Source organism: Lolium rigidum, chromosome 6 (genome assembly GCF_022539505.1).
Source record: "Lolium rigidum isolate FL_2022 chromosome 6, APGP_CSIRO_Lrig_0.1, whole genome shotgun sequence".
Classification (NCBI taxonomy): domain Eukaryota; kingdom Viridiplantae; phylum Streptophyta; class Magnoliopsida; order Poales; family Poaceae; genus Lolium; species Lolium rigidum.
This window is the reverse complement of record NC_061513.1, coordinates 164452261-164524349: the sequence shown is the minus strand read 5'-3', so window position 1 is coordinate 164524349 and position 72089 is coordinate 164452261. Positions and strand designations below refer to the sequence as shown.

The window sequence follows — 72089 nt, the reverse complement described above, 5'->3', positions numbered from 1 at the left end:
GTGACAGAAAGTTCTAAGGTTGTGGATGTGCTTGTTGCCACTAGGGATAAAACATTGATGCTATGTCCGAGGATGTAGTTATTGATTACATTACGCACCATACTTAATGCAATTGTCTCGTTGTTTGCAACTTAATACCGGAAGGGGTTCGGATGATAACCTGAAGGTGGACTTTTTAGGCATAGATGCATGCTGGATAGCGGTCTATGTACTTTGTCGTAATGCCCAATTAAATCCCACAATACTCATCATATCATGTATGTGCATTGTCATGCTCTCTTTATTTGTCAATTGCCCGACTGTAATTTGTTCACCCAACATGCTATTTATCTTATGGGAGAGACACCTCTAGTGAACTGTGGACCCCGGTCCATTCTTTTACATCGAATACAATCTACTCGCAATACTTTCTTTATCGTTTTCTCGCAAACAATCATCATCCACACTATACATCTAATCCTTTGTTACAGCAAGCCGGTGAGATTGACAACCTCACTGTTTCGTTGGGGCAAAGTACTTTGGTTGTGTTGTGCAGAGTTCCACGTTGGCGCCGGAATCTCCGGTGTTGCGCCACACTACATCCCGCCGCCATCAACCTTCAACGTGCTTCTTGGCTCCTCCTGGTTCGATAAACCTTGGTTTCTTTCTCGAGGGAAAACTTGCCGCTATACGCATCACACCTTCCTCTTGGGGTTCCCAACGGACGCGTGCTGTACGCGTATCACTGCCTCAAAGTCTACCACAAGTGAGTGAGCTATTCCTTCGTGGGATAGGCTCCGGAGAATAGGGTGAGCCTTCGTGGCGTGGGGAATCCTTCGTGGGACCTCCACCCCTCCAAACGTGACGTACCTTGTTGCAAAGCAAGGGAACACGGGAATACATCCTCGTCTCCGCGTGCTATCGGTTATCTCTAACCGAACTCCTTACTTGTGATTTAAGCTGCCTGTGAGAGCCTTCGTGCTCGAGTTAGTTGTATCCTCATATAGGTTGCTTCACCTAGTTTGCATTAGGCTCACCTTTATATTCCGCAAAGCCTAATATTGCAAAGAAAGAATTAGAACTTGTAGAAACCTATTCACCCCCCCCCCTCTAGGTTTACCATCTCTATACTTTCACCTGTGATATGCTCGCCCTGTTCAACTTGGAAACACTGCCCGTTAAATTCTACCCCAGTATGTCGGGGTCTATGATGTAAGATAATACTTAATCTCTATTTTGGTTGTGGTACAACTGTTTATGCCGGTACGCTATACCGGTAGTTAATTAACTTATGTTTGCCTTAGCATATTTGCTTGTTGATTTGCTTTTTCTTGCACTGCAATGATTCTGAAATTGTTTCCGCATCCAATTCTATGCATACTTGGCTCTTTTGCTTTGGCTCTGCCTACCTTCTCTGGGCGTTTTTGGCGTATGAGCGCAAAGTTCTTTTACCAAGCAAGCACTTTCTTGAACTTAGAAATAACTCGAATTTTTTGCAAAAAACCGGTATAACCGGGGTTAGTAAAAAATTTCCGGATTGTTCTTTCCCGCTCTCCCTCTTCGCAGTTCATGTGCTTATCCCCTACCGGTTTATCTTGCTTGCCATGAAGCCGGGTTGCGGACAGCAGCAGAGTCGAAGACTCCGGTAGGGTTTAGCACACTACTAAACCGGAAAGAAAAAACGTTCAATAAGCAACCGGTAAACTGGAAAAAAAAACATGTTACATGCAACTTTAGTAAGGGTAGTCCCCGAGACTCATTCGAGGTTCCGACATCTTTAATTCATAGCAAATAAGGTACAAAAAGGAACTTCTTACACCACAACTTCAAGAGTAGAAAGGACGCAACAGAGCTACATTCCACGGACGCTTGGTCTCCTCTCCGGACCTGTCCGCCTTTCCTTTCTTCCATTCCTGTGCATCAATCAGGTAATATGCATCATTGTGGAGAGCCTTGCTCACAATGAAAGGTCTTTCCCATGGGGGGGAAAGCTTGTGTCGGCCTTCAGTGCGATGTACTAGGCGTAGCACGAGGTCTCCTTCCCGGAACACCCTCGGGTTAACCTTCCGGCTATGATAGCGTCTGAGGTTTTGCTGGTAAATGGCTGTTCTTGCCAAAGCTAATTCTCTTGCTTCTTCTAGCAAGTCCACATCGTTTTCTCGGGCCTCTTTTACCTCTTCTTCGGTATAGAGTTGCACCCTTGGTGAATCATGGAGAATGTCGGTTAGTATGACCGCTTCTGCTCCATAAACCATAAAAAATGGAGTGTATCCGGTAGACCGGTTTGGAGTTGTTCTTATACTCCACAGCACTGATGGTAGCTCATCGAGCCAACACCCCGGCGATTTTTCCACCGCATCAATGAGTCTTGGTTTGATACCGGAAAGTACCAAAGCGTTTGTTCTTTCAACTTGGCCATTGCCTTGTGGGTGTGCCACTGAGCACAAATCCAATCGGATGTTGTTGTCCTCACAAAATCTTTTGAACTCACCTTGAGCAAAATTTGTGCCATTGTCAGTGATAATGCTATGTGGGTAGCCATACCGCAAAATAACATCTTTTAAGAATTTCACCGCTGTGCGCCCATCACACTTTGCAATGGGTTTCACCTCTAGCCACTTGGTGAATTTATCCACCATAACTAAGATGTGGGTCATATTTCCCCTTGCGGTTTTGAATGGGCCAACCATGTCTAGGCACCAAACGGCAAACGGCCAAGTTAGCGGTATTGTCTTTAAACCGGATGCTGGGGTATGATTTTGCTTGGCGTACCTCTGGCACCCATTGCATTTTCTTACCAGATCCTCCGCGTTTTCCAAAGCCGTTGGCCAATAGAACCCATGCCGGAATACTTTTGCCACCAGCGCCCTTGACGAAGCGTGATGCCCACATTCCCCTCGATGGATCTCCTCGAGCATTTCTTTTCCCTCTTCCGGTTCCACACACCTTTGGAGGACACCGGTAACACTTCTCTTGTACACCTCGCCATTGATGATGGTATACGCTTTGGACCTCCTCTGGATCCTTCTGGACTCATTTTCGTCAACCGGTAGAGTGCCGTTGATCAGGAATTCCTTAATAGGTTTAACCCATGATGGTGCCTCCCGAACCAGGAACACCGGTACGTCTATGTCCATGCTGTCCACCAGCATTGTTTCTTCCAGTACAGGCGCATCAGTCCCCGAGCTTACCGAAACAGTCCCCGGGTTTCCTTCGTCGATATCCATTGGTACAACATGTGATTCCGGTACAAAAATTGACTTTGACTTCGGACTCGGCTTGATTGATGGTACTCTTAAGTGTGCCAAGGCTATTCCGGGAGGAATTTCTTGCCTGGATGAGCCCAGCTTGGACAAAGCATCCGCGGCTTCATTTTCTGCACGCGGCACATGGTGAAACTCACACCCTTCGAAGAATCCGGCAATCTTTTGCACGTGAAACCGGTATGAAGCCATGTTGGCATCTTTTGCGTCCCAATCTCCGGAACATTGTTGTACCACAAGATCTGAATCTCCATAGCAAATGATCCGGTGTGCACCGATTTCCTTTGTGACCTTAAGCCCATGGATCAAAGCCTCGTATTCAGCGACATTGTTTGATGCCCTGAAATGTACTTGTAAAACTGTTGCGGTCAGAAACCCACCGGCGGGCAGCGACGGGCAACACCATAGAGCCGGGAATCTCCCAGGACTGCGGCTGGCCCTGGTCCCTCCGAGCGACGGCCCGCAAAGCCTTCTGCACACACGTCCGATGCCGATGCAAGGGCGTGCCACCTGACCTATACCTGGTCAGGAAGGTGTTGGATGATGCCTCGCTTAGTTTCCTGCATGGCATACACGTAAACGTTAAATACGAGCCTCGATCGGCTCTCAGGTTGTCCTGTGAATCGGCTCAAAGAGCCGATCCACCCATGATACGTACGAGGTGTACGATCAGATGGTGGTCCTGCTTGATCAAGAGAAAGCTAAAGCAATCTACTACGATTTGCGGTTTTCACCGCATAATCGGAACGTCCTACTCGTGATTGGGCCTCGCGGCCGCGTACGGTGATCGTAAGCCGATCCTAGACAGGGCCTAAAAACCAACACGAGGTTGATCCTCGGAACGTCCTGTCTAGGGCTAGCAAACTACACCCTACACGCCGCTGGATCCTCCAACCCTTTGTAAGGCCTAACAATGCAGATATTAAACTAATCCTTGAAGAACAAGGAGCAATCATAACGGATCGGATCTACTAAACAATGATCAAGTGGGGTGCCGCCCTTACACCCGTGATAGGCGTAAGGGCGGCTAGATGCCTAAGGGTTGCACGACGATAGCATATGATACGAAGAACAATGCTAACCCTAAAACATCTATGATAACTACGTTGCTTGCCATCAAAAAGGCTTCGATACGAGCAACGCATGGACGACGAATAAACGTGTGCTGCCTAGATCGCAAGATGCGATCTAGGCAGCATGGTGCTTACCCGGAAGAAACCCTCGAGACGGGGAGTTGGCGATGCGCCGAGATTGGTTTGTGGTGAACGTTGGTTGTTGTTTATTTCATAAACCCTAGATACATATTTATAGTCCGGGGACTTTCTAATTCAGGCGTGCACCTAACCGTGCACGGGTTAAACTCTAACTTCTAACCGACACGTATCCTACTATGGTACAGATACACGGGCAATTAGCCCAAACTTGGTACACAAGGCCGATTCATGTATTTCTTCTATATATATTCTTCAAGCCTATCTCCAATCACGGCCCACCTCTGATCCGGTCAAATTCTGGTGATAACACATGCCCCCTGGTTTTGGAAATGACATTTCCAAAATCATTACGCTTTTCTTTCATCGGGTCATGTCGTGGCAGAGCAGAACTGCCGCAGTATCCTTCATTACGATGCCTTGCCTCTTTCACTTCTCCGCGTGGCCTGCGAAATTTTTCTGTTGGGCACCACTTCCTCGGAAACTGCTGTGGCATTGAATCTCCCTCATACTGGTTCTGCCGATCATCACTTAGCTAATGCTCAATGAGCCGATGCTAACGCATCAGTCCTTCATTTCTCCAACTGATGCCCTTGAGTTCTGGTGGACAATGTGGAAGACCCTTGCCTTCACGAGGGTCCTTAACTTCCTCTCACCAGCTCCGGTGATCCTCCTCAGGTCAGCTGCCCCCCGAGTCTCAGTCAAGGCGAAACAGAGACGAGGATACGCAATTTAGCCAAATGGACCTGGGCTCGATCATGTCTGAGGGAACTATCATGCAGGGCCAGCCGATTTGAACAAAATCGGCTCTCCAGAGGAGAGAACCTTCAGGGTGAGCTGAACCTTCAGGGTGAGCTGCCCCCCGAGCTTCTTCAGTCCAATTCTTGCGTCTTGCTGATCGGATCGGCTCATCATCTTCGGCAAGCTCGATGTAACTTCCGGTGAGGATGTTTTGAATTTCGGTGGTCTCCAAACTCTGGACGTAACAACCTCTGAACGTGACATCAACCAAGTCGCCACCTTGGTCGCCCTTGAGCCTCTGTTTATAACAGCTGTCCTTAAGTCGATGTCCGTGCATCGGCTGCATATCATGCGACAATTTTTTTTTACGGGCCGATTTTTCTATCGGCCCCCAATATTTCACTGCACATGTCCATCTGATTAGGTGCCCCCCGAGCCGATTCTGCCAGGTGACTGCTGATATCGGCTCTGCGGTTAGCCAAGGCACTACGATGTGAACGTCGGCTCTGTTAGGAACAATGTAGATTTCTTCCAGCCGCATCGGCCGACGCAAACCCATTGCCCATTGGATCAACGTTGCACCCGAGCGGAATGAATGGTGAGGATAATTTTGGCCGATTGCTGGAATCGGCCTCCACGTTGCTTGCTCGATGAAGGTTTTTGCAATGTTCCTCCATAAATCCTTGGGGCCGATCACCTGGATCGGCATCGCCACGTTTGTCCATCGATGTTGCTTGTGTCACACGGTCAGGCCGGTGGATAAAACCAGCCTAACCCCGCCCTTTGTCACGTCGATGCGCTCGCAGTCGTCCAAATTGATGCCTGAGAGTGGCTCTTGGCCTGATGTCTCCCAAACGTTCATGCCAGCCGTTGAAATCTCGGCTGAATCATCTGCGTGGACAACTTCTACTTCATCTCCATCCCACCGTATTAGGCATTGGTGCATCGTGGATGGGATGCAACAGTTGGCGTGGATCCAATCTCTCCCTAGTAAGACAAGCATAGGAGCTCTTGCTCGTCGACAATAAAGAACGTCGTAGGGACAGCTTTTCCTTCCTACGATCGGATCCACGTTCAAAACACCTTGTGCGTCGATGCTTGGCCGTTGAAATCGCTCGGTGTCACATTGGTCTTGATCGGATCCGAGCCGGAGCGTCCCAACCGACGTAGCATGAAGTATGGCATAATGTTAATCGCCGCTCCGGTGTCCACCAACATCTTGTTGACAGGCTGCCCATTGATGTATCCTCGCAAGTACAGGGCCTTCAGATGCCTGTAGCTTCTCTCTCGTGGCTTCTCAAAGATGACCGGCCGTGGGCCGCAGTCAAGTTGTGCCACAGGTGCTTCGTCTGATCCTGGAGCACTAAACTCCGTCGGAAGGATGAACACCATGTTTGTGCCAGCAGATGTCACATCATCGGCTTTCTTTTGTCTGGGGCGCCACTCTTTCCTTTGTGGCCGACCTTCTTCGTCCAGGGTTCGCTGAATTTTAGCGGCCAGATCAGGCCGCGCCTTCCTCAACGTGTGCAGGTATAACCTTTCGGCCTTCCTCCAACCCACGTAGACGCTGAACCCTTCGCTTTTGGGAACGGCCGAGCCCATCAGTGGAACCACCTTGGCCGATGATACTTGTCTTCTTCTTCATCATCGTCCTCTAGTTCCTCGAGATCTTCCACCCGAGCGGACTCAGCATGCTTGTTCCGAGGCGGGAGAGGCCCTAGACGTTTGAACACGGACACGTTAGTCTGCATCCTTCTTATTTTGTTTACATTCTCAGGCGCTTGCCGATTGTAGGCAATCGGCTCATTCCTCGAATCCCAGCGAGTGTCCGAAGAAGGGGCAGTCTCGGTGCCTATCCACGTCGTCTTGCTCCCTCGACTTTTCCTTGGCGTGGCGCTCGTATCCCTCCTCGTCGCGATCGTGCCGACGACGTCTCCTGTCGTCCTTAGCCGGACGATCTTTTTCATCATCGTCGTTGTATCGCCAGCGTTGGTCGTATTGACCCACATACTTGTTGAGGAGGTGATCGGAGAGAGGTCGCCGATATCTTACGTTCCTCACTTCTCCTCTCGTGATGTAGCGCTTGCCATCGTGGCGGAGCCGATCGCGTGGAGCGGCTTCCCCTGTGTCCTTGCTATGAGAGCAGCTGCCCTCATCTCCGTCCTTACCAGAGTGGTGCCCAGGTCCTACCATGTTGATATTGCACGAGAACTCTGGCTGGCACCCTTCGTGGTAAGCATACTCCACCATGTTAACGGCGGGGAAGGGGTGTGTGTCGACCTTCATGGCGTACTGGCTGAAAATTAGCCGTCCTTGTTCTATCGCCATTTGGACCTGTTGACGCTACACCCTGCAGTCGTTGGTGGCGTGGGTGAACGTGTTATGCCATTTGCAGTATGGCTTTCCGTTCAGCCTCTTGCACCGTGGGGATCTTGTGGCCTTCGGGTAACTTTAGTCGCTTCTCCTTGAGTAAGAGGTCGAAAATCTGCTCAGCTTTGGTCACGTCGAAGTCAAACCCTTTTGGAGGACCTTGTGGCTTAACCCATTTACAGGACACGGGGCTTGCCCCCCGAGTCCATTCAGCCACTGCTACCTCTTGATCTCCCGCAACACCTTCATCTTCATCCGCCTCAACCAGGACCACCGCACGCTTGAATTTATCCTGGTAAACATCTGGGTGGCGCTGTTCATATGCTGACAGCCTTCGCACCATGTGCGCCGGTGAAGGGTAGTCTCGCTTGGGAGGCCACGTCCTTGATCGATGATGAGAGACCCACCACCGCCAACTCGATCGCTTCTTTTCGCTTACATGAACCGAATAGCATCGGTTCCTAACGGCCCCGAAGCGCCGGACGTATTATGCCACCGTTTCCCCGCGCTTCGTCGTACTTGTGCTAGATCGGCAATGCCAGCCTCGGAAGCCTTCGAGTGATACCGCACGTGGAACTGTTCTTCCAACCGCTTCCAAGTCCGGATTGAGTTTGGTGGCAGCGATGTGTACCACCCGAAAGCCGATCCCGTGAGGGACCGTGCGAATAACCTCACACGCAGCTCGTCCGATGCTCGAGATCGTGCCCAGCTGTGCCAAATATCGGCTCACATGCTCGATGGAGCCGGAACCATCCGATCCACTAAACTTTGTGAAGTCGTGGAGCCGATATTTGGGTGGTAGCGGGATCAATTCGTACTCGTTGGGGTACGGCTTGGTATAGCCGATTGTCCTCCTTTTCGGCATCATGCCGAACCGGTCTTTCGAATTGTACAAATCTGATCCGCGGTGATGGTCGAAGGCGTCGAACCCCGAAGATTCGCCGGGGTGGCATACTTAGCCAGCCATGCTTGCTTTTCCAGCTCCGAGCCAACCGCAGGAGCTGAGCTCCGGAGGTTTGTCGGAGTGGCGTACTTAGCTAGCCACGTCCGCTTCTCAAGATCCGTTGCCGACGTTCCTCCCGCTGTTCCGTGAGTCCCTCGCCGTTGCAGCCTGGTTCGAGAGTGCCCAGTTACTACAGTCTGGCACGTATGCGCACGTGTATCCGTGGGGAATCTCCTTGGGCGCCTCATGCAAGAATTGGTAGTCACTAGGGTCACCACCGATCTTGTAGACGACGTATGCCGATGAATTCGGCACTTCGGGTGTTGCCAACGCGAACGGCAGCGGCGGACGGGACTGGAGTGGCATCTCTCCTTGGTAAGTCCCCAGAGCTGGTCCTGACGGAGAATACCGATGGCTCATGATTTCTCGGATCACGCGCGAGCGACACGCTCCAAAGTGTTCACCGAGCTCTCGCAGTGGCGGTGCAGCGAATGAGCCACCATGAAGTTGATCTCCCGACGCAGCCGACCCGGTGCGTTCTTCTCGACGGGGAGGACAGGTCCACTCCATCGAGCGCGCCTTCAAGTGAGAACCCCTTCCACCCGATGCCATGGGAGCGGGTTCCGTGGAAAGAGCCGATGAGGTCGGCTTCGAGGACCGCTTTGATCTCGTCATGCTTCTTCTTGAGCTCCTCGCCGGATCCTCGTACTTGACCGGAGTGCCTTCCGCCATCTCGGATGTAGATGGCGATGCGGTGGATGTCGAAGATTGTCCCACCGGGCGTGCCGCAATGTGTTGCGGTCGAAACCCACCGGCGGGCAGCGACGGGCAACACCGTAGAGCCGGGAATCTCCCGAGACCGCGGCCGGCCCCCGGTCCCTCCGAGCGACGGCCCGCAAAGCCTTCCGCACACACGTCCGATGCCGATGCAAGGGCGTGCCACCTGACCTATACCCGGTCGGGAAGGTGTTGGATGATGCCTCGCTTAGTTTCCTCGCATGGCATACACGTAAACATTAAATACGAGCCTCGATCGGCTCTCAGGTTGTCCTGTGAATCGGCTCAAAGAGCCGATCCACGCATGATACGTACGAGGTGTACGATCAGATGGTGGTCCTGCTTGATCAAGAGAAAGCTAAAGCAATCTACTACGATTTGGGGTTTTCACCGCATAATCGGAACGTCCTACCCGTGATTGGGCCTCGCGGCCGCGTACGGTGATCGTAAGCCGATCCTAGACAGGGCCTAAAAACCAACACGAGGTTGATCCTCGGAACGTCCTGTCTAGGGCTAGCAAACTACACCCTACACGCCGCTGGATCCTCCAACTCTTTGTAAGGCCTAACAATGCAGATATTAAACTAATCCTTGAAGAACAAGGAGCAATCATAACGGATCGGATCTACTAAACAATGATCAAGTGGGGTGCCGCCCTTACACCCGTGGTAGGCGTAAGGGCGGCTAGATGCCTAAGGGTTGCACGACGATAGCATATGATACGAAGAACAATGCTAACCCTAAAACATCTATGATAACTACGTTGCTCGCCATCAAAAAGGCTTCGATACGAGCAACGCATGGACGACGAATAAACGTGTCTGCCTAGATCGCAAGATGCGATCTAGGCAGCATGGTGCTTACCCGGAAGAAACCCTCGAGACGGGGAGTTGGCGATGCGCCGAGATTCGTTTGTGGTGAACGTTGGTTGTTGTTTATTTCATAAACCCTAGATACATATTTATAGTCCGGGGACTTTCTAATTCAGGCGTGCACCTAACCGTGCACGGGTTAAACTCTAACTTCTAACCGACACGTATCCTACTATGGTACAGATACACGGGCAATTAGCCCAAACTTGGTACACAAGGCCGATTCATGTATTTCTTCTATATATATTCTTCAAGCCTATCTCCAATCACGGCCCACCTCTGATCCGGTCAAATTCTGGTGATAACAAAAACATACCGGAGATGATCTCCCTTTGGTGAGGTGAGCACCACACCGGCACCTAGACCCTCTTTGAGTTTGGATCCGTCAAAGTGCATTTTCCAGTACTCTATTCTCTGGTCTGGGGGCTTGTACTGCATTTCTGCCCAATCAACTAAGAAATCAGACAAAGCTTGTGATTTTATGGCATCTCTTCTTTCATACACCGGTACGTATGGTGATATCTGAATTGCCCATTTTGCAATCCTGCCGCTAGCATCTTTGTTGCACATGATATCGGAGATGGGTGCCTCACTCACCACCTTCATGGGGTGTTCCTCAAAGTAGTGCTTGAGCTTCGTGGCGGCCATGAACACGCCATAAGTCATTTTCTGGAAGTGTGGGTAGTTTTTCTTTGAGAGAGAGAGCACCTCGCTCAGGTAGTATACCGGCCTCTGGACGGTTTTTCCTTCCTCTTCTCTTTCTACTACCACAACAACACTCACAACCCGGTTAGTTGCTGCTATGTATAACAACATGGGCTCTCTTTCCAACGGCGAAGCCAGTATTGGCGCAGTGGCTAGCATAGTTTTCAGCTCTTTAAACGCTGCGTCTGCCTGAGGGGTCCAGACGAACGTATCGGATTTTTTCATCAGAGCGTAGAGTGGCAAGGCCTTCTCTCCCAACCTGCTTATGAACCGGCTCAGCGATGCTAAGCTTCCGGTAAACTTTTGTACATCCTTAAGATCACGCGGTATCGTCATTCTCTCGATTGCCCGGATCTTTACCGGATTGACCTCAATGCCCCGGCTTGATACAAGAAAGCCAAGCAGTTTGCCGGCAGGGACACCGAAGGTGCATTTTGCCGGATTAAGTTTCATCCGGAACCTTCTTAAGTTATCGAATGTTTGCCGGAGATCGTCGATTAAGGTTTCTTTTGCCTTAGTTTTTACCACGACATCGTCCACATAAACTTGCACATTTTTTCCGATTTGATCAAACAAACATTTTTGCATACAGCGCACGGTACGTTGCACCAGCGTTGCGCAAACCAAAAGGCATAGAGACATAGCAATAAGCCCCGTGCGGGTAATGAACGCAGTTTTTATTTGATCTTCCTTTTTCAAGGGGATTTGGTGGAAACCGGAATAAGCATCCAGGAAAGACAACAACTCACACCCAGCGAGTGGAATCAATCACTTGATCGATCCGCGGTAAAGGAAAAGGGTCTTTTGGGCAAGCCTTGTTCAGATTGGTGTAGTCGATGCACATGCGCCACACCTTTGGAGCTTTTGCTTCGAGGTTCTCATCTTTTTTCTTCTCGACTAGCACCGGATTGGCTAGCCACTCAGTGTGCAGCACTTCCACGGTAAAACGGGCAACCAACAACTTTGTTACTTCCTCTCCAATGATTTTCCTCCTATCCTCAGCAAACCGGCGTAAGAGTTGTCGCACCGGCTTCGCATCCTTTCGGACGTTCAAAGAGTGCTCAGCCAGCTCCCTCGGAACACCTACCAAGTCCTCTGTTGACTAGGCAAAGATATTCCAATTCTCACGGAGGAAGCTGACGAGCGTGCTTTCCTATGCCTCACTGAGGCCGACACCGATACGAACGGTACGCTCAGGAAAAGCCGGATCCAGCACGATGTCCTTTGTTTCCTTTGTCGGCTTGAACGCTGGAGCGCTCAAGCTGGCACTCATTGCCGCTAAGCTCAACTGTGAAGACTGAGCCAGCGCAACCGCAGTTTGCATCCTCTTCTTCTCCTCTGCGATCACCAGCGATTCTGCCAGGTTTGATCCGGCGGAAGCAGTTTCCAGCGAGATCCTGTAATTTCCCACCACAGTTAAGGGTCCACGAGGTGCCGGCATCTTCATCTTGAGATACGCCGTGTGGGTTGAGGCCATGAAGGCTTCCAATGCCGGTCTCCCCAATAGTGCATGGTACGGACTATCTAGGTCCACCACCTCGAACTCAATGTTTTCAATCCGGCAATTGTCACGTCCTCCAAACGACACATCCACCCGGACTTTTCCTACCGGTGCGCAAGACAACCCCGGTACGATCCCGTGGAACGTTGTACGAGTTGGCTGAAGCATGTTTTCTGTTATGCCCAACGTATCCATGGTGTGTCGGTACATTATGTTTATGCTGCTCCCATTGTCTATCAGCACTTTGCTGAACTTGACGCGAGTCGTTGGCCCTTTCATGATTGGGTCCACCACGAGAGCGTAACCACCTGGGTTAGGCATAACCTTGGGGTGATCCTTGAGCGACCACGAGATTTCCTGATCTGACCACTGCATGTATGTTGGTACTGCCGGCATCACCGCGTTCACTTCCATGGAACGGCGATGTAGGCTCTGCCTGTCTGTCGGCTCAGTGACGAACACGACACAGCACACGTCTGGATCCTCATAAACATTCCGGCCCAAAGGTGCCGGTGGAGGTGGTTGGCCGTGGCCCTCTCCCACCTGATTGACTTGCTGATACTGTCGCTCTGTTTGGCTGAGGCTGTACCGGTAAAGCATTTGCCCCGGTAAGTGGTGGTGGTGGTGGTAGTTGTTGCTGGCGCAGCATATCTTGTGGTGGTGGCAACATTGTGGTGCACCCTTGTGCTTGCGCATCTTTTACTGCTCCCTTTTGCATCAAGTACTTAGTCCAGGAACAATCCTTTGTCAGGTGGTTTGACGGATGAGCCGGATTAGGCGTGTGCCACCGGCAAGGTTGATCCATGGCGACTTCCATGGTGTATTTCACGGGTTCTTGCCAATTCTTTTTCTGGCCCCAGGGTTTCTTTTCGACCCATTGTTTCTTAGGACCCGCCCATGGCTGCGATCCGGTTCTCTGCCTTTGGCTGCCGCTGGCATCAGAGTTTTCTTGCACAACAGCAACTTGCTGCGGACCGTACCTTCGATCCGGGAAATCTTCCCTCCTTTTGTTGTTCCGGTTGTCCCGGTATTGTTCCTGGCGCTGCTGAGGTGGGTTTGATTGTTCCGGCTCAGCTTGCACCGCCGGTTGCATTGGGTCTCCCAACGCATAGTTATCCGCCACACATATCATCTCCGCCAAAGTCGTTGGCATGTTTCGCTGCAGCTTTTGCCACAAAGGCGAACCTCGCCGGCATCCCTGGCTAAACCAAGCAATGGCTTGTGCTTCTATCACTCCTTCACAAGAGTTTCTAGTGGAGTTCCACCGGGTTAGGTAATCCCGGTCTCGTTTCCTGCAGTGCGCCGCACGCACAAGGCGAGCTGCCGAGGCCTCGTTTGGCCTTCGGTAGGTGCTACTGAAGTTGCTCACAAAAGCTTCCTCAAAGTCCAACCAACCGTTTATGCTTCCTGCCGGCAAGTTGTTCAGCCAGATTCTTGCTGGTCCCACCAGAAACGTTGGCACGATTCTCACGGCCCAACGCCGATTCCCTCCTCCGGCTACACATCCTCCGCCGCCAGCGACGTATACCGCGGTCACATAATCCGCGAGCCAGTCTTCCGGCTTAGTGGTGCCATCATATGTTTTGGTGTCACGGGGCAACTAGCAGTTGCGTACCGGTGGCTGCTCTTTCATGATCCTTGGGCCAAAGCACTTGGGACCCGGAGGACCCTCTGCCTCTATCATTTCAGACAGGTACACTCTATCCAGACGGTGCCTCGCATCCCGTTCTGGTAGGTGTCTTTCTCCCACACGCTCTCCCAAAGGGTTCCGGTAAGCGGTGAGTCTTGTCAAGTCAGCTTCATCGTAACGTTCTGGTACCGCGGCCCTTGCCTGCCGGTACCTTGGTGGAGGCATCTCCTCCTCATCATACGCTGCCCTTGCAGCTTGATAATTTTGCCCGGTTTCATATCTACCGACATGATTGTTTCCGGCATAGCCTCCTTTGGCGTAGCCTCGATCTGCCCCTTGGCTTTTTCTACCGGCATCATGTTGTCCGGCTTGTTGTTTTCCGGCAAGAATCGGATCGTACACAGTCATCTGTTGTGCGTTCATCTCTTTTTCTCTCCTTCTGTCCGGATGGGGGGACGAGGCCTGCCCATGGGACTTGCTTCCTGCATTCTTTGTTGAACGCGCGGATTTTGAGGCCGCAACCTTGTTCAGCTTATCCAGCTGCTCAGCATTCTGCTGCTCGATAGTCTCTAGCAGCTCTCTAACACGCTCTTGCTGTTTTGCCAAAGCATCTCCTGAAAGCGAGTCACACAGCGCTACCGCAGCCTTCGCAGCTTTTATAGTTTTATCCGGGCTACTGTACTTAGGTTTCTCTACGATGCTCACAGATGCAGAGGTACTTTTGCCGGCGAGAACTTCCTTACGCAAATCCTGATCTAGATTGCAAGCTTTAAGCCGGTTCTCCGGTATCCTAGCAGCATGATCGCTAACAGAAGCAAAGCCATGGGCAGCGTTGTACTCACGTAGGGTTAGGTTCAGCTCGCGCTGCGCCCGGACGATGTCGGCGCCGTTCGCGAGCAGCTTCTGGCGTTGTGCCTCCAGCTCCGCCTGAGCCGCTGCCGGGTCGATGTTCTGCGCGATGGGCGTTGCCAGCACGTTCATCGCCGCTTGGAGTGGCGTTTCCGGTGGTGCTGAAGATGCTCCCGCCAGCGTCGCGCTCCAGCGATGGCTTGGTCGCACGGGTCGAAGCCGCACGACCAGCACCTTCATCCACAGCTTCCTTGCCTGCGCCGACCACGCCGGTCATCATCACCTCGACGCTGCCGGCGGTGCGGCCAGCACAGAGCCACCTTGGCGGGTCCGGTGCCACCAGCACCGGCGAGAGGCGCTGGCGCACGAGGACGGTGCCGAAGTAGACGCGGTGGCTGCCGAACTCGATGATGCGGCCGTTCTTGGGGAAGATGCCGCCGTTGGCGAAGCAACCCGCGTTGTCGTTGATGAAGTCCATGGAGTAGAGGCGCTGGACGAGCGCCGACACTGTCCGCTCGCCGGCGACCTCGAGGATGCCCGCCCGAATATGAACTCCAGCAAGCGCCACTTCATGCCCCACGGTGGGCGCCAACTGTCGTCGTGGGGAACAGACAGATGCCATAGGATGGCTTAAGTTGGGGCCGAATGGACGCTAGAGGATTCGGGGGAGGGTTTGTGATTAGATGGGATGAACTTCCGGATGGTTTCCTCAAGAACTTAGCCAAGGCTAGAGGTTGAAGAAGAAAGACATAAGGAAGAACTCGCTCTAGATCATCTTCTTTATTGATCTCCACAGGTTACAAGTTTGTGCTTACAGGATCTCTCCCTCTCTGCTCATCGCTCCCGAGTACGGGTGTGCCCCCTCTCCTTATATAGGGGAGAGGGTGGCTTACTGAGGGAAGAAACCCTAATGGCATCTTTGACTAGACAAACTACTTTACAAAGTTACTTTAATCATAGATGACACCGGGGTCTTCTTTAATCAGTGGAGGCCGACGTCCTCCGGCTTCTTTCATCGTCACCTCTTCTTTATCGTCAGGCCTTCGTTTAAAGCTACTTTGCTTAGCTCATCTTTGTCCTCTAGCTCTGGAGAGAATCTTTGACCAGTCATGCCGACGTGCTACAGCGTACTTCTTACCGGTAGTCCGGTGTCTTTTCTATCCGGTTCCGGTATACCCCTTCTGGGGATACCGGCTTAGCTTTACTTAGCCAAATCCTTAATTTCGTGCTCCGGCATAAACATTAAACCGGTATCTTGATGGCTCAAACCATCCGGTTTGGCATGCCTTTGGCATACCGGGGGTCATCCCCCCAACATGCACTTAATAGTATAAAGTATCATATAATATATACTTGATCTTCCTTTCTTCGGAATTGTGTGCCTCCATTCTTTTTTTTTAGTGTACATTAATACATCAAGTCATGAATATATACATCCATATCAAAGATAAATTGGTGATATTAATTTGTGATCCCGTTTTGCCATACTTCTTGATTTCTCATGAGTGTTCATAATTTTCTTTGTGAATTTCTTAGTTTTATCATTACACGATTTATCCCTCTTATTTTGAAGAATGTCCCCAACTTTTGGTACATTTTATATAAAGTTTTTGTTCTTATTTTTTCTGATGTTTTCAGTTATTTATTTTAATGGTACTTATGTGATTTTTTGCCTCTTTTGTTTCTAAATTTTACTACGGAGTAATGATTTTTCTTTTAGATATTTCATTTTCTGGCACTATTAGCTAGACACACGCATACATGTGTGCCGGGCCTGCCGGCCGGTGAGTACGCATCATTCTTGTACTCTTCAGGATCCGTCGAGCGGTTTACGCGCGCCGGCAGGGCGGGCCGGCGCCGATCTCTCTCTACAGAAACGGCTGCTGGCGGGTTGACGCAAAGAAGAAACCTTGGCCGTTGGCCCCTGCGGGCTGCGGCCTGCTCTGCTGACTGCTGGTTCGTGAACTGGGAACAGTCCTCTCCCTCCCTAGCTAGAGCTACACCCTCCGTCAGTCCGTCGTCTTCTCCCTGATAATACTACTGTGCTAGTACACTCCTGGGCTTTTACACTCACATGCAATGCAACGTACAAGTTGGGGAATCTGTCGAGAATCACGTACTACCGTCCATTGATCCAAATTATAGGCATGGGAGGGCGGAGAATCAGGGATTTTCCTGGGTACAATTTGTATGCAGGGAGGACCGGAGAATCGAGATCTTCTCCCAGCTGAATTCGCATGCCCCGAGCCCCCGACACGGCGTGTGTGCGTGTGAGTGACATTAGCGGACGAGATTCCGCTAGCTTCGAATCTATATATGTAGGGTGTCCTTCGTAGGTGAACCCCCCTCCCCCAGGTGACCAGGCCGTCCCTCCCCTACCCATCCACAACCCCGCCTCCTGTTCCTTCCCCGCCGCCAGGAAAAGACCGGGCGGTGCCTGATCTCCCCTTCTCCGGGCGCTAAGAGCAGATCCTGTCCTAGATGTGGTGAACCGCATTGGTGCCGTCTTCGGTCGCTGCACCTCGGGCCACGGCTGGCCATGCGGTGGTGACGTCTCGCGCCTACTCTGGCCATTGTTGGCTGCGAGCATAGCCATTAGCGTTTCAGCCGGATCTAGGCTTGTGGGCCCAGATCTAGGCCTGGCAGGGCCTAGCCAGTAGTCCCTCCTACCGTGGCGAGCGGTGAGGCCACGGACGTGGTGGTGGCTTTCTGGACGCCGGTAGTGGTGGCTCGCGGATCCAAGGGTGGTTTTTTTGGACCCCCTAGACCAGCGTGACTCCATTGAGACATGCGTTCGTGCTCGATCTGTCCTTTACGGATATGGCGCCCTCTATGCCCGTTTGTGTCGGTGGCCTTCTGGAATTTTCTTGGAGCTCGTGACACTGAGACGTTGTAGTGAGCAACGTCCTCGCCGTCTTTTTTGGGATAGGGTTCTTGGTCCGGCGCGTGCTCGTCGGGTAGGCATCATGATATGTGGTCTAGTTGCTCTCGTGGCTATGTTTTTTTTCCTCCAACCTCCAGGAGTCGCGCTAGTGAAGGTGTGGGCATGATGGGGATGGTGTGGCCGTCATGGTGCCGCCGAGCTAGCATCGCTGGTGGCGCATGGCTCTAGGTCTACCTGGGATTGGCCAACCAGCTCTTGCGGTCATCTTGTTGGCGATTCTAGTTGGGACTAGGTCATAGCGTGGCTTGGGTTGGAGGCTCGGCAATGATTTCTGCTCTGTCCGCTCTGCTTTCTCGTGACGGTGACTAGATATTTGTCCTGGTTGGATCTCGGCGAAAGATATGCATGGCTTGGGCCAATGTTGGTGATAGCGTCACCTTCGGGTGTTGTTCCCTTGTTGAAAGCGTCCCGATGATGTTCCTCCGGTTCGATGTGATGGATGTCGTCACTCCGCCTCAAACTTCTCCTCTTGGAGTCCTTGCTTCGAGCAAGCTTCACTTCTAGTGTCTTGTGGTTCACCCTCAGTTCTCCCGTTGTTGTCACATCCCTCTCGCATTCTCGGCCTGGCGCTTATAGACGGCCTTGCTTTGGTGGCTGGCGGGCGTCCTAGCGCCTTTGGAGGCTTTGCTAGGTCGACGCTAGGCCATAGTTACTGCCGGTATGCCTATTCCCAATGCCACTTGATGTTGTGTTTTTGTTCTGGTCCTAGGTCGAGCTCGTGGGGTGGTGGTTCGGGATCTGGGTGAAAGCTTTGCAGAACCTCGGTATCTGTCGATGATGATGACGCATTCTCGCCATACACCTTCTTGCAGGCTTCACCGCAAGACACCCTCCTCCTTTGGATCCTCAAGTTCTGCGAGGTTGTTGGCCCGTAGTCGAGTTTCCCATTGGGCTATCGTTTTGGTGCGAAGGAGGTGTGTTGGTGTGGTCATGGCCATGGTCACTAGCTTCGGTGCAACAGAAGATAAGTCCCCCTCAACCTGGACCAGGCTTCGGCTTGGCGATTTTGTACGGTTCGATGTGCGTTTTCCGCGTGTGGTGTAAGTTATGGTGTAACTTCTCGCTGATTGATGGTTTTGTTAATTTAAAACCAGGTTTATTTCGAGCCTTCCCTTCGGTTTAAGACTGACCATAATGGGAGTAACTTAGCTAGTAACATCACACACTCCAAGGTATTTTGGTGACATGGCATAACAATAAATGAAGGAAGAGAGGAAGGTGGTACTAACTAGCTATGTTACCATAACGTCACACACCCAAAGACAAAATGAGTCTACAAATTAATAAATGATACTTTGTATGATACCAACTCTAAGTTACTTTCCACTATGAAGGTAGTAAGAGCAACTCCAATAGTATTTCTGGTTGTTGGCTATAAGCAAGATGCAATGTCATCTATAGCTAACATGTAGTCAATAAGTACAATAATTGGCTATAAGAATGTACTACTTTCTCAATGGATGACCCACATTTTATTCACATAACTTGTCTAGGAGCACGTGCTAGAGCTAGCTCTTGCATAAGAGCTCACTTATATTCTCTCTTCTCTTCTCTCTACTCCAACTAGGCATAAATATATTATTTTAATACTTGTAGCCAGCTGATTAGAACTTATTGTACTTGCTCTAACATGGATTAGTAACTTTTGCATGACACCACCTTATGTTACTCCCCACTATAAGAGCAAGAACAATAGTGTAGCCGGCAACCGGCTATAACAATTTTCCACATCATCTATAGTCAACTTATAGCTAGCATGTACAATAGTAGTAAGCTATAAAAGTGTACTCCCTCCGATTCATATTAATTGACTCTAATATAGATGTATCTAGACATATTTTAGTTCTAGATACATCCATGTTGAAATTAATTAATATGAATCGGAGGGAGTAGTACTTTTATAATACATGGCACACCTTTTAGTCTCACATAGTATCTAGGAGCACGTGTTAGGGCATGTACAATCCTAGACGCTTACATAGACTCTTAAGTTATATAAAGAATTATTAAAAAATCGAATTACCACGTCAGCGTTATAGCTTCCAACGCTGGGCGCTTATTAGGAACGCTAAAACCCTTTTGCTGATGGCTTTCCATGTCCTCCGCTGTGAAGCAAAATGGCCAAGCGCCCGACGCGTATGTTTGGTCGACGTCGGACTAGACGCCAGGATTAAATATCACAACTGCTGGATCACAGGGAAATTAATCCTTGCATCGGTGGCTAAGCGCTCGCGTTATACTTGCCCTTAGAGCTGGCTATTAAATAAGAGGTCATTTCTCTTCTCTCATAATCTTCTTCAACTAAATAAATTTATAATATTTTATTTTTTATAGTCAGCTGACTGTACATTATTCTACTTGCTCTAAGTAGCTTAAAGAATCTAGGTAGGGTGTGTCTTAATCATGCCGTATCTCTAGCTAGTTAGGCCGTGGGTGCGTGCTGTCAACTGTACGCAGTAGCTGTTGGATTATTAGGCAATTTCCGTGTGAGTTTAATTACCGAAAGCAAGATTATAGATGCACAAGCATACTTAACCACACATATCAGACTAAGCACATGCATTAGATCTGAACATGGAACAAGTAGCAGTGCAAGCTAGGAGAGGAAAAGCACGTACATCACGACCAGGAAGGTCGCACCAGCAGCAGCACCACCACCACCATGGGAGTTGTTGATGTCGCCCATGGTGAAGTCGGTTCTGTTGACGAAGCAGCCGAACCGTTGATGAAGAAGACGAACAGCAGCGAGCAGTCGCGCCGAGACGCTCCCCAAAAACCTTATCGCCCGTCTCCCGGTGCAGGATCTCAACGGACGTGGTTTCGGAGGCCTGCTCTCCCGGACGGTTGTGCACGCAGTCGCCGGGATGGGGAAGACTAGAGAGTAGCGCAGCAAAAGGAACTTCGTGAGAGAGATCTAAGAGCACTGTTCTCCAGATCTGATCGGTCTCCTTGCATAGCCTGGGAGGAGAGCCGCCACGCGTAGGAAGCCAGAGACACGCGGCGAGCATGCACATGCAGGTCGACACGTACCCAATACAGTTGGTGCACCAAGCAAAAATTTAGGCTCCCTTGAGTGTGTCTCGAACTCGAGTCACGCGACGGGCGTGGCGTGGCGTGGCGTGGCGTGCCGTGCCGTGCCGAGGAGGAGTGCGCGAGGGCTCCTTCTATTTTCTCACTCACTTCGAAGGAGTAGAACAGCAGCCCTTATATACCACTCCAAATCACTCCCAACTAGCAATGTGGGACTAAACTTTGTCCTCCCAAGACTATCCCAAGCTTCCAACGTAATGGGCCTTGAGATTTCAGAAATTGTAGACTATATGGGCTGCCTTATTGGGCTGCAGCCCATCTACATTCAATAGTACCGCCAATGCCGTGTGTGGTTTCTAGCGAGGAAAGGCGATCGATACCCAAGCTCGCGCTAGCTACCGGACGACGACGATCAGCACGCACGTCGGTGTTACCACGGTGTCACCGTCGTCGCTGTCGCCGATGCGAAAGGGAACCTGCATGCTGCTGTGTGTCTGTCTACCGATGCGGCGATGCGCTACGTCCTCCACCAGCCGTTCCTCCAGTTCCTGGCTACGTAAGGGCATCTCCAGCGGCGCGACGCATTTCGGACACCCAAAATGTCCGCGGGCGTCCGTTTGCGTCGCGAGGCGGACGCGGAAATGGTCGTGTGTCCGTTTGCGTCTGGGGCTGGCTCCAGCGGGGTGACGCATTTTGGGCGCAGGCCAGAATTCAAAAAATAGAAGCACGCATAAACTTTTGCACCAAATTTACAGCCGCATTTTGAGGGCTGAAACAAGTTCACCCCACTTTGCATATCGGACTGCGCAAAGTGGAGACCAAAAGGGGCACAACAAGGCCTGTGCAAGCAATAAAAATGTCCAAAAGGAGGCCAAGGTGCTGGGCGCATGGCGCCGGCGATCAGGCGTCTCGCGCGCGGATTTCGACGCGCCTCTTCATGAACCAGGCCCTGGTGTCGTCGTCGACGCTGCTCAAGTCGGCTAGCATGATCCTAGTGTCCTCCGCATGGATCTTGGCCTTGGCGTCCATCCTCCTAGCCTCGGCGTCAAGCAATTTGGCCTCGGCGTCGCCTTTTGGACCTCAATTACCTCTTTGGCGAGGTTGTGGTAGATGGCAGCTGCGGCCTCTTTTCCAGGACGCCTCTTCTCGTCCCTAGCAGCCAAGGCGGCACGATTGTCGGCCATCATCTTCTCCATGCTCATGGTGAACGCAAGGGCCTGCGCCTCCCGTCGTAGATCGGCCTTGGTAGCCTTGTGGCCTCGTGGACGAGGTGGAAGGGCTGGACGGCCTTGATCGTCGTCCTCGCCGTCGAGGTTGATCGCTGTCCCATTCCTCACGGCTTCGTTGTAGGCCGCATAGCTTGTCATCCACTTGTTGGCGTTCTTGAGCACGTCCCAGGCAATGGACCATATGGAAGCCCTTCTTATGTGTCGCCCGAACTTCTCCAAGGCGCGGGATACCTGCATTCATAGCCGCCAATGATGTACATAGAATGATGCACATAGTGTTCAATGATGATGGTTCTATCGTGTTTACCACTCGTCATGACGCCGGCGCCGCTTACGGGGTTGTTAACAGCATGTTCGACCGCCGAGCAAAACTTGGCTGTCTCTTGCTTGATGTAGTTCCATCTTTTTCGGAGGGACTCTAACGTCCGAGGGCTTGTGATATTGTAGGGCGGGTGCCGCCTCGGTCTCGTTGTACTCTGCGAGACCTTGGCCCAATTGACCTTGCCCTTTTGCTGCGCGCCATTAATGCAATCATTGCTCGATGCAAGCCATGCTTTGCACAAGCACTTGTCCTCCTCCTCGACGAAGCCTTGTGTCCTGTGGCTCTCCCCCTTCTTCTTCCCAGGCTTTGTTGGCGCGTCGTCGAAGTCGTCCACCGACACGGATGTTGGCTGCGTCTCGCTGGGTGGCGAACGAGCGTGCGGTTTCGATGTCCTCCGCGCGTTCATCCGCCGTTGGCTCCCGGTCATCCGGCGGGGACCCGGCCGGATCACCGCGAACGAAGCCGCCGCCGAAGATAATTTCCTGGATGTCAGCCTCACGGCGGTCCTTCCAATAGTCCTACGAATCACCGGACGTCAGACGCATGAAACACGGCGAACGCACACATTGAGAGAGCTCACGTACCGGGTCGTCCATCGTCGGGGCAGCCGCCGCCATTTCGTCGAACAGGATGCGGGGCTGCGGCATGCTCTCCTCCGGCACTGGAGCGTCTTCCGTGCCGCGCCGGAGCCGGCGTCACCGCTTCTAGGAGTCCGGTTGAGGTCGGGAACAGCCGCCCCGTTGAATCGCTCCGCCGCCCCGGTCAACTCCACCGGCGGCAGGCCGGACGCGAACCGCGACGCCGGGTGGCCCCGCAAGGGAGCGGGAGTTCCGAGACGCAGCTGGGAACTTACCGAGCCGACCGACGAGGACGGAGGAGCGACGCCGGCGATCCACTCTCTCTTGACGAGCATGTAGCCCTCCGCCAAGGTCGGATGGAGGGCTACTTGCGCGACGCCGGCTTTGATCCGCATCCGCCACGCTCGCTGGTTGGCGGCCGCGGAAATCTTCATCTTCGGTTCCTCGCGCCGGCAGCGACGTTTCGCGGCCTCGATCACTTTCTCCTCCGGGAGAGCACCTTCTTGCGGCCTTCGCCTTTGCCTCCCGGCCGCCGCCGGTGCCGGCCCGCTTTTCTTCCGGCGGACCCTCCATTGTGGCTACGGTCGTGGCTACGGGGGAGTGTGGGCGGCGGCGGGTGCGGCGGCGAGGGTTTGATCCGCATCCATGGCGGTGGCTGCGGCGGCGAGGACGTCCATCGCTTCAGGAATGTTTCGCGCCGGTCTAGTTTCCTTTTTCGCGCGGGGAATGGCCAGTGGCGGGAATTATATCGGGCTCGCTGCCACTGACGCGCGGGTCCTACATCTTTTTCGGCGGTCACTCGGCGCGACCGCCGAGCGTCCGCGGAGACGCAAACCTGGCGCATATTTGGACCAGGTTTGCGTCTCCGCGGACGGGCCGGTCACTTTGCGTCGCCCCGCTGGAGCAGGGCCCAGACGCATTTCCGGTCACGGCGGACGAAAACGGTCGCTCAGCGACCATTTGCGTCGCGCCGCTGGAGATGCCCTAACGTAGCAGTAGTGCAGTACGCGACTGACTGGAGTTGTTGGTCGTCGATCGACGCAATCACGGGACGTCTGTCGTCGCGCCGTCGACGGGGTCAATTTGTCTGCCTGGCGGCTCGCGTCGCCTCATGGAACGACCCGCTGTTCCTGCCGGGAAAACCTGCCCGTACCTTCTGCGTTACTGCGTACGTGTCGCTGTCTTGATCCTCCCTCCCTGAAACGCGCACCGTACGCCATCGCCATAGACGGGTCATGGTGATGAACGGGCGATGTAGAGCGTATTCGGTGCACGACAAACTTGGCCAGGCTTTTCAGGCAGGTAAATCGATCACCGTTGCAATGCCACCCTTCCTATAATTTTGAGTGCTCGCCGTAACCAGCGCAAAAACCAACACTCGTGAGTCGTGACCACTTGACACGTAGCACCACTGCTCCGTGTCCTTGCTCCTTTATTTCCTCAACACAAGTGCGGTTGAGTGTGACGTAGCTAAGACATATGAAATGACATACGCCCCCTTGCATCAACCCCACTACAAGGACGCCAGGGCCTGGTAGTATGATGTACGTACAGAGTGGATAGAGCCTGGCGATGCAATTGGCCCCTGCTGCCCTGTTCGTCCGGCCTCATTCAGAGAGGCACATGGATCTACGCCGATACAACCTCCCTGGCGCGTACGAGATGGATCTATGCTCGGTTGCAGCCTTCAACGACGCCGCAACAGTACTCGCATGTGGAAAAGATAGCCATCAATACGATCTAAGCCTTGTGTAAGCATAGCCGCTTGGACTCAAGCAATGCATGCATGCACAAGATACCACGACATGGCTGCACCAGACAGCATGCATTTGCACAATGACGACATCTATTGCTACTGCCCATATCAGAATTTGATTGACGAGTACAACGTTCAACCAAACGTGTAGAGTGTGACAGTGTGTGATCCGGTAATCTCTTGCAGCTATATATATCACAGGTCAGGTAAACTCACGACAGAAACAGCGTTAACCGCCCGCCGTGTTTCGAGCAAAGGATGGGGGGACTGTCGCGGCCTAATTTTCCAGGACAAAGCTCAGTCCGACCACCTTCTTCTTCTTCTTCTTTCCACCTTTCTTTTCTTCTCCCTGCTTCGACGACTTCCCTTCTTCCTGCTTCGACCACACCTTGGCAATGGCCTCCCCAGGGGGTGGGTGGTCAAATTTGCATAGCGCGCCAAACTTGCATGTGCCCGTCTTCATGTAAAAGGCACAAATGTCGGCGTCCTGCATTCATTATCAGTCAGTTTGCATCAACGTTAGAGTGGGTATACACACAAACAGGAACAAACAGACAGAACAACTAAAAAATCAGTACACACCATAAAAGCTCATACTGATTTAGATAACAATGTTCTGGTAAAAGGACTACTGCCTTCACCAACAGCTTAGTAAATATCCCGACTTGTTGACAGGCTGGTGGGACTGTTTTTGGATGTTACCTCTCTCCTTGGTAAGCCAGCAAGGGTAAGCGTCACAGGTTGCTGAGAAGGCTCGCAGTTTGCAGCGGGATCAGCTGCAGAGCGATCAACTGGATGGTGGAACTTGCATCTTTCAAGATACTTACAATATCCTCTCTTCATGTAGAACTGCATTGAACAAGCAAAATGAGTAGAAGCAGTGCAACTCGTAGAGGACATATAGCAAAGCAATTGGTACAGAGATAGTTACATACGTCACAGACAGTTTCTCCAGGCCTCTGAGGGTAGGCAATTGGCTCAGGTTCAATCTGTATTTTACAGGAGAACATATCAGTTTGTGCATCAGGGAACACCAATTTCTAATTCCCTTGTTTAAGCTTACCTGCGCATGTGTCGCATGAAAATCGAAGTTTGGCAGGAAATTGGCAGCTGGATTTAGCATCTCGGGAGGAACGGCAGAGGCTGGAGTAGGAAGAAGAGATTGACCCAGTGGAGTAGGAAGAAGAGATTGACCCAGTGGAGGAGTACCAATAAGAGAATGACCCAGTGGAGGAGTAGGAAGAAGAGATTGACCCGGTGGAGTAGGAAGAAGACCCAGTGGAGCCGCTAGTGGAAAATCCAGAACTGTGTGAGCACAGAAAAGCACCATTAAAAAGACATGCACAGTAATACGGCGTAATATAACAAAATTCATGTTTAAGAAACATGCTCAAAATGGGTGTACTTGTCTAATCGTAAGTGAAATCACAGACATAGGCCAGAATGTTGCTGTTAAATTGAAGGCTTTGACTTTGAGGCAAGATCGGCTTGCATCAAAGATTCTTCGGCCAATGTAGCTACTTGTTGTTTGGCTTTTTTTTGGCAAAACATGTTCTATTATGACATTGCAAAGCAGGTGTAACAGAAGGGCCAATGTCATTGCCTGGAAAAGCATATTTTCTTTGTTAAAATGAAAACAAGATTTAAGCTTAAGAAGTTTTTACACCCGACATTGGTAGTTTTATTTGTCCCAGTTTTACAACAGTACGAGTTTGATTTATTTATTTGTTGCGAGAAAGATCCGGATCTATTTCATGAGTTCACAAGTACAAAGCACCCCAAATACAATAAACATTACATCGAGGTCCTTGGGCCACCAAACGACCACTACTGCCGCCAGAGTAGGGATGGCAATGGGTACCCATGACTCGCGTACCCGCCGGGTAAAAACCCAGTAGAAGTACGGGTATGGGACAAAATATTACCCGTGGCTTTGTAAATGGGAAATATCACCCATCGGGTAGAGTGGCCCATACCCGCGTACCCATGTACCCATTTAAATTTAACAAGTGGGCCATCGTAATATTGTAAACTACTCAATTTTTCCCCCTAATAATGCCTTCAAGTTGCTAGGCTGAACCTCACAATCGCTGGTAGGTTAGTGAGGATTATACCCCTATTTACGAGCGCTTCACCTCTTGTCATATTTTTTAGATCAATTTGATGTGTTGTAAGCGCGGGTATTTTTACCCGCGGGTACCCATTTACCCTGCCGGTTGACGGGTATGGGAAAAACTTGTACCCGTTGAAGAGTATGGGTGTGGGTGGCGGGTAAGAATGAAAGTGACGTGTACGGGTATGGGAATATGGGATGGCTCTACCCGTACCCTGTGGGTGCCATCCCTACGCTAGAGTGAGCTGCCGACGCGCCGCTGTCGCCGCTCCCTTACCGGAGTCCGGAGCCGGCCTGACATTGTTGATGACAGCCGGGAAGTCTTCGTGCACATGTCCCTAAGGACCAGCACCCCAGAGCTGAAGTCGTCGCAATTCTACCCTTCAATTGATTCGAAGTTTGTAACACCAAACCTATCACACACATAGACTGGACAAGATCCACCACTCCATGGAAGCGGCGACCAGACGAATCCCCGCCCTCCTCAACGCCACCGGCGAGATCGCCGTCGACGAGGTGGAAGAAGAGGCGAGTATACCTTATTCTTGTCCCGCAAAAAGTCACCATACCCACCATAACGACAATGCCGGTTCACCAAACTCTAACTTTAGGGGCCTTTCCACAGAGCCGAGTGCAGGTCCGAGGTCCACACCTCCTCCAGCCACCGCAGTGGCAAGCAGAGGAGGCGGGGACCCATCGATTCCTGGTCGTAGACGGTGAGGACGAGGCAGATGGAGGCGGCTTCTAGGGTTTGTACCCTAGCCGCTGCCTCTGTTTCTTTCGTGGGAGGTACGACCGAGTCTTTTGACGGGACCAGTACGAGTTTGACCCCTAGGTTATGGATTAAGCTTTTACTTTCGGCATGCGTTGTACGAACAAGTGTTCAGTTCAACCAAGGCAAAAACAAACGAACCTTGTAATTGTCGACCATGTTGTTCAGGATGGTTGAACCGACATAATGAACCATACATGCAGCTGTAGATGAACAAAGGAAATGTGAGATCAAGACGCCCCAAGCGAATATGCAAAGTCACACACGTGAATCAACTGAAAATAGCAGGTGTTTTTCTTGAGAATATGGTACCTGCCCGTCTTAATATAAAATGAGCAATCAACTTCACCCTGTAATACATGAACAAAAAAGGTATTCACCAAACAAGAAAGATGCTATTTTACTTGGATCCAGATAGCAAGGTATGAAATTCCAATATATAATTTTATATGCCATCAAGATATACCAGTAGTTTGCAAGTCCCAGAATACTATAGTCTACCATAAAAGAACTTGTAGAGAGAGCAATATTATATAAATAATATTTATGTTCAATACTTTTTTGCAGGTAAAGTTTTAGTTGAAAACTGATACGTCAGTATCTCCCTAACACAGTGAGTGATTAAAATCATTAACTTGAATTACAGTCATGGGCATATTGACACCATTAATAAATGAAAGACAGGTATTGGTTGTAGAGTTAAAATTTAGTGCTCTAGACAGAAAAAAGTAACACTTGAAACACATACTGGTCTGATAGGCAGGCCCTTTGAGTTATGCTCCTTAGCAACTGTTGTTATCTTCTTTGCTGAAACTGAATCATCAGCTGCACCGTTGTGCCCTTCTGCTTCAACAGTTGCTTTATTTTCAGATTCATTTCCACTGGAAGGAACCTTCGTATCATTGCCATGACTGAACTTACAATTTGCTTTAAATTTGCATTTGCCTTTTGGATAGTACTGAAATACGAAAATACAATTCAAAACAGCTTTTTACCCATATACAGAGAGAGAGAGAGAGAGAGAGAGAGAGAGAGAGAGAGAGAGAGAGAGAGAGAGAGAGAGAGAGAGAGAGAGAGTATAGCCTTTTACCGGACAAGGCTCATTAGGCTTCAGTGGCAAGGTAGAATTATCAAATGCTATAGACTCCTGCGGTCAAAACACAACACACACACATTGAGATTCAGGATTATTAAGGCTCCAGTTAACAAATAAAAATAACTTACTTCATCGCCTGTTCCAGCAACTGTTGCATTATCCGTTTCCTTTGGATGGTTGAACTTGCATTTCGATCCAAACTTACACTCGCTATTCTTTATAAAAAACTGCACCATCAATAACAGTTTTATGAACATACTGGTTGACCAGCTAGATTCTGACATACGACTATGAAGTGCTTACTGGACAATCTGGTTCCCCTGGTCGTTCCGGATAGGATTCCTCAACATTCTGAGCCTGTAAAAATGAGTTTTAAACAAGCAAGAGGGTAAAAAAAAACTTTTAGAGGAATACAAGACACAAGGTTCAACTGCCAGGTACTCAAGACTAAAAAACAACAAAATTGATAAGCAAATCCAAATCAGAGGCAGAACAGTTTCAAGCAAGGTGGTTCCAAAAATATATATAACCAGTGAAAGATCTGAAGCTAGATGAGTTCTGTCTCTTGTGCAGACATCGCATAGAACAGCAACCTCAAGAGATTTCTAAGTAATCTGCAAACTATACTTATATCATCGATGATACCTATCTTAAAATGATCTGAAGCTAGATGAGTTCTCTGACGTCATACACATGGAATAGTATTTTTTTCTGTTTAAACAAGAGCAGAGAATGGAATAGTATTTTTTTCTGTTTGAACAAGAGCAGAGGGGGTGAATGCAATCATATCATTTCGGGTAAGAAAATTTTGAACCCAACAGTGGAATAATTACATCACTGGAAAAAACCATATAAGATCTAACAGGGGTCTTTTTCTAAGGAAAATATGTTTTACTATTAGGTAGATCCAAACTGCAAATGTATTTAGTAAGGGATCAAGCATAGCTGACTAGTTCTGACTTCTGAGTCTGTTTGCCATCGCTGTGTAGCGCAACGGAATCAGGTCAGTTACATACAATCGACACAGCAAGAAGTTAAGGAGAATATCTACTGCTTCCAGTAAAATATTACTACTACCCCAGGAAAAAGAGGTTGCGAGTTAATTAAATAATTTGATATGTCTATAAGTGGCAAATGAAGTTCTTTGTCAAATGCACCCCAAATTTACTAACCACAAGCAGACAAGCATACTTGGACCATATATTGTCATGTATCATTAGTGATTCATCTATAACAGTATAAACATAATAAATGTGTTACGTGAAGACCAGTAATGGCACATGCTTAACATTGCTGTATACAAGAACAAGAGAAACCATAAGATCACGGATTTACTAAGAATGGTGATAGTCAATTCTTTATTATGAGGTTCGCGCCTGGAATATCCCTATACCTGAAACTTGACTCAAGTCACTCAACTATTAACGACTTAATATTCTAGTGGAATTATAGCCATGGCACAAAACAGAAGGCCCAGACATGTGCATATGCTTCAAACAGCATATACTATATGCTTCAAATAGCTGAATAGGAGATATAGTCACACATTTCGTTCACACTTATTTTGTCAAAAAGATCTTTGTTTAAATCTACGTACTTAAGACGGGCTTACACTCGAAACTATCTTTGCTGCAGCTGCTAAGCATTGTTAATTGTAGCAGCAAGGTGGATGTAACTGATATTATTTATCGTTAAACATAACTGGATCAATTTGCATGGGTTAATAGTAAATCTTTCATGCATACTGAAGTAGGATGGTTTTTGCTTTATTTGAGGCTCAAATATATGTAATCACGACCAAAACAACAGCCTAATAGCGCCTGATGGGAGAGAGAAAGAACCCTAGCATAATATTAGAATGAATCCAGTGACTACCGTTCTTCCCGTTGATGCTGTCAATCCCATTACTAGAAACTTGACTTTCTTGATTCTTGCCGCAAAGTTATTTCACGGAAAACAAGCATGACCGAAACTACCGATTATTGTCACTGCAAACAGCAAGGATTAACAGTCCATCGACAAGTGAAGACTAGTCGTGAGACTAGTCTATGAGTTAGTACTGGCGTTCCAACTGAAACCTTGACTAGTCGTTGCTGGTCGTGACTACTCGCGACTACTAGTCCATGAGTCGTTACCTGAGACTTTGCTCAACTCGTAATCCTTGGCCAGCAGTATTAATGGCAATACAGTTATCATTTTCAGAAATATAAATTTTTAAAAATACTATAAACGGACATAGAATATTTAGACCTGTAGAACATTATAAGGGAAAATAATCACCTCTTTCCAATATGGAATCCCACCCTCTGGAACCCATTGTGGATGGTGAAATTTGCAGGCTTCTCCATACATACATGTTCTGCTTCTCATATAGAAGGCACAACTCTTTTCCCCAGGTCGCTCTGGATAGATAGGAAGGCTGCTTTCAAGCCTAGGGCGTTTGACCATAGTGTTTGGAGAATATAAAGCCTCCTCTGCCCAATAGTACTATGACTTCCCATAATAGATTGATGATAGAGAACTATAGTAGATATACAAAAAGAACTTTATAAGCTAGCGGTATTAGACAACCCTATACTAGGAATAAATAGTAGTAATAATAAATACTGAAATGAATGGTAGTAAAATTATTATCAAATAAAAAATAATAGTACTGATAGAGAAGTTATGAGGAAACAAATATATTAAGCAGCCTCATACTTGAAAATTTAGCACTAACATAAGTTGCGTGTTTCAATACAGAAGCACAGACAAGACGTAAGATCATTTGCAGGCCATCAAGGGAGATATCTCTAACACCTCAAAAATAGTCTTGCATAAGCACATAAAGATAACAGCAGGGAGCAGTCTCTAGAAATTTAAAAATTAGACTTGCGTTTTGTTTTCTGAAGAATTATACACAAATATGCTCCAAATTCTACGCAAAACAAAGAGAAGCAATAATAAATTCACTTATGTGGTAAAAAGTAACACCGTCCAGCATGAGAATTAGATAGTTTATTCATCCTCGTCTCAATCTGGAAACTGTGTAAGATCCAAACTTCCCTTTCAAAATTCAATGATGCTACTTTAAGCTTATTCTGCACGCAAGATTATGAGATATATATCTGGAAAAGAAAAGACAAACCTCCACATACCGAATGAAATTCTTAGCACTACAAAACCCATCAAAACCTACCACATAGTTTCCTCCAACTTGGGCAAGCCCCCAAAGCGAATTGATGCGGAGTACAAGATACCCAATGAAGAACTATTGGAAGCTTCTCCGACTAAATTAAAGGCCAGGGGGGGATAGGTGGCTGATCTCGTATTGCTACGGTCATACAGCAACTAGCCCTTGAAAAAAAATTAACTGAACCAACATCTCACTTGTGCGAACGCTTAGAAAGCGGTGAACAACAGACTACAAGACAGACATAACCACATAGAGGCTAGCGGCACTAACACGATTTCTCCTTATCCAATCTCTACTGCGTTTCAAACGAAAACGTCTAGATTCAGGTAGCTGCATGGTTCGCCTAATGTACTATGAAATCAGCAATGTGTCCATGAATCCTACTAGTATACATTAGAGAAACAGTACCAATACGCAGACACACAATTTATGCCAACTGCTAGCACATGTTGATACCACCAAATTCCACAACGGGTTGCCACTCTGTGAACCGTGTATCCGATGAAACTCAGTAGCATTATCCAATAAACGCGGTAGAACGCCGCCACTGAACAGAAGAGGAGATGGGCAAGGGCTGCACTCACCATCCGCTGGTCGCCTCGCGCCGACATGCAGGTCGAATGCCCCGGAGGCGGAGGGGTGGGGGAAGGAGTCGCCGGCGTAGCGGGCCGCGATGAGGTCGATCTCGTGCGAAGAATACCTCGGCGGCGCACCCTCGCCTGGGGAATCGGGGACGTATGGGTAGAAGGGGTAGTCCGACATCGCCGGCGGCGTACGGAGGCGCTAGGGTTTCGCGGGCTCGCGGCGGGGTGGAACCGCCGTTATCGGGGATGGGGGACTGTGTTGGTTTTTGCGCAAGCACTCACCCAACACGCGTAATACGAGGAGAAAATTGTTTGTGTTCGTTTCTTTTTGTTTTTTTATTTTATGAGTGGAAAAATTATGGAGAACTCTATTAGCAACCGGTCTGTGACGTCGCGTCGCAGTCCACCCGAAGCAGGCCACCGGCCCACCCGCCTGTCATGCAGGGCGCGTTTGGTAGCCGCCCTTTGCCCCTTTGGCTGCCAGCAAAAAAAACAGTATGTTTGATGCTCGGAAGGCCTACTTGTTGCGAACTTGTGATGCAACCGATTCTTGATAGGTTTGGGAGGAAGGCCTACTCGTTGTCTGTCCAGTTGTCGTCTTATTTTGCACGCACGTGTGGAGAAGGGCGGGCGTCGCGTTTTCTCGCCTCTCTATCTCCACTTCCAGTCACCGGTCACGTACGCTCTGTCTCCACATTTGACTCCCTCACTGAGACACTCGACTGTCCCATCAATCGCCGCCTATGGCCTTCTCGCCTCTTTCGCATCCCCCGCCTCCTTCGCCCCCACCGCCGACGGTTCCCGCCGCCTCGACGGTCACCGGGCCGAACTCTGCGCAGCTGGGCATGGTCTAAAAATGCTACGTACGTCTTTCAGTATTGTTGGATACGTAGATACATATGTTGGATGCATTGATTTTATGGTGCTCATTGTTTAGTATTCTGCTACAACCAACTTCGAGATTTGTTGCATAAGTTGTTGTCTCTTGCTACATAGGTGTGTTCAAAATGATACAACATATTTTCACAACTTTTACACACCACTGAAACTTTTTCAAGCTATATACAATAGCAAAGAAAATTGTTACATGGGAGTGTCTAAAATGTTGGAAGACTTTTTACATATTGCTAAAATTATATTTGGGATAAAATTTAAGATGTTATTACCAGCGTGGCAGCCTTTGGTATACACAGTTTCTAGAACGTGCAAGTTTTACTCATCCTTGTCGTGGGTAAGCTTGGAATCAGAGAGTGTATACCAGATAAGAAAGAAAGATAAGAAATGAGAGAGAGAAAGCGACCATATGCATGCAGGCATGCAGCACGAAATCGCAAAATGTAGCCGCCAACATGATTTTGGTGGACTTTTGGTGTGGGCTCCACCCACATAACTGTGCCACGATTCTTGGTCGGATCAAATGAAATGGACGGCTAGCCACCCGGCTGATCCGACCGAGCGATCAGCCGGCTGAAGCCGAAGCTAAACAAAAAATATTGGAAAAGTGTCGCGTCGTGTGCCTCCTTTGTTTCCACACGTTGTACGTCCTCCTCTACCTCCTCTACTATTTTTTTCTCCACCATGACTCTCTTCCCAACCCAGCACCGCTCTTCCATTACCGCCAGCGCCACCACCCGTACTATAGCCACATCGGTCGTAACACCTCGCTGCCGCTGCTCGGTTGCCACAGTTGTTTATCTTCCACACGCTGGGGCGCCACACCATTGTTGGTTCGCGTTGTTACGACGTTTCTGCCAGCCCGCCACCATCTCCCGCTTAACAGCAGGTGAAGTCCGGTAAACTAGCTAGGAAGACCGTGGTAGAGCTAGCCACATGCCACTAGACCTAAAGAAGACAACATCAATGAGCAGATCGTAAAAGCGGTTCACCTTATCCGGCTCCACGGACCTCTAGCATGGCGGATTCGTGTCCAGTGAGCTCAAATCCTCTATGGCGGTGACACCATGAACATTGGCGAAGGTTTATTTTGGGGATTTTTTGTCGATGTTGCAGACAATTTTTTGCCATTTGCTATCATTTTTGTTGTTTAATCACATGTAAAATGCTACATAGATCTCTATGTGTATGATAGAGTGATTTTGTTTCATTGTTAGGAAGATACTAGATGATACCCCACGCGTTGCGGCGGGACATGATGTTGTATCGATGTACTACCATTAAAGGAACGTTTATAACTAATGCCATCTTTCCATTCTGATGCGGACTAATATCACAACGATTATGTAAATCAACATGTATCTCAATTTCATTGAAATATTGTTTTTATCTATAAAATAATTCACGTAGAAAACATTGGTGCATGCTTTACTCCAAGAAATGTCTTAGTATGGTAACATTATAAATCTAGATCTCTGTTTTCCTACAAAATCAGATAAAGAGAATGGAGATAAGTAAAATTATGAAATCAAGATCGATTAAATTCAAAACGTAATCACGTCCATTTCAGAACTGTCTACCGGCACTGAAACTTCAGGACCGTCTAGCAGTACTGCTATGTAATTTCCTAGAAGAGAGACGAAAAGATGTTGAATGACAGTATCAATATTTTTTTATCATCCATATACAATCTGTTTTTATGCATGCCGACTGAAACAAAATGAAAGAAGCTACTTTGGAGTACATAGATAATATTGGCCAAACAGATACTCCTTGAAGTAGTGAAGCATATAAAGTTCTGATTAAAATGAATAACATGTAGAAAGTGTCGACACCCCTAGATGCATATAGAATAGCTGAAGTGGGTTCCAAAGATTGCTTCCATCAGGCGCTCGACAGCTCAATTCTGCGAAATGCCCATCTGCATAGAATGACAATGTATTTTTCGCACCAAATGGTTCAACATATAATCAATTCAGTTATCCATGGTCAAATGAAAGGAAGTGTATATGACAATCACCCTCTGCTAGCCGAGAAATCTGAGAAAAAATAGGCACCTAGCATCCTATTCGTGTTTTCTTATTCAGCATAATTAGATCTGATAACGAAAGAAACAACACTGCAAGAGGTAATTCTTCTGTTTGGAAAGCCTTGTGATATACCATAGCAGGGAAGAGAACAGAGACAAATTGCAGCTTTTAAGAAGGAATGAAGGATAAAGATAGCTGAAATGCAAAAAAGAAATTAGTTGATCAGAAGTAAACTTATCATGTTGAGGAACTGGGTATGATCAGAAGAAACCCATGTGGCATAAAATATTGTATCTCCGAAGTGAACAATTGTTATCTGGAACTGAGAATTTAATTTACAGCTAATTTACTGAAATTATCAATTAGGGTGTCGAGTGAGAGCAAACAGAAGATTTTAATATGAGATGGAAATAAGTAACAATAGATATGAGAAATGTAGGAACTTCACGCATAATATGATGAAATTGATTAACCAAAGAGTTTTCTTATTACTTACCCGACTGAGTGAAAATCCAAACTAATGACGTATTTGGTTCTTCTACATCATTGCATCACAACATGCTGCATGGGAGGACATGAAGCTGCTGGTTAGGCATAAACTGAATCGCCAGGGAGCTTGATTCTTAGGATAAATTGATACATAAATCAATATATATAACACAAATGCGCATGTGAAAACACCAAATTAAGGAGGATCTACTATGTTTCTGGAAAATCCTTAGCTCCAATCTATAACAAAAACAGAGACTATAAACATACAAAAGGGTGGGAACCTGGCCCTGTGGAAGGAGTGAAGACAAAGGTAGCAACGTCCTCAAGAGCACATTATCGACGGTATTCGAGGCGGTAGGATCTAGCGATTTAGAAGGGGTGCACAAAGAAAGGGAACGAAGAGGATTGTGGCACCTGGTAGGGAAGACACCGAGTGGATCCCCTGAGGTTGGGCAAGGAGGCAAGGAGCACCCCTATATATGTCGAGGCCGGCGATGGACAGGTTCTAGTGGAACAATACGACACCTTGAGGGGAAATTAATGGAAGAGATGCCTTCTCGTATGCCTTTTTCAGTTTCAGTGTCGTTGTTTCTGGAAGAGGTCGTGGGGAAGATGAGGAAATAACTTGTGCGGTCGTGGGGATTAATTCAGAAGATGAAGAGCCAAACGTCGCTGGTTGTATACGGGGGTGGAGAAAAAAGATGTAGTGGGCCGGCCCTTATGATTTGGTTATCGTCTGGACTAATGGGCTGCCCACGCTACACTAATAGGTTGCATGCCTACTGATGATGCAATTCAGTAGTAAACCAAACGCTGCTCAAAAAAGAAAAGTAATAAACCAAACTGTTCTAAAAAAAAGTAATAAACCAAACGGATCAGGGAAAATGAAACCGGAATCTGCTGCTGACGTGGAAGATATGCTGAGGTGGATAGGCTGCATGTTGAGAGAAATAGGTTAGTGGGGATGATCTATTTAGTTATATAGGATTCCTCAAATGTTGGATGAGTTAGGCATAAAATTGAATGCATTGGTCTTTTTTTTACAAACCACGACATGGATTTTACATTTTTCTATAAATAAATGGGGATTAGCTACGTATTGTATTTTTTGCTACATGAGCATGCTCGAAATGTTGCACAAGTTTTTTTTGCTACATGTCATAAGTTTTATAGATTCTAAATTGTTGCAAAACGGTGTCACATTTTTGAAAAAGCTACATATACGGATAAACATTTGTTCAGGATTCCTTTGTAGGAGTGACATGATTTTTGCGGTCTAGTTACCACCATGCATGTGAAAGTCAAACCAGCTATATATCTACGGTTCCTAACGTTTGCCAAAATTATTTGCCTTTTTGCATTATATTTTCTGAACGTATTTATTTCTTTGTCCGCACCCACTTGAATGTTAAAATTAAAGAGTACCGGTTCTTACTTTTCCGGGAAATTTAAACTTCAACCACGTGTTACTTGGTAGTTTAATGATTTTCCCTTGTATGGTGCCTGTACGACGTTGCACATCCAAGAATCCATATGGAAAACAAATTTACAACATGCGGTTGGTTAACCTTTTGGACAGAGCAACGGTGTACGCACAAAAGTTCCGTGCTTATATTGTGATGGATGATTTTCCCTTGTTACTTTGCATTTCGATAATTTGTTATCTGACAAGTGGGGCTTGCGTGCAACGTCAATCATGTCCCTCGTGGCCCTTTGAAGATGAACAACATGGTAGCACCGAGCGGCACTACAAGGGGCAGCAACATGCCGTAGGCGAGGACAAAGTCAGGAGGTCTGAATCGATTTGACTCGGGTCCAGTAAACATCGTGCATGGGTATTTGGGTCCTCCGATTTGAACGTGCATCCTCAAAAGAATTAAAATAATCGAGAATAGGTGAAAGTGGTTAAAGCTTAAATTTAAATTAGAGCAAAAACATGCTATAAATGGAGGGAATATAATTGAACTCCCAATTAATCACTAGATATGGATAAAATTCCCCTACTTTTCACTATAGATATTAGAAAAAACACCAAATTTCCAAGGTTGGCCGGGGTGCCATTTTGAGCGGTTAAGTTCTAAGGTCGTGTGTGAGTGTAATAATCTTGTATTTTGCTTGGTTTTCCTTTATTTATCAGGGCAATTTTTCTTCTCAATTAGGACGTGAGGAAAAAATTCACTCTTTGTTTATTTTTTTGGGAAGCTTTTTCAAGGGAATTTGATACTGTATCTGTTTTTAGCAGAAATTGATCTTTGTTTAGAAAACAGAAATTATTAGGCAGGTGAACTGGGCCAGACAATGCGGTCAGGCTTAGGCCCATTAACAAGAACTCGTTCGTCCCATCTCCATTTCCCAAGTGACAAACCCGCAAAATGAAATCATCCCCACTTGTCTAAACCCTAACCACCGAACCTCGGATCGATCAGACCCAGCTCCGCCGCAGCCATGGCCGCCTTCTTCTCTGCCTCCGGCCGCCGCCTGCTCTCCACCGCCGCCGCTGTCTCTGAGTACGCTGTCCCGATAGCCCGCATCCGCAACCTCGCTCGCGCCGGCCGTCTCACCGACATCGACGCCACCGTCGCGCCGCTCATACAGGCGCACCCCAAAGCTGTAATCTCCGCCCTGTCCGTGGTCGGTCTCTCCGACCAGGCCTCCGCCATCCTCTCCACCATCCCGTCGCCCACCTCCGAGCTCCTCAACGCTCTCCTGGGCCCACTCCTCCGCCGCCGCCGCCACGCCGAGCGCGTACCCGGTCTACTGAACGCGCACCCCTCCGCGCCGCGCAACGCCGTCACCTGGTCCATCCTCGCCAAGTCACTCTGCATCACCAAAGGCGCCGACGAAGCGGTGTACCTCCTCCACGGGGAGGAGCCGCCCTCCCTCCACCTTTACACGGCCATCATCGACTCCTACTACAAGGAGAAGAAGCCCCACCGCGCCGAAGAGCTGTGGCGCGACATGGTCGACAAGCACGGCATCAAGCCCGATGCCGCCGCCTACAACGTCAGGATCACCTACAAGTCCACAGCCGGCACGGTTGAGGAGGTGAAGGAGCTGATCCGGGCCATGCACGAGGAGGCAGGGATCCAGCCAGATGCTGTCTCCTACAACGGGCTGATCCGGGTGCTGGGGCGGCACAAAAGGGTGGACGAGGCCCTGGAGGTATACAGGGGCTTTCAGGAGAAGGTGGGAGCAGAGGGGAATACTGAGGCCAAGTCGACGCCGGATTGCTCGACTTACACTGCCATGGCCCGTGCACTTTGCAACGCCGAGAGGTGGTCAGAAGCCGAGGACGTGTTCTACGAGGGGGTGAAGCGCCGGAAGGTGGTGGAACTGGGCACGGTGCGGAAGCTGGTGGTGGGTCTCAATAAGGCTGGCAAGGGGCGGGCAGCAAGGCGTGTGGTGGTTGGGCTGCGCAAGAAGTTCCCTGACCACTTCAATGGTCCATGGCAGGAGCTTGAGAAGGATGCCGGCCTCACGCCGGGTGCCAGCAACGAAGAGGAGGACGCAGAAGAGGACGAGCAGCAGCCAGCAAAGACGGCGGCCACCGCGTGAACATTCACATCTAGACTCGGAGGTGAAGTTCTGTTCTTGTTTGATGAATCATGAGGCCCTACTGCCGGTTCAATAAAGAAATTTCATGAGGCTCTATTGCGGTTCAATCATGAGACTCTTAATAGTGTTGATCGTTTAATTGGTTAATGGCATACACATTTTTTTGGATATGTTATCTTGCTGCAGCAACGATACACAGCAACTGTCGTACTGCTGACTTGTTACTGAACGATAAGGCCTTTCTATCAACCAAGTGCAATCCTATATTGGTAGTTGAGTTTACGCATACATGTTGAATTTGCTCCCCCTTATTGAACTTTACCATATCAATATGTATCGATCTGTATACCATATCAGCATACATATTTTGTGCCCTCTTCAGCTCACTTCTGAAGAACACCCTTCACAGCTGAGACAAGCAGATCCTTTGTTTCTTCCCTGCTCATGTTCGCTCCGTACTTTGGCATTGCATTGCATATCAGATTGGTAGATAATGGTTGCGATTTGGTTACATGATTTTGCAGCTTGCCTCATCCTGCTATCTGCTTTCCACTATCGCATTGGTGAACACTGGATTTCAGTCTGATTTGGAGGATCAGAATTCCCTTGAAAATCAATGCTTTTATTTGGTGGGTGATTAAGAATAGGGTGCAGACTAAAGATAATCTAGTCAAGAAAGGATGGAAAAGAAACTGTATCTGTGAATTTTGTGGAGCTGCAGAAAGTGTAGATCATCTGTTTTTCAACTGTCCCTTAGCTAGATATAATTGTTGTGTTATTTGTAGTGCTTTGGGGATCAGTGGAAAACAGTAGATATAGTTTGCATGATTTATGCCAGAAGGGATACTATTGTGATGATTGGTGCAGGCAGTTTGCTGTGGAACCTCGAAAACAAGGAATGACGCTTGTTTTCAACGGAAAATGCCTAGTGATCCAACTAATGTGATCCTTTCTCTTTGTCAGTTACTCGAACATTGGAACGTTCTTCAGAAAGGACAGGTTCGAGGAGCTCTGCACCGGGTAAAGGATAGATTGAGGAAAGTGGTAAAGGATGTTTTTGGTTGTTGGCATGGTGACGAGAAGGATATGTGATGGCTGATACTATTTCTGGAGAAAAGTAATCAACCACAATATGCTTCTGCTGGGTTGCTCTCTACTATGTGTATGATCAAAAGAAGAGTGAAAGTAAAACTGTTGCTGTCTTTTAGCTTTCTGAAGTTTTGAAGGCTGTTTGATTTGGGAGTGATTTCCTATCTTACCTAGGTAGATTTGAAGACTGTGTTTCTATCTTATATAGGTTGTAATGTTTGTGTCTGGCGTTTGTATTGGCGTCAATGTGCGTAAGAGGGTTGTTGTGTAACATGACATAACTCCAGTTTCTTAAATGAAATTGGGAGCCGTGTGGCTCCTCATAAATAAAACTGGATTCCACAGAAACTTTGAGGCTAGTATGGCGAACTTTCTATATGAACACGGAAGATATATTTGCTCCCCTGCTCAATAGGAGGTAGCAATTGTTCACCCGACAGCAGTACCACCTGTGCAGCCAATTTTTCAGCTGCATTTTTTCCTTTTTACTCTGGATGCCTGTGCCACCAACGCTGCCTCTGTGATCTCCAAAGCGGGGCCCTTCAACCTTGAGGACCCAAATGTTCTTTGAGATGGCCATGGATTGGACTCGATTTTCCAGCTGCATTTTTTTCCCTTTTTACTCTGGATGACAGCGCCCACAACGTTGCCTCTGTGCTCGCCATAGCAGGGTTCTGCAAACTGGAGGGCCCAAAGAATGCGCTCATCGTGTGGGATGGAATATCAACAAGTTTCTTGAAGGCTCATTGCGGGTGAAGAAATTTTTTTTTTTGACCCTGGCTACGGCGGGCTTACGCCAGCCTGAACACTTTTATAAAACCGACCACAAAGGAGTTGTTACAACATATTAGAGGGGGTGGGGAGGGGAGAGGGGGGGGGGGGAGGGAGAGAAAGTGGGGAGGGACCTCAAGGGGGGTCATATCCATTACACCAATTATTTAGAGCGGAGGAGGAGGAGGGGGTAGTACATCGATGAGCCCAAAGTCTAATATCTTCCAGGCACCTCCTGAAAACGAGGGGGAGGTCCTCGTTCACGCCGTTGAAGGTACGAGCGTTCCGCCTTTTCCAGATGTTCCAGAGAATGGCAGTGGTAGTGGAGGCTTCCTCAAAGTTCCGGCACAGTGAAGTCCAGATGTCCGAAGCCCGGGAGAGCCCCCTACTGGCGAAGTCGGGGTAGAAGGAGCCCCACACCTCCTGGGCACGGGGGCACAGAAGGAGCAGGTGGTCGACGTCCTCGTCTTGGCCGCATGAGAGGCACGCAGCAGTGGTGCTGAGTTGGTGCCTGAAGCGCCGTTTGTTGGTGGGGAGGCGTTTCTTCCGAGCCAGCCAACAGAAAATCTTGCACTTGAGGGGGCAGCGGTTCTCCGGACCTTGTCCGCCGCATCATCGACCGCGGATGCTCGAAAGAATTGGAATAGAAACTTTTGTTCGACAGCTTAGTGTTAGTGAGGCGGCACGAGCGAACATCCGGGGCGTCATGGCACAGAACCACCGAGCTAAGCTCGTTGGATAGGTCACGGAGGTCAGCCTCAGCAGCTTGCGAGAGGCGCGGCCCTAGAGAACCGCGGAAGTCAGAGACAACAGCCGTGGCCACGCTGATATGAACGCGGGTAGAGTGGGAGAAAAGGTTAGGGAAACGATCTTGAAGCGTGGAGTCTCCAATCCAAAGGTCAAACCAGAAGGACGTGGAGGCGCCACTGCCAATGCAGACTCTAGAGATGAGACGGAAAGAAGCAAGGCCAGCCACGATACCTTTCCAGACGGGGGTGTCCAGGCGGTGGCTTTCACCAAGATCCCTGGATCCATTCCATCCGTAGGAGCGGCGAAGCCAGCGAGCCCAGGGGGCATCAGTGTCAGAGTGGAGTTTGGTGAGGAATTTGCTAAGGAGAGCGGAGTTTTGGGAGCGGATAGAGAGAACACCGAGGCCACCAAGCTTTTTGGGGACACAGACATCATCCCAAGCAACTTTGCAACTCCCCCCATTGCAGGTCTCTTCCCCGGTCCAGAGGAAAGCCCGGCGCCTCTTATCGATAGCCTCAACAACCCCAGCTGGGAGAAGGCCGGCGCCCATGGCATGGGCAAGCATGGCAGTGAGGACGGAGTTAACGAGGATCAGCCGTCCACCGATAGGAAGGCAACGGCCGCGCCATCCAGAAAGGCGCATATCGCTTTTGTGGATGATGGGGGCGAAATCTGCCGGGCGGAGTTTATAGGTGGAAAGGGGGAGACCAAGGTAAGTTTGGGGGAAGGAGGAGACAGAGCAGCCAAAATTTTCAGCCATGGCAAGGGCTTCATCAGGACGAGTGCCAATTGGGACAAAGGTGCTTTTGTGGAAGTTGATAGTGAGGCCAGTAGCGGCCGAGAAGTCATCAAGGAGATTTTTAAGATTGGCGACATGATCGGGGATAGCTCTGATGATGATGAGGGTATCATCAGCGTATTGGAGAACCGGGCAAGGGAGATCGTCAACCAACGGGTGGAGGAGAAGCCCCTCGCGGGAAGCTGTAAGAAGCATCTGTGATGCGGGTGAAGAATGGTTGGTGGCTTCCCTGCTTTGGATCATGCAGGAGGGAAATACTCCAGAGCCTCCCTGGCATAGAAGATAGCGCTTGGTGATTTAAGCCCTGGACATTTTTCTGCAGTGTAGATTTACAGTTATAATATTTGAAATGATGTTATTTAGTTCCAGTTACATTCGGTAATACTGAGATGTTCTTGTTTCTCAGGAAAATAAAACAATACTGAAACCCATGATCTGAAAAATAGTGAAATTCGCTATAGCTTCACTTTGGTATGACTTTTCTGCCTCGTCATGGAGCGCTTGCTGAATTCAAACTTAACAGGATTCACTTAATCCCGACAGATGATGCCTAGTGTCAGAACTGTACAAAACACTACACGATCCAAGTTCATCTTGAGACACGACATAACATTTCTCCAGAATCTACCAGCTAAATAACTGCCATGATGCAGAACAACAAGGCAGGCAGAGGTAAATCATACAAAACACTAACTTATTTGTGCAAAGGCACAAAAACCGCGTCCAAGTACAAACTGCCAAACACCAAAATTCTCTTACATCCCAGCATTTTTCTTCAGAACTCCCTTAAAATCTATCTTAAGCAAGAACAAATAAAACATTCAGCCTTTCCTTTTTCAGATATACAGCATGGAAACTCTTCTTACCCACTTCTGTTCTCTTACAGAAGATGGTAGAGAACAACACGCAAACCACTCTCACGCAGATCAAGCTCGGTTCTTTCACTAAAACCCACGGAACGAGCACCATCCCCTGCAGACAGTCAGCATCGAGCAAAAGAACTTTTTCTTCCTCGAGCGACCAATGGTAGTTTAGCCAGCCAGCCACTGCAAAACTGATGCAACAAGAACTGCAAAAAACAAGTAAAAGGGTGCAAATCCTTTGAGCAGCAAGGTGAGGCACTAGGCATGGACACCGTTCCCATTGGGGTAGTATGTTCCATTCGATAGGCCATTCATAAGCTTCTTAGCATGCCCATTTTGGTGTACTGCAGGCACGTATGGAGCATTTTGATGTTTAGCAGGAACCACATGGTCGCTGGAGCAGTCCTGCAGAACCTTACCCAGTTGCCCAGATGAGGCAGCGATTAGCCCTGCAAAATACAAACGAGGATTAACAAATAGCTTCGGACAACTGTTCTTCAAAATATGATAAACTTAGTGTTTTCCAACACATGAATAGACGGAAAATACAAGTCAGGAGATTCCTCAGCAGCTTACCAACAAATAACGGAGAAGGTTTTGAAGGTCTTGACTTGAATTCAGGATGAAATTGTGCGCCAACAAAATATTTGTGATTTGGTATTTCGATTATCTGGAAGATTAGCAACTTTATTAAGACATAAAGTCTGCCAAAACAAAAGATTTTTCAAGCAAGTCATGGTTTTAGTCAAACCTCCATTCTCCTGCCACTCTCATCTTTCCCAACAAATTGAAGTCCAGCAATTTCAAACTCTGGCACCATATCAGGATTTACCTGTGAAGATAAACATGTTTCAGACCCCTAAGAACAGGCCAGGACTTATGGAGATCAATCATGTGATAGATTGTTCATTGCATCTATGAACAAGAAATTATGAAAAGCAGACCTCATATCTGTGCCGGTGCCTCTCATCAACATAATCCACATTGCCATACCTAAACAGTAAAAATAATTCGTGAGAAACCCCACAATTCTGTAACGAGGAATGCTAATAACATGTAACCCTAGGCTTAGGGCAATAAATATGGAGAAGGGTCTATATACACTCACAATTTAGCAGACTTGCAATCAGCAACCTTGAAGAATGTCCTCCTCGATCCTAGGCGCATTGTACCACCCATATGTGTTTTCGAACCCTAAAAGTTGAATTAAAATTTGATTTCAATAACTGCAAGGGATCGATAGAAAGTTGCTCCATCCCCCCATTTCTAATGAGAAACTGGGATGATTCACAATAAAGACTGCAAGCAACTTAACAAAATAATTACCTCCGGCATAAAAATAACACATGGGGTCTTGGCATTGGGATCAAATTCAGTGCTGTTCGCATCAGAGAGATTCATGACATTCCTAGCATACTCTACGACAGCCATCTGCATTCCAAGACATATACCAAGATATGGTACATTGTTTTCGCGCGCATACTGAGCAGCCAGGATTTTTCCTTGAACACCTCTATCTCCAAAGCCACCAGGTACTAAAATGCCATCGGCACCCTGAAATAAAAGATATTCAGATAACCATGATCAAAATATTTACATGAATTATACATATGAACAATTCAACTTTGAGTGAAATGTTGGTGAAAACTCATCACCTTCAATAAAGTCCATGCTGATTCATAAGCATCAGGTGCCTAGAGAAGTTAGAAAGGATCACATAAGAAAAGGAAACAGCCCAAATCAAACATACAGAAAAAGAAAAACACTGCCGTACCTCAATTTTGGTGGAGTCCTCAAGATCTGTAGAAGCAACCCAATCAACAACAAGCTTCCTGCGGCAATCAACAGAAGCGTGCAAGAGGGCCTGCATTTTTTTTGGCATCAGACTTCACTATTAGACACCAGCAATCATTTAAAAGGTATAAAAATATGGTAACATCAAACTTACCTTCAGCACAGAGAGGTAAGAATCAGATAGACCAGTGTACTTTCCAACCATAGCAATCCTCACCTGAAATAAGATCATTAGTCAGTTGGAACTATGATTGAAAATACTAAGGGCGGTAATCAAAGTGGAAAAAAAGACTAACAGTATCCTGAAGGGTATCAAACATAGTAGCTCTTGCAACCCACTCGTCCAATTTTGGCTCACCAGGAAAGCTGAAAATGTGTACACGAATATTTATTGCACTAACAGAAAATACTACAGCTTGTATAAGAACATACTGACTAGATATGTAGAGACAAACCTTTGAATGTTCAGAACTTTAAGAATAGCTTCATGTGCTTTTTGGTCCTACAGGGCATAAATAAGATTCAGAATTGAACATGAATGTTCATACACCAAAAATAAATTAGCACACAGAAGATGAGTTGTCCTATACCCGTAGCAACAATGGAATACGCCAAATATTGGAAACATCATATAGAGTGACAATGTTAGCTGCCTGCACAATACAATTGTTCATGAGCTACCAGAAGGAATTAGCTACCAAGAATATGAAGCAATCAGCAACAAAAAAAACTACAGTTCAATTACCGGCACATGGCAGAACTGGGAGAGTTTCTCTTTCACATTTTCTTCCAGTTCCTGTCAAATATAATTGCAGATTACGAAAAGTGATACAAAAGCGAATAAAGAGAAGCCTACTAAGATACAAAATTGTTGTAAATGAATGGCCGACTAACCTTTGTACTGCGACAAGCTAAAATATTTGGGGTGAGACCAAGTCCCCTTAAACCACGCACACTGTGTTGAGTCGGCTTAGTTTTCTTCAAGAGTAATAAATAACAGATAGAACAAACATTAGGTAAATAGAAATAAAATGTTTTTTCACATAATAAGATGTACATCATAAAGTAGTTGCGGAGAAACATAATGAATGAATCAACAAGAGAGTTTGGCTACCTGTTCACCAACAACATTTAGAACTGGAACAAGACTGACATGCACCAAACAGAAGTTACCAGGTCCTGGCAACCAAAGTAATATCCAAAGAAGAATATAAGTGCCCACTAACCTAGGAAAGATGGCCTATAGTGTTTATTTATTATTGTAACTGTGTGAGTTTCTCACCAACACGATAAGAGAATTGACCCAAAGCTTCAATGAATGGCATAGATTCAATATCACCTGTAGTAGGAGTGACAACACAATCAAGTGACAGCTATACAAGGAATAGCTCTAAAAAAACAACAAAAAGGACTATCTCATGCACACCAATTGTTCCCCCCAGTTCTATCACACAGACATCAGCTGGTCCGTCCTTGCCATCCACCGGTATCATCGCAACACGCTCAATCCAGTCTTGTATGGCATTTGTGATGTGTGGCACAACCTTGAGGATAAATAGATTTAATAGTCAGCACTCAAAGAAACATACATACAGTAGCTACGAGGACAGACAAACAAAGATAAGAGTGCATAAGGTGATCCTCACCTGCACAGTCTTTCCCAAGTATTCCCCTTTCCTCTCCTTGTCAATAACAGACTGTCATCAACAACAAAAAAGAGGCAAAGTACGAAAAGTCAGAACAGTTTGTTATGCAGGGAACAGCAACTGTACTTATGATGTCACATACATCTGACGTGCTATAACTCTTATATATCATTGTGGTTAAATAACTAAAAATTATTTTGCAAACATTTCTAGTAACATACAACAAAGACATCCCTTTCCTTCATATAAAGTACACGTATATCAACGTCGGCATCAACTGAAACATTTCAAAACTTTTAAATGTTTGCATCACAAAAGAATTGATGTTGGGACATTAAATACATTAGTGTGCCTTACCTGGTAGATCTTGCCAGTGGTTATATTGTTGTCCCGGGTGAGTTTAATATCAAGAAACCTTTCATAATTCCCAAGATCCAAGTCCACCTGCAAGATTCAGAGACAACACTTAACAAGGTGACCAACATTCCGTAGCCATTGCAATATTTGACGTGTTCCTATGTCAGTACCTCACCACCATCATCTAACACAAACACTTCACCGTGTTCGAACGGGGACATAGTCCCAGCATCGGTATTAAGATAAGGATCTGCATAATCAGATAATGCAAAGAGAACGTGTCAACCTCACGAAGCCAAGAGCAAGCAACTAGAGCAACGGAGCAAGTATTAGCTGGCATGCCGCCACTCGTTCTACAAGGCAAAAGGTACAATCAAGCTCCCAAGTGCCACAATGTTACAGGAAGTCACAAGGCTACAAGCTTACAACAGCAAAAACAAAGCAGTGTTTAGGTGATACTGGATAAGAATAACAACTAGTAGCAAACAAGACATGTATTATAACATTGATTCAGGTCAAAGATTCCAACTCGCTAAGTTGGCATCCAATGGTTTGTGACACAACGATACAGGTAGCCTATATCTAAATTAGCACCAGTGAGGCCTGCAGAGCACGAGGCGTCTGAAAGACAAAGACAAGGAGGGAAGGGAAAACCTAGTCTTTTCAAAACACCTGTCTCCACCACGACAGAGGATGAAAGTGTAGCAGCGCAAAGTCTGAGAGTTGCAGCAGTTCAGATATTTTGGAACTCTTCCATGTAACTTTCACAAATCTTTCTCCCGAAATAATGGCCATATATACCACAGGCGCAAGTGCTAGCCAATGAAGGAAAAGTCAGAAGCTTTCTTCAATGGGCCACCATTGTTCAGACATCGAACCTTTATTCCTCGAGCAACGGATACCACCAATCACCACTCCATAAAAGATCTTGGTAGCCCTCCGAAATGGTCTTCTACTGAAGTAGAAACCGGGGGACAAGTTTCCCTTTGTAGAGTCTAAAAGTTCCCTTCCACTAGGCCACTACCGAAACAAATCTTCAAATTGAAAGTATAATAAAATCTGTCTCTCATGCGCGCACAAGCCAAAGATTAGCAAGGTAATCAACATCATATCCATTCCTACACCACAACTCCTAAAGGCTAAAACCCCGGGCTCAAAACGGGAGGAATGTTCGAAAGAGGGGCTTTTCCACCAAACCCAGCCAAGAATCCTGGGGCCTCCCTGCACCTACTCCCACCCAGCAGCCTTGAGCCGCCCGAATCGCTCTCAAAAAAATTGAAATCATAATCAAAACAAATCCTTCGCCGGAAACCGGATCGAGGGCGGGCTCGAGACCCACGAAGCCAACCCCTTCCAGACAAAGCCCCAAACCACGCCTTTTCAGGGGCCCCGGAAAGGCGGTTCTTGAACGGTGGAAAGAAAAGAAAAACATCACACGGCCGGCGGTGGGCACGTACCGATTTTGATGGACGTAATGCGGAGGCCGCACGCCTTGAGGACGACGCCGATGCTGCTGGCCGTGACGCCCTTGCCGAGGCCGCTCACCACGCCGCCGGTGACCAGCACGTATTTCATCTCGCCGGAAATCTCAGGTCAATCCGCCGCCGCCGCCGCCGCCCGAATCTTTCTGCACACCGAGCCGGGCTGTCGCCCTTGCTCTTGGGCTATGTGGTTTTGATGTCCGTGGGCGCTCGCGTGCGGGCGGAGGAGAGGGAGTAGAGGTTTTAGGAGGGGATTGGGGGAACCGCGCAGCCGTCTGAGAGGGGAGGAGGAAGGAAAAGGGGAGGCAATGGAGGCGCAGGGATAGAAGGAGGGCTTTGGGCAATTTATATGGGAACTCTCACATCTCTCTCTCTCTATTTTTATTTTATTCATTTTTTCTTATTTTCTACTAGCTCTCTATTTCATTTTCTATGTACGTAGTTATTATGTTCACTCGTACTTGTTTTTTGAGGAAGGGTAAGAAGGGTTGGCCAACACAAATCGTTTACTGTATGTGGAAATATATTTTTCTTGAAATCTGTCATTTCTTGTTGACCATTGGATGAATATCCAACGGTTTACGTGACATCATTCACTCCGCAATCCGTCCCCTACCTCCCACGCATATCAACTCGCCACTCCGGAATGTCTCCTTGTGGCTTCACTCGTGCTTGTTTCAAGATGAAGAATACAACGGTTGAATTAGCAACTACATGTTGTTTTACTTCGGGTCAAATATGCATGCGGGTTCCATTTTCCTTTTCTTGAAACCATAATTTCTTGTTCCCTTGGATGAATATCCAACAGTTTACATTACACCACGTTCTGTACTTGATATACAATCACAACACTTCTAACCCTACCGTTGTCTCGATACATATGGCTCAATAGTACTTGAATGTTCACAAGAACCAAAGTTGGATAAGATGACCACCCTTTCCCCCTCTTTTATTTCAACCGGAACATGAATATCCAAGAACACATAAAAGGATTTAAATATAAGATGTTTTATTGAAATTGTTTGAAAAGATGTGTTCCTTATATGTACTTAGCGAGCATCACTTGAGTAATATTTTTTCTATTACATGTTTCTTCTATACAACGAATGTTTCTTATCTCAGCTTGAGTAAGAAGGGTGGATTAGAGACTGCATGGCTTTTTTAACCATAGCTTCTTTTGTGGAAATATACTACTATGTTTTTCCCCTTGAAAACACTCACTTTTTTGTTATCCCTTGGATTAATATCCAATGGTTTACTACATTGCATCATGTATGTCTATTCGATATACAATGACAACACATCTAACCATAACCATTGTACCAATCCTTCCCTTTCTCCCACCGATCACCATCATGGAGAACATGAAAAATCCCTTGTTCCTGATTATGTTCTGGCCAAATCAAGAATATCCAAGTAGACATGAAAATGTTTATAAGTATTAAGTTATTTTATCGGAGTTTTGGCCGAGCGGTATGGTGTTCTCTCCCATAATTATTTCATACAAAGTTCGCACCGAGGCTAGGTTTCATATCAATATCACAACACATCAATCTTCAAGATCTCGTAATGATTAGCATGAATGCATGATCAATTCACGATCTTCAAGATCAAATTGTGAGATTGCTATGATCGCATAAGGCCCTACTAATCCTTAAGTGTATGAATGGATTGATAATTGAGTAGTAAGAAAGCATCTTTTAAGCTTCTCCACGGTTGAAAAGTTTTAGATTTCAAAAAACCAGATTTCATGGCCTTGCAAAACCTATTGAAAATTGGAAAATAGCACGATACGAACAACCCGAAGACCTCCTAAAAGGGATAAACGTATCCTCCTAATGAGATTGCATATACATATACCAAATGGAGCTAGAATAGTAATTCACACAAGTACTCTAGCAAATCCACCCGGACGATTGTTGAGCCGATATCACTAAGACAGTTTGGTAACTTAATAATGAGATTGTCATTGACGTTTGATTTTTCTCTAAAAATGCAATCCATACATCTTGATAAAAGCTCCCTTCAATTGTCTTAGATCATTGTTTGTAAGCACCACCTAGGCAGACACATGACCATTTAATTTAAAATGTAGTAATGCCATAAATGCTGCAACGTGCAACAAAGATAAACTCCCAAAAAACCCGCTAGCTAAGAGCATGGGCAAGCCATAAACAGTACAGATGTGGTACCATTGGTGATTCATCTATAAATATAAAATAGTGACCGAGACCAAGAAAATTATGACATTATGGTATCCGTTGTTGCAAAAGTAAACTACTTTGATAATATCGTAAATTATCAAGTCATGCAAATTCTCCCTCGGTGCACTTATATATATGTGGTCATGTTATTTCCAAAGTTCTACCTTTTCTTTTGCAAATTCGAAACAATCTTTTGTTCAACATTTCATTCATAGTTAGAAAACCTACACGATATAAAGCAAAATACTACTAAAACAAACCCAAATATATCAGCTTTTTAATCCCATAAAAATTCTGGGTCAATGTACAAATATTGGAATGATAATGCCTTACATAACCTAGCAGATGTAAGTATATATATAGTTTTATTCTATTTGCAGGTGTTAGGAACGAGATGGGCGCACATTAATTACTTGTGTTGAACCTACATTTTCCATGCCCGGACTGTGTGTGTGTGTGGCTCATCGTCGGCAATCTTATCCTTCCTAGTCACGAACAGCGCATGTTGACACGGGCGTACAGACACCTCCCCCGCTTAGCATCATTGAGGACAAGTCCGACTGTGCCTGTGCGTGGGTAATGTCGTGACGAGCAGCATCTTCTCCACAAGAAACTGTTTCTTTTCTTGCAGCTGCGATATCAATGCAAGTCGCACAGCAACGTCGCAGGGATTCTCTCCATCACTCGTGACGATTCCACTGGATCAATGGCCATAGCTATTTAGTATCTTGCCGTATATATGTAGGAGTAGTTTGAATGTTTCCATACACTACAAAATGGTTTTGAGAAATTCATAGTACTAATATGTACGACGTGCACATTCTGTATCCCCTTGATCAGTTAAAGAAAAATCAGTGCTTCTTTAAATTTATTTTGGCCTGCCTGTATTAGACATGCTGAATATATGCAAAAGAAGAGCAGTTCCTGAAGAGTTTGTCCACTCCAGCTTATTAGTGTGCGCCTACATCATTGGCCGACAAGGAGTTGTACGAAGGAGGCAATTATGCATGGGTGATCTCCCTGCAGAAGTTAAGGCCACAGGTTGCAAGGCACCTGTCCACGCCATGTGGTAGACATCTTCAGAACATGCATGCATCATGGGAGAATCAGAAAATAAAAGAGCTGCCCTACATTACACTTGGCAGTGTCCCGTAGATGGAAGCAAAACACAAGAAAATGGAGAAAAAAATAGGTTAAAATTGTAGTTGGAATATTTGTACTTACTGTGCATATCTTCCTTATTTGATAAAGGTACTGTGCATATCGATCTCTTTTCTTTTCAGTTTAGGCCTTAGCACAAGTGAGAAGAGATCTCTACCCCAACTGTTAGATGAGTATGGGGCAGTTCGTTTGGAGAGCAAAATAGGTGTCACATCGGCTCTTAGAGATGTGCTGCAACATGTGATGCAGAAGCTGGGGCGATTTTTCCCCCTTTTCGAAAAAAAAATGTGATGTAAAATAGAGGCTAACCATTTTTACGGCATTTGGACCAAAAATCGTTGCTCCAGGAGGTGACTTATCCCTATATTCTCATGTAAATGTTTTAGGCTGGCCCTAAATTTTTGCCTTAAGTGATGCAAATTTGGGGCCCACACCGCTGCCCTAAAACTAAAAATGATGTGGTGGAACCCAACCGCATGCTGAAAACTTCCCCACCGCCGACCGTTGCCACCCCTCGCCGACTCTGGTTGGTTCTCATTTGTAATCGCGATAACAACATCGACCGAAACTTCCCCGATGCTACCTCGTCGCTCAATCCCTCTGGCCGGGACGTCCACCGCAACCCCTACAAATTCCTCTGAAACTCAGGACGATGTGCCGAATCGTCAACTTGAGACGTCCACCACAACATCGTTGTAGCCCACTGACGTCGATTAGCGGCCGCCGCAACCCCCGTGTGCCCGTTGGCGAGCCACTGCTCCTTGTTGAGCTCTCGACGCTTGGTCGTGCGCCCCAGCCGAATCAGGCTACATCCCCCACCCCACCTTCGGCGGATGTTCCGCCATCGCTACCTTTCATCGGCCTCCGCTGGCACAAATCAAGCTCGGCGCTTGGCAACCGCCAAATCAGCCTCACTCTCCACCATCAGATATCATGTTTCAATTGCTTCCCAAATTTTAGGGCATCTTTTAAAGCATCGATGCCCTATTTTACACCGTTTGCTATGGCTTTTTTATGCCTAATTTTTTTCTAGGTGACTTATTTTACATCATCCCTTAAAGAATCTCTTAGAGCATCTCTAACAGAGCCCGTAAATCCCACCGGAACTGAATTTTTTCGGCGGTTTTACGGGTTCGGGTCGAAAGTGGCGCATAACAGCACCCGAATCGGTGGACCGGCCCGTATCGGGAGTTCGGGGGCCCAAGAAACTAGACCGTCGACCCGTATATATACAGGCCGCGGAGGGGAGTTGCGTTCCAAAACCCTACTCCCTCCGCCGCCAAAGGCCCCTTCGCCGCGCGCACGGTTGGAATTCCGGCGAGCAATCGCGGAGCCACCGCCGCCGCTTCTCCTCTCTTTCCACCACCACTGCGACCGCATGGTGAATGGATCGTAGCGAACAAGAGGGGGGGTGAATGGACGCTACGTCAAGTTTTAGCCTTTTTCAATTTTTAGTGCAACGGAAGTAAAGGTGATAGCTTTGATGCTCAAGGTGATCCTACTATGATCCTAGACAAGTGCAACAAGTAAAGGAACCAAACAAGATAGTAAGAGTAAGGAGCGGAACAATCGGAGGGCGCGGAGACGAGGCGAGGTTTGTTTCCCGCAGTTCCTCCCACAAAAGGGAGTACGTCTGCGTTGAGAAGGTGCTAGCCTCACACAAGAGGCTAGACGGCCACACCACGAAGGAAGGCCTCACCTTCTTCCTCGAGAGAGCTCCACGAAGGTGCTCCCCCTTCTCCACTATGGCACCGGTCGAGGAGGTGATTCCTTCACAAGGTTGGGGCGAGCTCCACACCACAAGGAGGCTCCAAACAACCTATGGGACTAGCACAACACCAAGCTAGCCTCCATAGGTGCACTTCTTCCAAGATTCCACCATAGGAGCCCTACCACCAAGATCCACTAAGGACTACCATGAATTGGTGAAATTTCTCTCGGTGGAACGATAGATCGGGGTCTCCTCCACCACTCCTCAAAGTATGAGAAAGATTGATTGGGTAGGTAGGGAGATCCACTCAGTTTGAGCTCAGCAACAATGGAGGAGAGAGAGAGAGAGAACAGCTAAAATCGTGTTGGGGAAGAAGGGCCCTTTAAATAGGCCCCCGAAATCCAACCGTTACCTGCAGTTTTTGCCTAAGCGGTACTACCGCTTTGGGAAGCGGTACTACCGCTCTGGATTCGAAATCCCACAGAACTTATCCACGTGGACACATAGCGGTACTACCGCTCGCGGTACCGCTCGAGGTACCGCAATGGGCTCCAAACCTTACTGGATCCCAAGCGGTACCGAAGCGGTACCAGAGCGGTACGGCCGTAACTCCCGTTACGGTACTTAAGCGGTACCTCGGGCGGTACTACCACTCTCAAGCGGTACTACCGCTCAAGGTACCGTAAAGGTACCGTAACTTGTTCTGTGGGACAAATTCAGCGCAGAACTCCAGAGCGGTACCATGGGGCGGTACTAGTAGGGGTAGCGGTACTACCGCTACTAGTACCGGTAGTACCGGCCTGACAAAAACTGCTTTCTCCTCTTTTCCTCTCCAACCATGTTACCTCGCGATACACACACAAAACCAGAAAACCTATAAGCTACGCTACTGTCCTCCGATCTTGATGTGTCCAGCGAGGTCACCGTGCACTTGCAAATCTAACAAGGATACTCAATGCACACGGTGAGATTGTTCAAGTGTTGTCATCAAACACACAAAACCCGGGGTTTAGACTTTGCTCTTTCAATCTCCCCTTTTTGGTGTTTGATGACAACACAAGAATTTGCAATGGCATATGATATTATGATGAGATATTTAGATTTGCAAAAGCTCGACGGAGCTCCCCTAGACATGTGCATATTTTGAATATGTATTTGAATACAAATGCACACATCCTAGAGGCATAACTCCCCCTAGATTTTACAAACTAAGCACATATGCAACAAGGATAATTGACATGTTCAAATAATATGGAGGCAACACAAGATCATGCAAGGAGTTTTGGGTGGGGTTATCATACCTTTGCCTTGAGAATACCCAAACTCACAATAAGGTGCCTCCATAGAGTTGATGTAGCCACAAGAAGAAATAAACAACGAGGACACCAAGGCTACAACAACGAAAATCCCCATGCAAAAACCCATCCGGATAGGAACTTCTCCCCCTTTGGCATCGAAACACCAAAAAGGAGGGTAAGCAAACTACAAGGATGGTAAGGAAAGACACAACCAAGCTTTGCAAAAACCAACGGAAAACAAAGCTTGGATGAGATTCTCCAAAAACATGGAGAAAAAGATAACAAAAGAAGAAGGACAAAAGAAAGTCTCGAAGAAACACGAAGAACCAAAAAACTCCTCAAGGAGGAGGTTGGTGGCCGAACCCACCGTGTAAGAGTATAGTAGTGTGAGGTCGCGTAGATGTATCTAGGACTCACGACTACAACTCAACATGAAGCTCATTAGTCACTTGTTTGACAAATAGAATATGTTTTGGATTTCTTTATGCATAATGGGGGGAGGGATAGCTCAATGAGTTTAAACCGCACTCCCCCTATGTTCATGGGTGCTTTTCATCTAGACATATAGGGGGAGTTCCAATTCCCTTGGCGCCCTTCATGTCGAAGCGCTTGAACATGTATTGGAGGTACTTTGCTTGATTGATGAAGGTGCCTTGTCGCATTTGCTTGATCTCGAACCCAAGGAAGTACTTGAGTTCACCCATCATTGACATCTCAAACCTATTAGTCATCAACTTAGCAAACTCATCATTGAACTTTGTGTTAGTCGAGCCAAAAATGATGCCATCTACATAAAGTTGGCATACGAAGAGCTCCCCATTGACTTTCTTAGTAAAAAGACTCGGGATCGATTTTCCCCACTTCGAAACCACGGTCTACAAGCAACTCCTTTAGATGCTCATACCAAGCTCTAGGAGCTTGTTTGAGTCCATATAGGGCCTTTTTGAGCTTGAAGACATGGTCCGGGAAATGGGGGTCCTCGAACCCCGGGGTTGCTTCACATATACCTCCTCATGTAAAGGACCATTAAGAAAAGCACTCTTAACATCCATTTGTTGCAACTTGAAGCCATGATGAGAGGCAAAGGCCAAAAGGATACGGATGGACTCAAGCCTTGCAACGGTGCAAAGGTTTCACCAAAGTCCACGCCTTCAACTTGAGAATAGCCTTGTGCCACCAATCTTGCTGCGGATGAGGATGCCATGTTCATATTGCTTGTTCTTGAAGACCCATTTGGTGCCGATAACATTGCGGCAATGATCGGGTCGCTTCATGAGAGTCCACACATCATCCCTCTTGAAGTTGTTGAGTTCCTCTTGCATTGCAATCAACCAATCGAGATCTTCAAGCGCATCATTAACCTTGAGTGGTTCCACCATAGAGACAAAGGCGTAGTGCTCACAAAAGTTTGCTAGGTGCCACCGGGTGGTTACTTTGCTCTTTAAATCACCAATGACATTACGCAAAGAATGGGACTTGAGGCGCAAGTGTCTTGTAGTAGGATCTTCACGGCGAGTATCGGCTATAGGAGTAGATTCTTTTTGGTCCTCTTGGCCTTAATCACGGTTTAGGTCCTCGCCTTGACCTTCATTGTTGTTGATGCCGAACTTGAGGTTGTGGAAGAGGTGATCTTACACTTGGTTGTCCAACGGAAGAGGCTTGGCCTTGTGGTGTAGATGGCTCCACATAGGTGGAACTTCGTCCTTCCCCGACACTCGTAGAAGGTATCTTTTGAGATCGGCGAGTGCCAACACCCATCCTTCCTACGGTAACCGGGGGAATTGCATCTCCTTTCTCACAAGAAGCACTTTGCCCCCTCCAAAGAACTATCATCTTCATCAAAAGAGTCTCATCACACAATACCACAAACTACACAATAGACTCATACTCCATCATTATGTTTGAGTGTCTTCAACTAAGGTTTGTCTCTCACTTCCGGCAACCCCATGAAGTTAGGGTAAGAGTATGGCTAGGAGAATATGACGGATTCCTTCTTTGCCAAAGAAGACATCCAAGATATTGAGCTTGAACTCCATTCCATTGTTGTTCCTTCTTGCAAGAATCATGGTATAGAACTTGCATTGAACTTGTTTGACAAACTTCATGGTTCATTTCCTTCAACGCAATTCCTACAAAACACGATCTCTACACAAGGAAACATTTTCTATTAGTCCGAGACCGTGGCCTCTTGAAGAGACTAGCTCCACAAGAGAACCACCACATGTTCATTATAGTAGGTACAAAGACCCAAATGTGTAAAGCAATGAACAAAGAGAAACATACGCAAGAGTCTTGACAAGGTAAGACATAATCACCACCTTGTCAATGCCCCAATACCTTTAAGCTTGCTTGTGTTGTCATCATGAGAATGGTAGAGATAAATGACTTGATGACGACAACGAATTCCTTGCTTCCGGTCATAAGACTTGTGGCTTCAAAATCGACCACCAAATAAGCACCACCGAAAGCAAGGTCCTTCACGGATCAAGACTTGGAAATAGGAACCCATTTTTCAATGGGCCCTATCATGACGTTCCTCTTTAAATTGATCCTTCTTCCTCTCTTCTTCTTCTTTGGCATAATTGCCACTTCTCCTTCATTGCATGAGTCCTCATGGGTTTCAACTCTAGCTTCGAGTGACTCCTTCCAAGAATTGAGCTTGGATTTGGAGGCTTTCAATTTTGGACTTCAAGCGATTGACTTCATCTTCAAGATCCGGTGAGGGTGAGTTATGTCAAACACTTGAACCTCTTTATCCTTATTCACCCGGAATTGTTCCGATAGAGCTTCCTCAAGAAGAGAATTCCTTTTCAAGAGAAACCGCTTGTGTCTTTCCAAGGTGGCAATGTCGTTTTCATGATTACAACAAATGTGGTCCTTGCTTGAGAGTTGGTATTCTTTTAACGCTTCATCTTGCATAAGCTTGATCACCATAAGCTTGTCCTTGCTTCTCTTTAGATATGCAATTTCATCCTCATGGTTACAACAAGTGACATTTTCCTTGCTCAAACGAATCCACTCCATCAAGGACTCATTTTGCCTATCATTTACTTCAACTAGCTTGGCCTTGTGTCTCTTTAGAGTGGCAATCTCCTCTTCATGGTCACAACATTGCACCTTCTCTTTACTCAAGCGATAGTACTCATCCAAGGCTTCTTCTTGAGTAGAAATGACTTCCAAGAATTTTGCATTGTGTCTTCTCAAGAAGCAAACTTCGTCAAGGAGCTTGTCACGACATGAATTGGGACCTTCATCTTCTTTCTTGTTGTACACTTCTTCTTGAGGATGCCTCCCCATCTCGGATAGGAGTTCAAACTTGCATTCCAAAGATTTGAAGTCCTTGGTAAGGGTTGCAACATCCTCAAGCAACCATTCATGGCTTTCTTCAAGATAACGCTTCTTCGTCTTGAGCTCATCCACCCAACCAAGAGCATAATCTCGGTCCTTGATGAGTTGGGAGATGAGAGAATTGTTGGTGTCCTCAAGAACAATATCACTAGCTTCAAGAGACATACGCATACACACTTCTTCCTCATGAGCTTGAGTGAGAGAGATAAGCTCTAATTCCGCCTCCTTCTCAAGCCTCTCCTTTTCCAGCATATGGTCTTGATCTCCTAGCACGTTAGTGGGAGAAGCATACAAACCCACAATAGATATAGTATTTGACGAAGATGTAGGTTCGGAAAGGGGTTCTACCTCCAACAATACCTTTGCCACTAAGCAACGAGGGTGTTGGTGATGAGGTTATCGTTTGGAGAGTCGAAGAGAGATGGAGAGAGTGGAAATGGCGATGGCGGCCACTTCCCCTTCTTTCCCTTTGTCTTCACGCTCATCACCTTCGTCGGAGGAGTACTCCTCACGAATAATGAATGCTCTAGGCTTCTTGGTGGAGGAGATCTTGGTGTCATCGGAGTTGGAGGAAAACTTGGAGAAACCTTTGGAGAGGGATCTAAACTTGCTCTTACGAACGAGCCTTCCACCGTTGTCTTCCCTTCTCTCATAGATACACTCCGCAACAAAGTGACTTTTGTCGCCGCAATTGTAGCAAGATCTTCCCTTTTGTTCCCCCTTGGACTCTTGGAGGAGAGACTAGTAGAATCATGAGGTGAGTATCTTCTTGGCCTTGAGCTTCGTGTCTTGTTTCCATTCCAAAAACTCTTGGCGGCAAGAGCCATGTGTTCATGATAGTTGGCCTTGAAATCCTCCGGACCCCACTCAATGGGATCCTCATCGCTCTCACTGGCTCCATACTCCTTCATCTTCAATGCAAGGTTGGGTTTGCGGGTGTTGTGGGCGGGAGCAACAAGATCTTCTGCATTCTTCTTAGAGATGTCCAATGCGATGACTTCACTAAGGAATTCATCGGATGTCATAGCACGGAAAGAGGCGTTTTGGCGGATGGTCGTCAACTTTACTTCCTCATAAGGAAGGAGAGCATTGTAGAACTTTCTCTTGATCCAAGGGTCATCCACAAACGTTGCTCCAAGATCTTGCATTTGCACGGCGAGAGCAATAAGGCGCCGATACATCTCTTCGGGCGATTCTCCCTCATTCATGACGAAGTTGTCGGCCATGTTGTTCACTTCATCGAATCGAGAGCTTTGAATGCTCTCATTTCCGAGGAAGAGCTTGTCGAGTTTGTTCCATGCTTCCTTGGCGGTCTTGAGCGAGCGGATATGAGCGCGGTCCTTGGGCGTGACGGCCATGTGGATCATGTTGATGGCGGTGGCGTTGAGTTGGTCATCCACCACTTCCCTTCTTGTCAAGTTATTTGGGTCTCGTGGTGAATAGCCCTCCTCAATGATGCGTCAAAGCTCGGTAGAAGCACTGCGCACATGAGAACGCATTAAGAATTGCCAATTTTCAAAGCTATTAGATTCAAGTAGCGGTGGTGAGCCATGAGTCAAAATATGAGGCATAGGTATTGGGACATTTACGGTGTAATCACTTGGTGGGGGCACCGCATGATTACCTCCTAATTGTCCCGCTCACGGAGGTTCATCCTTCCCTTTTGATGAAGTGTCAACATCCTCAAGTTCCCTTTCTCGAGGTGGTTTTGTCGATTGCTCAACAAAACCAACAAGAGGAAGAGTGTTGAATTGTTGTGGAGGAACATCGACACTTCCCTTAGGATCTATGATAGGGTTTGGTTTTGGAGCAATCAACTCCATCATCATAGCCTTCATTTGAGATACGGATGACTCCAATTTCTTGAGGTCATCCAAAGTAGCCGAGTATTATCGGCAATTGATGATGGAGGTGATTGCTCACCGGGAAGGGATCCATTCGCAACCGTCTCCCGTTCGGCCATTTCTTAGGCGGTAAAGCCCGAGCAAGAAAACCTTGCTCTGATACCAATTGAATGGATCGTAGCGAACAAGAGGGGGGGTGAATGGATGCTACGTCAAGTTTTAGCCTTTTTCAATTTTTAGTGCAACGGAAGTAAAGGTGATAGCTTTGATGCTCAAGGTGATCCTACTATGATCCTAGACAAGTGCAACAAGTAAAGGAACCAAACAAGATAGTAAGAGTAAGGAGCGGAACAACCGGAGGGCGCGGAGACGAGGCGAGGTTTGTTTCCCGCAGTTCCTCCCACAAAAGGGAGTACGTCTGCGTTGAGGAGGTGCTAGCCTCACACAAGAGGCTAGACGGCCACACCACGAAGGAAGGCCTCACCTTCTTCCTCGAGAGAGCTCCACGAAGGTGCTCCCCCTTCTCCACTATGGCCCCGGTCGAGGCGGTGATTCCTTCACAAGGTTGGGCGAGCTCCACACCACAAGGAGGCTCCCAACAACCTATGGGGCTAGCACAACACCAAGCTAGCCTCCATAGGTGCACTTCTTCCAAGATTACACCATAGGAACCTACCACCAAGATCCACTAAGGACTACAACAAATTGGTGAAATTTCTCTCGGTGGAACGATATATCGGGGTCTCCTCCACCACTCCTCAAAGTATGAGAAAGATTGATTGGGTAGGTAGGGAGATCCACTCAGTTTGAGCTCAGCAACAATGGAGGAGAGAGAGAGAGAAGAGCTAAAATCGTGTTGGGGAAGAAGGGCCCTTTAAATAGGTCCCCCCGAAATCCAACCGTTACCTGCAGTTTTTGCCTAAGCGGTAGTACCGCTTTGGGAAGCGGTACTACCGCTCTGGATTCGAAATCCCACAGAACTTATCCACGTGGACACATAGCGGTACTACCGCTCGAGTTACCGCAATGGGCTCCAAACCTTACTGGATCCCAAGCGGTACCGAAGCGGTACGGCCGTAACTCCTGTTACGGTACTTAAGCGGTACCTCGGGCGGTACTACCGCTCAAGGTACCGTAAAGGTACCATAACCTGTTCTGTGGGAAAAATTCAGCGCAGAACTCCAGAGCTGTACCATGGGGCGGTACTAGTAGGGGTAGCGGTACTACCGCTACTAGTACTGGTAGTACCGGCCTGACAAAAACTGCTTTCTCCTCTTTTCCTCTCCAACCATGTTACCTCTGATACACACACAAAACCAGAAAACCTATAAGCTACGCTTCAGTCCTCCGATCTTGACGTGTCCAGCGAGGTCACCGTGCACTTGCAAATCTAACAAGGATACTCAATGCACACGGTGAGATTGTTCAAGTGTTGTAATCAAACACACAAAACCCGGGGTTTAGACTTTGCTCTTTCACATGGCCGGGGCGAACAACGGATGCAGGGGACGCGGGCGGATTGGCGGGAGCAACTCTCGCCGCGCCCCCGTCTTCCAGTCGGAGGCCGAGCGGCGCAAATGGAACCGCAGCGAAGGCGCTCGGAAGCGGAGCGCGCGGCGCTGGACCAACTGGGGTCTGACGCCGCCGGGGAAGTTCGCGCGCTATGGAAATAGCGGCGAGGGTTCGTCCTCGGCTGTGTCCGGCCGGTGCGCTGTGGCAGCCCGCCTCCGACAGCAGCGACGACGACGAGGAGGAGGAGGAGGGGGGGGAGGTGCCTCCGGTGCGCACCCTCCAGCTGCAGTCCGGGGACTTCATCCTCAACAACGACGAGGAGGAGGCGACGGCGGTGCAGCAGGTGTCTGTCATCTCCGCTGCCGAGGCGCGCGCGCGCTTCCGCCGCGAGGAAGCGGAAGCCGTCCGTGCCGTGCGGGAGTACGAGGCCGCGCAGAAGGAGGCGGCTGTCCGCCGCGTGAAGCAGGAGGTCGTCGACCTCGACTCCGAGTAGGCCGCCAACGGCGTAGTTCCGCCGCGGCGCGTATAGTAGCTCGCCGCCAGCGAAATTAGTTAGTTTTGGAGGTGGTCGCCGACGACCACCTCAAATGCAATGTATCTATCGATCGTAGCAACCCGAACTATGGTTAATATGTTTGAATTTCAGTTCTTCTGCTTGTTTGCAATGATCACTTTGCCGGCAATTTTTGAAATCGATGTTTTTTTGGTTCCGGGTGCTGTTCTGCGCCACGCTAAAAATCGCTGCTTTTGGTTTTTCGGGAAATTGAACTCAGTTTTTTCGGTTCGGAAGAATAAGGGCTCTGCTAGAGATGCTCTTAGAGTGAAAAGATAGCATTCGGGCTCCCTTGGTTTAGAAGAGTAGCACACACAACCAGTGCAAATATGCAATGTTTTTGATAATGTAACTCTTTGATGTGATGAATTTCAAAGTACATAATAATCTAGTACTCGCTCCGTCTAACCGAGGGAGTACTTGAATCTTAGAGCATTGACACCACTCCTACTATCACCGCCGCCGGTTTCAAGTTTCAACCACGACTCGTGCAGCTAAGAAAATGCGTCCCACAACGCGACTCTTGGCTAGCATGTGTAGCAGCCTCCACTCACGACACGCTAGTAAAAAGTTGAAAGAATCAAACCATGAGGTTTGCTTCTCGAAAAGAGAGAAGACAAATCACAGCATTTCCCATACACGTCCGCATCCCTGCTGGGCCTGCATACACTGATATCAGTACTACAGCAAGGGTACGACGTGCCACCGATCTCGAGGCTCCTCACATGCACGCATGAGGCGTCATGGCCTCACTTGATCTGCCACTGGCAATGCCGGTCAGACCTCTCTCTCTGGCTATCAGGGCAGCACCGTAAGTTTTGTTTTCTTAGATAATTTACTTCTCCCTCTCCACATGGTTCGAAATACTTTTTTTTTTTCGAAATGGGGCATAGCCCAGCCTCTGCATCAGATTGATGCACACGGCTTCATTTATTTAAAGCAGTTGTAGTTCAAAAGTTTTACATCACTGATCAGATAGGGTTGAGACATGTATCAACCAACGAAAGAAAAAGAAGCATACAAAGCTATCCATTCTGAATTCTACTAGTGTGCCGCCACCCGATAGCACTGGAAAAAGAAGTCCCGCGTAACCGTCAGCATACGGTTGCATCCAGTATCCATAATCTCCCTCTGATCTTCCGGGAGGAGGAATGCCCATTGTTGTATCCAGAAAGCCGCCCGTCGTATAACCTGCAAAAAATTTGTTCCCTTTTGTCTGTTAAAAATAAGATCATTCCGACTTGTCCATATAGACCAACATACAGCGAGATATACCAATCCTTATCCTCGTTCTTATCCAGCTTTTTAACTCCATTTAGCCAATTTCCAAACATATTTGTAATATTAGCAGGAGGAGGTATATTAAATGTACAAAATATGATACGCCAAATGATTCTAGCAAAAGGGCAGGTTAAAAATAGGTGGTGAATAGTTTCTGATTCATTACAGAAACAACATTTCTGACAACCCTTCCATTTACGTTTCGCCAAATTAAAAATAGGTGGTGAATGGTTCGAAATACTTGTCACGGATTTAGGTAAAGTAAGGCTAAAATATATCTAGATTTATTAAACAAGTGTATTTTGGAGCTGGAGAGAACTATACACTTCCAATGCAAGTTTGTTTGGCTTGATCACTTGATGCCACACAAATGATGTGTCTTTTGGATCGTTATCTGCTCCGTTTTCGTAGTTGACGCCACAACTCAGTTTATATATAACGGTTTTGCTATGTCTCGGTCAACTGAGATTTTCTTAAGTCTAAGTCACTTACAAAAAACTGCTTGAGTTGCATTTTTCTGTTAAAAAAGTGCAATTGCACTTTTCTGCTAAAAATGTGCAACTGAACCGAGTTGCACTTTTCTTTGAACTGTAGTTGCACTTTTCTAAGTTGACTGAGACTTAAGAAAATCTCAGTCAACAGAGACATAGACACACCCAATATATAAATATTGCTATTAAGAAGATGAAATGTTCTAAGATTGCAACAAACAATATCACGAGCAATTAATGTGAGACAACCAAAATGCACGTAACCAAACTATGATCCAAGTCATGCAGTAACCAACAACAACGTACGTCAGATCGCTGGCAACACACATAGCAAAAGTGATTGCCTTTTTTTTTGAACAAGGGAAGGCGCCTGAGGCGCCATTTCATTTATATCAAGTGCAAATTACACTAAGCATTACATAGCCTGGAACTGAGTATGTTGTTGTACAGAAAGTACAGGACATCGGTGATTCCCACGGCTTGGATTAACACAACTGAAAACAGGCTGTTGTAGAGACTGTGTAGAGGCCTGCCAGGCGCAATTGTGAGCAACGCCATTAAGTTTTCTGGGAATGTGAAATATAGCAGGCTCCATTGGTGAAGATTGAAGGTAGAAATCCATCATGGTGCTTCTTATTTCCCAGTTGAGATGAGCACATGCAGGTCGTCTCGATGCGGCAGCCTTGGTGAGGATAAGATTGTCTGTTAAAAATGTTGGCCTATGAAGTTGGAGAGACAGTGCCTACATAAGAAGCAAATAGAAGGGCCTTTGCTTCAGCTTGTAGCGTTGATTGAGCCTTAGTGCTGGTGGCTTGCATAATGAGGTTGAACTCCTTGCCACTATCTGCAGACTGAAGAAACACCCCAATACCTGTCCTATCTTGCCCACCTGAATCATTGGTTTTCTTCCATGTTGCATCTGTAAAAATCTTGGTACCTGCAATTAAAAGATCGGATCTAACGGTGTGTCCAGGTTGTGGAAGAGCATGTGGATCCTGTAATTGCTTGTTGTTATGATCTGTTGTCGAGATGTCCGCCGGAAGAACCACATCTGCAAGTTTCTGTGCTTGCATGATGGCTCGAGCTGTATGATTAATCTGTAGAGGCGAGCAATCCTTCTTATTGAACAAACAGTCATTCCTGGATTTCCATAGACACCACAAGAAAGTGAAAATATTTTGCATAGTAGCATGTGGGTGATTCATAGCCAATAAAGATTGAACTATTTCAGAAATAGAATACAAATTAATAGCTAGAGTTTCAGATCTAATGTACCAAGGATCAGCAAACCAAGCAGCGCGAGCAAAAGGGCAAAGAAATAACACATCCTCTTCAGCTTGGCATCTAGAGCAAAGTTTACTGATGTGTACCGAGTATCTGCCAGCACGCGCACATGAGGGGATAGCTCGTCGAAGTAGCCGCCATGCAAAAGTCTGAACTCTTGGAGCCATAGTCTTACATTTCCAAACCTGCTGCAATAATGTTTTCGTCTGTGGTGATTGCCTTCAAAATGGGTAACGAAGCACAAGTGAGGCCGGTGGCAGATCTAGTAAAAAACTAGATCATGGACTTTCACCCTGAAAACCAGAGCTAAGCAAATTATATGAAATGACTTTGTATGTACACACATATTGATGGATAAATTATTCGGTTTTGGATCATTAAGATTGTAATATACTTGTGGGCAGACCTAAAGTCTTGCCGATGACGCCGTGGCTTGCGTCACAGCGTATTTTTTTCCGAAAAAATAGGTACTTATGCATGTTTGTAAATAATTAAGCTGGCACACAACTAATTAATCACAAGATGAAACCCATTAAAAAAATTGGTTGTACCTGCGATATCCGCACGCCTAGGCCCCCCGCTAGCTACTCGTCGGCCTCTAGGGGTGGCAACGGGCCTGCTCCCCACCGAGGAGTGCCTTCTCATCCCCATTACCATTTAACAATCAGCGAGAGTTTTTTTTTTCCATCAGGCCATCCCTATAACCATTGGATTTGGGGTGGGGGTCGGGTTCTCCATTAAAAAGCTAAATTTAAATTATCTTCTTATAATTTATGATCTTACATTTATTTAACATAAAAATAAGTAACTTTTGTAATACGAGTGTGTGGTAAATAACAAAAAATCTGCATGAGATGTTTAATATTGTTGAAATATACTACATTAGGCACAATATTAAAACATATTATATATTTTGTGAAAATTCTACCGATGTATTAATAGTCATCAACAATGGTATAGATAGCCCAAAAAGTAATAAAAAAATACAAATAGGTACATGGACCACCTAGCAAGGACTACAAACGCTAGCACGAGCCGAAGGCGTGCCGCGGTTCTCGCTCCTCCATCACCGGAGCCGGTAAAAGATTATCGTAGTAGAGCTTCTTGTAGTAGAAAGACATGAAGTTGTCGTGCTAAGGCCCCAAAGGACCAGCGCACGAGAGTATCAACCATCACTAATGATGATAACGTAGATTGGAAGAGACTAACACGAAACCGCAAGAATGGACACGAAAATCGACTGATCCTAGGAGAGATCCGTCGGGCACACGACTCCACACGCCCTCCGCCAATGCTAGAGGCACCACCAGAGCAAGAACAGGGTGAGGAGAAACTTATTCTAACTTCGAGTTGTAGTCACCGCCTCACCATCCTAAAAAAGACACTGGAAAACAACCTTAAAAAGAATGGACATCTCTGAGGCCCTAAGGCCACCTGAGGCGGAGCGGGCCGGCGTTGTCGCTGACGAGGAGAACATAACCCTAGATGGATTTTGTGGCCGCCGCGTCTTGCCTCCCCATGCCGGGTGTCAAAAAACATATTACATATAATAATGTACCAATTTATATTTATATACAACTATGTAACAAGGATAGCTAGGAATGAGGACGTGGATAGCAAGAATCAAAGTTCCGCATACTTGTCCCCTAATACTAATAACAGATAAAATTCCCCATGAGTTTGCGGGAAATGGGCCCCACGACCATCCTAGGCATCTCTCGAGTCTCGATGGGCTCCAATTCGAAATTGCAACTTTGCATGTTGCTGCCGAGACCATATAATGCATGCATTATTTGAGTGAGTTCATGCAAGGTGTCGGCGTTCAGTGAAGATATATAGGAAGAAATGTGTTCATGCAAGCAGAACTAACATGCGCGCGACGATATTTCGATGATATGCGCATGCATACACGGATATTTGTAGCATCAACGCAACATTGTCTCGTACGTTAGCATGCATGCATGCAATGTTTGTGCCTCTAGCTGAATCTAGTTAACGCTCCTCGTGTAGACACGTAACACTTTACCGCGATGACTAGTCTCCCATTCTTTTCTTCTACAATGTGCAAGGGCACTTCCACACTAAACTTACCCGATCACTTCTAAATATACACATGCATTATTGGCGAAGTAAACTAATTGTTGAAAAAAGATACGGAGTAGTAGAAAGGAGAACCAATGGTCCTTGAAATTCTGCGGTAGATCATCACAGACACGAAAAGGAAAAAGAAATACAAAGGGAACAAAATCAAGCTACTCCTACAAATGTTTGCCTTTCTTTGAGGGAATCGAATAACGCATAAACCGATAGACATATCTCTGTTGTACTTTGGGCGTCGGCATTCGATTCGTTTTGCACCGTAGTCTGTCTCACCGCGAGTACGGTCTCCACCAAATTAAGGAGAGTTGAAAGTTCGCCTCAGAGATCCAAACGGCATGGGCTGCACGACACAATCTTGTCTCGATCAGAATAAAGATTGCAGACGGCGACGTTGAGTCGATGTGGCGACGAGATTGATCTTAGGCTGCCACCGTTCGATCGATCCCAAGAGGGGCTGGCCCCGTCACCAGGCAGAGCGATTGAGTGTGCGCACGTTCGTACGACGCGACCCGCTGGTTCGTTAAGGCCGTTTACTTAACTGTGTGCAAATAGTCGCTGGTGTCACGTCCATTTCGTCCCCGGCCGGACAAAATCTAACTACGGTCGGCATCCTGTGTTCAGCTCTTGCATCATTCTATTTTATTTTTCTTAGAAGACCGGAAGCTATATATATTTAAAAAACATCCTAAAGTAAGTAAATAATACAAAAATGTCCAAGGAGAATCCGTTGCTTTCTCCGACCTGCGCACGCAGATGGCAGTCGTGAGCCTCGCTCAGTGACACACCTGGCCCACATAGCTGAAGCTAACGAATTGTTATAATGTGTCTGGCTAGTCTTTAAAAGTTGTGAGGATTCGGAGAGCAAATGGCCGACCTGCAGAAGACGAAGAGATCCTACCCCACATCGACCTTGAAAGCGCCATCACAAGATCTTATTGATGAGACCACCAACGCCATCGCGAATAGAGCAAAAGCATCGTGGTTGACGACTCTCCCTAGAGCTCTATGGAACAGATCTACGGATAACAAGCCCCTCGCATGCCCCATGCCAATGCTAGAATCAACGAAATCACAACATGGACAATGGCAAAGGTACTTAGTCCATTGTGCCATTGCGTCTACAGCCTAGACGAATGGCACAAGGACTCGGAAATGTAATATCTAGACTTCTTGAGAGGGTGAAGATGAGAAGATCCATGGTCTCCGCCGCCTCCCATGTTGAAACCAGGTGTTGTGGATATACTTCATAGGTATACCATCGACATGGTCCGATTCCGGCAAGCCCGGGTGGCCCACAGATGGTGGTGATAGCATATGGCCCACCGGGCAGCCCAGTTGTTGTTGATCAAGATGGAAGATGTCCAACCCGGGAACAAGGAGCCGGATCCGAACCGCCCTACGAAGGTAGCCGGATCCGAACCGCCCTACGAAGGTAGCCGGATCCGAACCGCCCCTACAGAGGTACCCGGATCCTAACCGCCCTAGGAAGGTAGCCGGATCCGAACCGCATTACAGAGGTACCCGGATCCGAACCGACCTACGGAGGTACCCGGATCCGAAGAGGTCTATGCCGGGAGTCGGATCCGTGAAGGCCCATGAAGGAAGCCGGATCCGTGGAGGCCCATAAGGAACCCGGATCCGGTACGACGTAGATGGAAGGCAGATCCTTGACGTACACGGCAAGACATTGTACCGTAGTTAGGCAACCTGTAATCCGGCTAGGACTCTCCATGTAAACCCTAGATCCGTGCGCCTATATAAGCCGGATCCCGGGAGCCCTGAGGAGGGATCTCGAGCTAGAAAAGAGACAACCACAACTCATTGTAACAACGCGAAAGCGCCCAGATAATTCCAGACAAGCGGCAGTAGGCCCCGTCATCGTGCGGGTGTTCCGAAGCCGGGTAACTCGCGTACCACCGTCCCGTGTGCACTCCGCCCTATGGCCCCTACTTCTTCTCCCCTCGTGAGGATCCCTCCTCCGAGGTACCGTCGATCAGGCAACGACGCTTGGCGCCCACCGTGGGGCCTCGCGGCGTCTGGAGGCCGGAACCGGGCGGGTTCCACATCTTCATCTGCGAGACCGTTGATTTCGACGGAAACACACTGGTAAGTAATGTAGCTACGACCGCCGCCGAGCAGGACGCAGATGCAAAGATCCGATCCGAGTCGCTGGAGCTTTCCACGGAAGAATCCGCCATAGACCTGGAAATTTCAAATTCTGGTTTTGGTAGCCGGATCCGCGCCTATGTTTTTGGTAGTCGGATCCGCACCTATGTTTTTGGTTGCCGGATCCGCGCCTACGTTTTTGGTAGTCGGATCCGCACCTCTATTTTTGGTTGCCGGATCCGCGCCTACGTTTTTGGTAGTCGCATCCGCACCTATATTTTTGGTAGCCGGATCCATACCTATTTTTGGTAGTTGGATCCGCATCTATATTTTGGTAGCCGGATCCATACCAAAATTTTGGTAGGTGGATCCGCACCTAAATTTTTGGAAGTCGGATCCACACCTAAATTTTGGTAGGTGGATCCGAACCGACAGGACCACTGCGACAATCAATCTTGCACCGGCTCGACGGAACGCCGAAGAAAAACCGCCACGACCGACGTTGACTCTGCTCCAAACAGCTAAGTCCCTATTTATATTTAATATTTTAATATTTTATGATCATGAGATTAAGATTGGTTCACTCATATCCTGAGTCTTTTACCGCTTTCACTATTGGTCATATCTTTCCCACGATTTGCCTCACGCTCGTGAAAAACTTTGTACTGTTTTTGCCGCTTAAGGCTCCAAGTACTGTTGCAAAAATTTCCGCCTTCGGGCGTTAGCTTGAGTTTTCTGGCCTACACGTTTTCTCGTTGTTTATATGTGGATTCCTTAGTAGTGACATTTCGGTACTTAAAACCGGCCTCTGTTTCTGAGGTTCTTGATTGTTTCGCTATTAAGCGCTATCGCCTCACCAGATGTTCTGTGTTTAAAGTTTGCCGTCTCGTGAAAAGTCAAGCATATAAACCAGAAGAACGGATAAACCAGATCTTGCTTAAAACATATAAATTACATTAACTGTTCAAGATAGTCGAGTTGTTTTTCCGCCTTGATAGTTTTATGTTGTTCAACTGCTGCATAGTTTCAGCTTTAAAACATTTGTTCAAAGGCCGTTTTTGTTCCGCCTTACATTTGTTCATTGAATATGATCAAAGAAACAATTTAATACAAATATGTTTTTATGTTTATGTATCAGGTACATGACACTTGGACCTTCAACAGTCCTCGAACTAAGGTGTTTTCAAGCAGACCTAGCAATCGCGAGAAGCCCAGGGGAAGCTAGCCGGATCCATATGAGATAAGGTTAGGCGGATCCGTAGCATGCACAGCTGGAAAAGCAACTTGAGTCTTGATTCCGCTATGCTTAGCCGGAACCAACCCTCGGGGGCTGCGATTTTGATCTTAAGTGAAAAGTGTGTTTCCTTCCGAGTATTAGTGCTGGAAATTTCCGCCTAGATGCTTGGGATTTACACTATTCCTTGGTCACATATAAAGATAAAGCTACTCTAAGAGCTCCAAGCCGGATTTTCAAGTAAATTCACCTTGGCGCTCGGGGCTACATCGATGAAGTTCTCTTTGGAGCAACTAACCGAAAAATTTCCACCTTGACGCTTGGGGGCTAAGTTTACGAGCATCGAGTCTCCTTGGAGCAAGCCGACTCAACGCTCGGGGCTACATACATATGGTTATGTCAAGAAAAAATTCAAAGATGGCGAAAATCTGGCTAACTAGTCGGATCCGCACCTAATTTTTTGGTAGCCGGATCCGCACCTAATTTTTTGGTAGCCGGATCCGCACCTAATTTTTTGGTAGCCGGATCCGCACCTAATTTTTGGTAGTCGGATCCGCACCTTAATTTTTTGGTAGCCGGATCCGCACGTAATTTTTTGGTTGCCGGATCCGCACCTAATTTTTGGTAGTCGGATCCGCACCTCAATTTTCGGTAGCCGGATCCGCACCTAATTTTTTGTTAGTCGGATCCGCACCTATATTTTGGGTAGTCGGATCCACTCCTATATTTTGGCTAGTCAGATCCGAACCTACATTTGGCTAGTCGGATCCATACCGAAGATTACGTTGGATGGTGTCTCCGAAGAATCCGACCATTGGATCATGAAGTTTCCGACCAATACTTGGTTGGAGATATGAAGTTTGGAGTCCTTCAAGATTCTCTATTATTCGTTCCAGCCAAAGGGTGAAGATACATGCGCAAGCTGAGCTGGATGGAAGAACGGTGAATCTTGGAGAACTCCGGGGGCTACTGTTGTGGATATACTTCATAGGTATACCATC

General features: G+C 47.3%; 2 protein-coding genes and 1 pseudogene across 4 annotated transcripts; 1 reads left to right on the top strand and 2 right to left on the bottom strand.

Annotated features, from left to right (window-relative positions):
* Positions 1-24772: 24772 nt before the first annotated feature.
* Positions 24773-32731, bottom strand: LOC124665551 (annotated as a pseudogene).
* Positions 32732-38268: 5537 nt separating this feature from the next.
* LOC124665955 (pentatricopeptide repeat-containing protein At4g36680, mitochondrial-like) lies at positions 38269-40771 on the top strand. 3 transcript variants are annotated; one of them, XM_047203310.1, is made up of 2 exons: positions 38269-39433; positions 40402-40771. In XM_047203310.1, the coding sequence occupies exon 1, from the start codon at positions 38302-38304 to the stop codon at positions 39409-39411; it is 1110 nt and encodes a 369-aa protein (XP_047059266.1). In that variant the 5' UTR covers positions 38269-38301; the 3' UTR covers positions 39412-39433; positions 40402-40771. The 3 variants fall into 3 exon arrangements, with proteins under 3 accessions (XP_047059266.1, XP_047059265.1, XP_047059267.1); XM_047203309.1 differs by having other exon boundaries at positions 40375-40771; XM_047203311.1 differs by lacking the exon at positions 40402-40771 and adding an exon at positions 39936-40073.
* Positions 40772-43493: 2722 nt separating this feature from the next.
* On the bottom strand, positions 43494-49261 carry LOC124660484 (CTP synthase-like). Its single transcript, XM_047198300.1, has 21 exons — positions 48938-49261; positions 47651-47730; positions 47481-47567; positions 47124-47174; positions 46904-47021; positions 46760-46816; positions 46592-46656; positions 46372-46455; positions 46223-46273; positions 46068-46130; positions 45933-45979; positions 45774-45843; positions 45632-45694; positions 45458-45547; positions 45339-45377; positions 45010-45237; positions 44792-44877; positions 44628-44676; positions 44435-44515; positions 44260-44353; positions 43494-44132 (listed from the first exon to the last, which is right to left on the bottom strand). The coding sequence occupies exons 1-21, from the start codon at positions 49053-49055 to the stop codon at positions 43942-43944; spliced, it is 1812 nt and encodes a 603-aa protein (XP_047054256.1). The 5' UTR covers positions 49056-49261; the 3' UTR covers positions 43494-43941.
* Between the last annotated feature and the right edge of the window lie 22828 nt (positions 49262-72089).

Coding starts and splice junctions, on each gene's coding strand:
- LOC124665955 (XM_047203310.1), top strand. CDS start 38,302: ATGGCCGCCTTCTTCTCTGCCTCCGGCCGCCGCCTGCTCTCCACCGCC.
- LOC124660484 (XM_047198300.1), bottom strand. CDS start 49,055: ATGAAATACGTGCTGGTCACCGGCGGCGTGGTGAGCGGCCTCGGCAAG. Junction 47,175..47,480: donor CCACTGGCAAGATCTACCAG/GTAAGGCACACT, acceptor TGTTGATGACAG/TCTGTTATTGACAAGGAGAG. Junction 45,844..45,932: donor AAAGTTCTGAACATTCAAAG/GTTTGTCTCTAC, acceptor ACACATTTTCAG/CTTTCCTGGTGAGCCAAAAT.